We start from the raw sequence: 71657 nt of genomic DNA, 5'->3' as shown, positions 1-71657 counted from the left end.
GGGTCATCACCATCATCTCAGGTGGGACGACCCTTAAAGGGGGAAACTAGGAGCAGAAGACCTACTCCGAGGAGCTGGAGTGCCACGACTAATATGTACTGATGGCAAACGGCGTCGAGCACTAAAGACAACTAACATGTACAAATTCAATAAATAAAGAATTTTCTTCAAGCACAAATGACCAAACGCCCACACATAGTCGAGCTGAACTTTGTGCACCCTCCCGACTCGCAGTTGGAGTAGAACTAACTGAAGACCATGGCTAGCCAAGTCAAAGAGCGTGAAACTCTCTAAGACCATGTGCCATTGAGTTCTCTGACAATGTTGAGAGCTTGGAAGCACCTCAGCCAGCATAAGGCCGAGGCCACTAAGTCAAAGACCTCGATCAGTGAAAATCAGAGCCAAAGACCTCGATTAGCATAGGACCGAGGCCATAAAGCCAAAGACCTTAGCCAATATGAGACCGAGGCCACAAAGCCAAAGACCTCTGCCAGCAAAGGCTGAACACCTCAGCCAATATGAGACCAAGGCCAGGAAGTCAAAGACCCCAACCATCTAGCGTCAAGTCCAAGACCTCGGCCAAAGACCCCTACAACAGTGTCAAGTCTGAAACCCCAACTAGCCTAAGAGCAAGTACAGAAGCACGGCCTATGGTCCCTACGGAGCAACCTAATTCCGAAGTGCAACAACTTAGAAAAAGAAGGAAAAAACAACACAACGTGCTCAACAAAAGGACCAAACTTCCATTAATGAAAAAGTCGATACAATCATTATAAGCTTAGCATACCAAGTTGTGTACAATGAACAAAAAAGAAGGGAAGAGATAGCACATTAATTTTCCACTAAGGGGTCCTCAACACGCTCCTAGGCATCGGCAATGACAACATCTTTGCGCTTAGGCTCTTCGGTATTGAATAGGCCGAACTCCTGAATGCCACTGGCCACCTTCGAGACTAACGCATATCCCGCCGCTGATAGAGAGAAAATCCCTCCTGCCAAGAGTTGGTAGCATAGTCATTCAGCTCGTTTTGATGAGCCTCCGAAGCTTTATACTCAACGATGCCCTCCTCTTTCACCCCAACTATCTTCGCCTTGGCCTCCTCGAGCCCCTTCCTCAGCACCTCCCATGCTTCTTTGAGATCATGGACGTGGCCCTTCAGATTGAGGATGGTGTCATCCCTCTCCTCGATGCCGCACTTCAGCTCAGCCAACTCCGCCTTCAACTAGGTGTTCTCGATCTCTCACAACTAATAAAATCACCACAACCAACGACTGAACAAATCAACTACAGGGCACCGAATAGTTAGTACAAAAGAAAAGAGAAACAAGGAAAAATAAGTAAAGCCAAACTTACCGCCATGATCTGATGGAGAGTCACACTCTCCAGGAAGTTGCTAGTGTGGTTACTGGCTTCCTTCCTAATACTAGGGAGCATCACACTCCGGGCAAGCTGTTCGACCACCCCCTTTGTCTCAAGGGTATCCTCCGACTGAACTGATCATTGTAGCATGTACACACCGACTGAGCCCACAGCTAAAGCATATTGTGTAGCATCCCCCCTCTGTAACGAAGACCGCTTAAGCCAAATTGTGGCCTCCTCGGAGTCAACCACCATGACTTCCTCTGTTAACCTTAGCCTCTTCCCCTATCGAGGCTGCACTCTATCAAATGGTATTGAAGCTCCACGGCCCTGGGCTGCGTCCCCAAGGTCCTAGCCGCCTATGCCATCCTCATGGTCACGACCCGCATATGTCGAGCTCTCTCCTTAGCACCATCCATGTCCGAATCTTCACAAATCACCACAAAGTTAAAACCAAGTGAAGGCAAGCTCACAAAAAAAAAAGGAGACTGTGCAGCCCACAGACCAGGCTGGGATTGCTTGGCTAAAGGGCACATCAGCCCAGCCAAGGTCAGCAATCGGGACCACGTGAACTCCCTGAAGTGCACCCGCACTATCCTCCTCACAATAGTTGTCTTCTCATTTGACAACTCAACCTAGGAAGAACCCTTATTTTTGGTCCTTGGAACATACATGATGAGGGAGAACGGCCAACCTCCTCGGCACTTCACAAAGGAGAAACCTTCGTTCTAGTGCTAATGGAAGAAGAAGCCCCAATGAGCACCTTGGTGTTTGGCTTGTCTAATAGGTAGTAGTACCCCTGCTTGTGCTTCTTCAAGAGGAGAACGTATCTAAACATCGGCAAGGTAATCTCAATATCCTTAAGAGTACAGTAGTAGAGCAACCCAACCAAGTACCGAAACGAGTTCGACATCAACTAAAGAGGCAAGACCCAATACCACCTCGGGATGGCCACTACCCGGGATCTAAAGGGAACCTAAGACTGGCAATCAATCTATGGACATACATACAAATCTCCCTAGGATGGGCCGAAGTGGCCCTCTCCCCGATCCCAAGACACCTCAGTTCGTACTCCTCGGGAATGTGATACACTTCTCGAATTTAAACCAGGTTGCCCAGAGAAAGGCTACACAAAGCCAAGGCAAACCGATTCTCAAATCCCCTCTCGAGGGCTTGCTCTTTCGACTCCACATCTGCTTCATCCGCTTCGTTGGCACCAGTCTCCCAGGCACCAATTTCTTGGACCTTAGCGTCACCCTCCTCACCAACCTCAGTCACATTGGCATTGGTCTCCGGTGCCCTAACCTCGGTTGCCTCGTGCCAAGGACTACCCTCACTATCATCCCCCAAAGTATACCCAATGGAAAGGGAAGGCAGGGAAGACATAGTGGAAGACATCTTACCAAAGAAAAAAGAAGTTCAGGACACCTGAGATATCAAGCAAGGGACGTCAGCCAAACTCCAAGGCACAAACTCTTCCCAAATGACAAAGTGAAATGGCTCACCTACCCCCTTTCTATAAAGGCAACCAATGGTCCAAATGAAATCAAATCAATAGTACCGATTCGACGTTGCACTTCATACGCGCATGACCTCGGGAAGATGAAATGACGCGTCTTCCAACTCGTATCTTAAACAGCACGAGCATTGAACTGGCTGGTCCGCCCAACAAATCGATCTCACCCTGGGCCAATTAACTCAAAGACACTAGAGTTCTTCAATCGAGGATCGCAGAAGTCCTCCATGCCCAACCGCGATTGAGCACCACACTCCTCGACTTTAGAACTGGGGGAGTGGTGTCTGGGTGATGGAAGAGTTCGCCAAAGATGTCACGTGGCTACCTCCGAGGCCTCCCCCTTCTTAAGCCACTTTGACGCCACGCTTAACGGAAAAGCACGATTAAGAAGGAGTGTCCCACATGGACAAGGAAATGGACTCCGTCGGGAAAGAGGAAACCTCCTAAAGACCTTGGCAGACACCCTCATCTCGACAATCCCAGAAGCCCTATTCATTTAGGACACATGCACCCAACTATAAATAGGTACTCCCTGCTCGAGGTAAAGGACCTTTTAGAACTATACTCTTTGAATAGTTCTTTGCATTATCTCTTTGGCCCAGACCAATGCTATTTCAACCTGCTCAACCTGATCACATCCTTCTCGATCCCACTGACTTAAGAGTTAAAGTACCTACTCGGAGAATAGCTCCTCGAACCTCTCACCTTTCTCGTGATTGCATATCTCAATACATAGCTTCATCTTTTCACGTTAGTCTGGAACACCTAGACAACATAAAAAGCCACACCTATAATTGGATTTGGATTTGGATCATGGTTGATGATATGAGAAATCCCACAAACACAATCATACAATGTAGCTTTATCATAATTTTAATCAATTTTAAGGCGTACTTGTACTCATCGCATGGAGCCCGCCTAACACCAACCACTCTAAGCCTTGTATCGTCGATCTCGTGTGTTAAGCTAAAAAAAGTTAAAAAAAATTAAAAATTAAAAAAGACGCCGTCGGTCCAGAGTTGAAATATTGTTCACAAGTCACACTCACACATTGCTTTGCTTTTTAGATTTTATCAGAATCAGAGACCCAAACACTTTTATCCTCCTGACAAGAACTAGAAAACGACGCTCTCGGCTCCCCCTTTAATTTTATTCACACATGGCTTGACATTTCTTGAATGAATTGCTTCATTTTTTCTTGACTCATCCAGTTGATGCCACCTCTCTGCCTCTCGCTATGACTCAGCAAACTCGGTCAATTTCATCACTACCTTGATCCATTCCTTCCTTTTGTCGCCTTTCCACTTTAAATCCCAAAAAGCCAAACCTCCTTTTTTTTTTCTTAAATTTCTGGTAAAAAATGGCGAAACCATAGTCAGCCTTCAGCCAACCGAAAATTGTCTACCAGCGGTTTTGCCTTTGCCAAATGCCATTATGCCAATGCCAACTAGAGTTAACGGGTTGACCCGATCCAACAACAACTCCTTCAGTAATGAAATGATACCGTTAAGTAAAGTAGGGAAAGGGATGCTAGGTGGGCCGTTGGCAGTTATTATTACGTGAGGCCCAAGCGCCCACCAAGTCAAATTCAAAGCTTGATTCGTCCACTATAACTCTACAACCACAAGTTTGGATATAATTATAAATTTATAATCGAGGTTGTTAAGTGTGAACGAGGCTAGCATGCATGACGAACGGAAGGGTTCACATTCACATAAGTAAGTTGATATGATCTGGTCAATCGTCGGTCGTGGTTGTTGAATTGAAGAGTGAAGACCGGATGTTTCCAGTTTGCTGAATGAATATTGAAGAGGTACTAGCTAGCCTAAACGCAACGTCATGAAGATGAATGAGGATGACGAATTGACGATACAAGATAGTGAAGGGTCAAGGGTCAAGAGTCACCCTGACCCATATTTAAGAATTTAGAATTGTATCGTGACAATTGGTCACGTACTTTTGCTCTTACGATTACTGAAGAGGCACACATGCGCGTCTCTCAGTGGCCCAACCACTACTTTTATAATGTTATCACAAAAGATTCATTTTCAGTTAATTATCCACTTTTTTCTTAGCTAACTTTGCGCTAACGTTGCACGTGCCTGTAATTGCAAGACACCATGCATTCATTAGACCTGGCAATCGGACCGGACCGAGCCGGGTTTGGTTCGGGTCAGAACTTTGTGGGTCCTCTCGGATTGGGTCGGCAAAGGCACAACCCTAACCTTAATATATTAAGGTTAAAATTTAATGGTTCCAACATTCAAGTCAGCTTGTCTTTGATCAAGTCGAGTATAACCATTCAGTTTAATTTGAACAATTCAACTATTCGAACCCCCACCAATTTGAAAATATTTATTGGTGAGAAAAATAGGTAACCTAACAGCAATCCGTGACTCAACCTGACCCGACGTTCCAACCCAATTTATTTTTCGTAGCGTGCTGGTTGGATCATGTTGCCTGATCAATAAATTGGATGATTGGATCAACTTTTTGCCAAGTCTAATCTCAATTAACCTGACTAGCACTCTATTTTTTTGGCATGTCACTCTTTCATTGGATATCGACATCTAATTGAAAAATCAATGATGAAATATGTACTGTGTATTTGTTCGGTCTAGAGATGTTCCACAACAAACTACATTCTAATACACTTCCAACATGATATAACATCACACATTTCATGCATTTTCATGCATGGTAGGTCCCAACTTAGGAATGGCAACAGGGTGGAGACAGTATTCTTAGTCCTCAATCCCGACTTTGAAGCAAAACCATGACCTTGATCCTGATCCTTGTCAGGGATAAAATTGATCTTCCATCCCTAATCTCCGATGAAGATAGATTCCCTAATATGGACCCAAATCTCCAAATTTTTTAAATTAAAACTATTTAAAAAATAGATTTATTTATAATAATGATTTTTTAATATAAAAATATTTTAACATATTTTAATATAAATAAAATTATATATATAATCGGAGTCAGGGCAATCTCCACCCCATGTGAGTATTACTATCAATCCCATCCCTACCCCATCCCCACCAAGACAATTTCCACCCCTGACCCCAATATAGGTTGAGAAAGATAAAAATGGAAAAAAATTGCCATCCCTATCCCAACCTCATGGTGAGAAATTGGGTGTCTTGTTGAAAGTGGGTTGGAACATATTTTGTTGGCAACAGATCCCAACTCCATTGATACAGTTTTCTTTAATAATAATATTGTATTTTGTTTTCTTTTCCTGTAAAGTTATGCAGGTTTTGGTTTATCTTACACCAACTAACCAAACAGTTACAATACTATTTGGAATTAATGTTAATCGAATGCGGATGTGGGGGTTGAAATAGGGAAAAGAAAAGAAAGAAAAGAAAGGATCAATACATGCTGTGTTTGGTTTGAAAGAAAAAGTAGAGAAACATGTACGAGTGTACGTGTGAAATGTTGGAGAATATAAACCTATTTAGGGACCTAATTTAACAGCTTAAAATTTTTAGCTGAACAATTCTTTGAGAAGGAATTATAAAGCATTAAAGTCAGGTCTTTACTTGTCCATCAAATCAAATAGACTTTTGCCGGAGGAAACATCTCAAAATAAATAAACCTATTCCACCTAACAATTTAAGCTAAGTTTTCAGGTTTAAACAGTTAATTGATATGGGATTATCGATTAGGTTTTTCCCATGCCTTGTGAGTTAAGTCTTAAGACTAATCTCCAAACTCCAACATCGCCCACAACGTGTCATCAGACCAGATTTACACTATTACATAAACTTACTCTTTCCCCACTTGCGTGGGTTCCTTATCGAAAAAGAATGCACATATTTTATTCTAGTCAGGTTTTAATTTCAAAAATTTCGCTCAAAAATACTATTGGTTCTTCGAGTTGGGATGAAACTGAAATCTTTATCATTATTTGAAATTTTTACATTGACCAAGGCAATCAAAATTTGATAATTTCGATTGGAATCTTATTCCAACTCAGATAACGGATGAGATGAACCTCATGCTTAGTTCTTTATTTTCTATTGGTCATTTTAAAGCACTCGGGCCGGATGGAGTGCACGCTCTTTTCTATCAACAATGTTGGTCTGAGGTTGGTTCTGATTTGGTAGATTTCATGCAACAAGTTTTCCTTTCTCCAGAAACAATTGCTGAGGTAAATGATACTACTCTTGTCTTAATCCCGAAAAAAGAGGGCATTGACACTCTGAATGATCTTCGACTTATAGGTTTAACAAATGTGTCTTACATGGTAGTGGCCAAAATAATAGCGCTTTAGTTAAAAAGCATATTGAATTCCCTCATTACACCTTTTCAAAATGCTTTTTCACCAAAGCGTCAAATTCTTGATACTAGGATCATTGCTATTGAATCCACACAATGAGACGACTATACGGACGCCATGGAAGCTTTATGTTGAAATTGGACCTATCCAAGGCTTATGATCGAGTGGATTGGGCTTTTCTTCTAAGTAGCTTGTAGTATCTGGGATTTTCTTCTCATTTTTGCTCATTAGTATGGATGTGTCTTTCCACTGCGTCCTTTTATATACTTCTTAATGGTGATCTTGGAGATCCTTTTAAACTGATAAGGGGCCTCAGATGACCCACTCTCTATCCGCCATGAATTGCAGCCACACATCTCTATAGCTCCAATTCATGGCGGGTAGAGAGTGGATAGGAAAAGTGAGTAGAAAATTCTGAGTGGCCTTAGACAAGGTTGTCCACTATCCCTTCATTTGTTTGTCTTATATATGGATATCTTCTCCTGTATGCTTCAGTGTAAATTAGAAGAGGATCTCTATGTTGTTTCAAGATCTCTAGAAATTGCTCAAAAGTAAATCACCTACATTTTGTTGATGATATTTTACTATTTCAAGAAAGCTACTGAAAATGATGAAGTGTTGCAGATGCGGACTTTCCTAACCCAATTTTGAGAGTTCTCAGGCCAAGATATTAATTTCTCTAAATCGTCCATGTATTTCAGTTGCAACTTGCTTTATTAGGGGTGTCACTTATAACAGGTAATTAAGGAGCTCTACCTTGGCTCTCATCTACTATTGCTGAGTAACAGAACTACCAATTGAAAATTTCTTGTTAATAAATAGCAGAACAAACTAAAAAGCTGGAAGACTAATTTTCTTTTTTCATGCTGGACGGGAAATATTAGTTAAAAGCACCCTTACCATCCCCAATTGTTTCATGGCCACCCCCGGCATTTTCCAAAAACTATTTGTAACCAAATTAATTCAGTGGGAAGTGACTTTTGGTGGAGATATAAATGAAGACAACCTCATATTTATCTACCTTCAGAGTTTGAATAAATTCTGAATTACTCCCATAGTATCTGAGTTACTATGGGTACAAATCTTATCAGTCAAGTATCTGAATTACTCCCATAGTTTTTGGAATTATCAGAAAAAGAATTCTGACTCCCATATTTGGCTAAAGTATGTTGGAGTCTAGGACATATCTATTGAAAGGTGCACAATGCCGTCTTGATCCTCTAATTACTCATCAGATACTTGCACTTGAACGGCCACAAAACACGTCCAGCACAAATGACAAATTAGTATCGACGTTTTACATGTGCTTTTGCTATGAAGTTACTCCGATCCGAAACTGCTATATGACTTCCAATCAACATTTTGCCTTGATGGTTGTCTTGTGGAAGGATTTTTGGAACCTTAAAGAATTACCACCTCGGGTTTAGTGTTTCATATGGAGATGATGCTTGCACCAAGATTTACCGGTTCATGGTCAGCTTGCTGTTTTTTTTCAACTAAAGTGAATAATTTATGTCCAACACAGAGGATTTGAATCACCTAGCTATTTCTCTATTGTCCTGTGCAGTTCGGGCGGTTTGGTTTGGATCTTGTTTGGGATTTCATTTAGAGGGTTGTAACAATTGGACAGTTATTTCATGGTTGGCATACTGGTTTTTTCAAATCCCCAATACACCATCAAATGAGTTAAATCTCTTCAGTCAATGTTGGATAAGTCGGTGTAAATTGGTTATGGAACAGGTATCTTTTAATCCCCTTTCGCGGTACAAGCGGCTGCCCAAGCACAAATTTCTGAATTGACACACTTTAAAGAAGGGCATACCAGATTACCTATCCAACCCACTTCCCTTCATTGGCATGATCATATATTTGATTTGTTGTCACTTTTTGCTAATGTAAATTTATTGTAAGTAAATAGGCAGGTGGTTAAGCCAGCCGATAGACTTACTAAACAGGTGTAGCTTAAAGTTGATGGGACTCGAAATTCTGGCATTGGTATCGTCATGCGAGACCCACTGTGGCTCTCTTATTTTACACGCTCTATTTGCCTTACACTCGCAAAATTACGGAGGCCAAAGCATGCACTTTGAGCACACGGGTTTATAGATTGCAAAAGACTTGTCTTTCTCATAGGAGACGCACAAAAGATTGTACTTTCCTTGTCGGAACCTCTCGTTAAGGCTCCTTGGCTGTTAGAATACTACGGTTGGTTATAACCAGCAGACAACTGCAATCTGCCACGTGGCCACGTGGGCAAAATTGGTGACTCATCACCTCTCTCTCTCTCTCTCTCTCTCTCTCTCTCTATATATATATATATATATATCTGTATGTACATGTAAACTATACACGAATGAGAAATTCTTGTTCTGTTTTTCTGTCTCGATACCATTCTTACATGTTGTCAGAGCGGCGATCCGCGTCTCCTTGCTTCCTCTGCATTCCTCGTTTCTTTTCTGCAAATCTTGATTTGGTTTGAGTTCGGTGGATCTTGATCCAGTTGTGCTTCCTCTGCTCAGCAATTCTTGATCCAGTTGTGCTTGCTCTGCTCAACGATTCTTGATCCGGTCATCTCCCTGCAACTTTTGACTCAACCGCGATTGACGCTTTCTTGATTGAGCTATTTCTCTGCAACTGTTCTTGCTATTTACATGGAGATTGAACACAGCTCTCCTTATTTTCTTTCTTCTTCGGACAGTCCAGGAATGATGCTTGTGTCTTGTCCTCTCACCGGCGACAATTATCCCATGTGGCAAAGAGCAATGATCATGAAAGCAAAGAACAAATTAGTCTTTGTTGATGGATCTCTGCCAAAACCGGTAGCTGGTGCTGCGGAATTCAGTACTTGGACCAAATGCAATGCAATGGTCATTGTGTGGATCTTCAACTCCTTAGCAAAGGAAGCCTACAACAGTGTAGCATTCGTCAATACAGCAACAGAAATCTGGAAAGAATTCCAGGATCGTTTTTCACAAGGAAACATTCCTCGGATATACGAATTGAAGCGAAACTTGGCACTGTTGCGTCAAGACGATCTCACTGTTAGTGCATATTTTACAAAACTTAAGACACTTTGAGATGAACTAAATTCTCTCATGGTGTACCCTGAGTGCACTTGTGGAGCTGCCAAGATTTTCTCAATGGAGCGTGACAGAGGCAGACTCCATCAATTTTTTATGGGTCTCAACGAATCGTTTAATACGGTTTGATCAAACATTCTTGGATTTGAGCCTTTTCCTACCTTAAACAAGGCCTATGCCCTCATAATACAAGAGGAGCATCACCAACAAATGATGGTTCCCCGTTCTTTGCAACCTGAAGCTGTAGCACTCACGGCAAGGGATAAAGGTACTGGGGTGTCATGACCAAAACTCCGGTGTGACCATTGCAAAAAGAACAGCCACACCAAGGATCGATGTTATGCTCTCTTTGGATATCCTCCAAAATGGAATCGGCGTCGAAATGACAAAACGCCAACTGATGACTATGGTAAAACCACCCGATCTGCTGCTCTTATAGTTACAGATAATGCAAACCAAACAAATACATCAATGAATCAGAACTCACCGGTGGTTAGCCTAACTATGAACCAATACACTCAATTGATCTCTCTCCTGAATAGAGAATCAACTGACTTTGCAGCCTCAGTCTCAGCTGGTAAGAATACTGCTCCTGTCATTGAATGGATTATTGACAGTGGTGCTTCAGACCACGTGGTATCAAATTTTGATACCTCTATTACTGTCACACCCACAAGCATCCGTCTTCTAAATGGATCACTAACCCGCACAAATTTGCGTGGATCCATTCCCATTGGGTCACATATCCTTCAAGATGTTATGTATGTTCCCACATTTCCTTGCAATCTTCTGTCTGTAAGCAAGATTATACAACAGCTAAATTGCATTGCCATTTTCTTCCCACACTATTGCATCCTTCAGGACCCACTCTCCAAGACTGTGATTGGGATGAGTGAGCTCCGCAATGGGTTATACCATTTCAGATTCCACCACTCTACCACCATTGGTCATTCAATTAGTGTTCATCAGTTCACCACCCTTAGTTATTCATTTTGGCATATGCATTTGGGGCACGCCTCTCGATATCGTTTATCTCTCATTCATGGGATCTTCATTTCTGATTTGAAGTTATGTTGTGATGCATGCCATCAGGCCAAACAAGCTCGCTTGCCATTTTCGGTCAGTAGCACTCGCAGTAAAGAACCTTTTCTTTGGTACATTGTGATATATGGGGAGGCTACAAAGCCCCCTCTCGTTGTGGTGCTAGATATTTTCTCACCTTGGTAGATGATAACACAAGATGTACTTGGGTATACCTATTAAAGCACAAGTCAGAGGCTGGTCAGTACTTGATTTCTTTTTGTGCAATGGTCACTGGAGAGTTTAATACTTCTGTTAAAACAAATTCGTAATGATAATGGCTCTGAATTCTTGTCTGGCCCGGTTCAACATTATTTTACTTCACAAGCTTCATTAAACCTCATGTGTGGACACGCCCCTACAAAATGGGGTGGTAGAAAGAAAACATCGTCATCAATTGGAGGTGGCACAAGCATTGATGTTTCAAGCCTCCCTTCCCATTGCCTTTTGGGGAGAATGTCTACTCATTGCAGCCTATATCATAAACCTACTATCCACCCCATTACTATCTAATGTCTTTCACAAATCCCCATCCTACCACCACCTACGAGTTTTTGGATGCCTTTTTTTTACGCCCAATTACAACCACATCCACATGAAAAATTTGCCCCTCGAACCCATCCTTGTGTCTTTGTGGGCTACCCACAAGTCAACGTGGCTACAAAGTTTACAACCTAGAAACTCCTAAAATCTTCATCACAAGAGACGTCATTTTTTATGAGAATCATTTCTCATTCAAGAATGGATCATTATTTACCCAACCCAACACATCTGTCATTCCTTTACCACCCTTGGACGATTTTGATTACCCTAACCCACTCAAGCCATCAATCCTACACCACCAACACCACTTCCACATAACCACGTTGACACACTCGAACCCACTACCAATCATCCAGTGTACTCACCATCATCACCCATCACCTGCCCACGCCGCAATACCATTGTCCCTATTCATCTCTATGATGACATTTATCAACTTCCTCCTTTACAAAGCTAAAATGGGGTGCAATATCTGTAGATCCTTGACTTGATCTACACCTGAAATTTTCAATTTTGTATTTATGAATTACTTGTTGCAATGAATTAGCCTACGGGCTTTTCTTTCAAAAAAAATTGTGCGAAACATACCCAAAGAAAAAGAGCAAAGAAATCAGTGTTGATGCAGATTTAGGTCTCTACGAAATCTTTATATTAATGCTTAGGTTTTTTCTTGTTGCATAATTTAGTAATTAATCTAGATGGGGGCTAGTTCGTCACCCAATAGAAAAATGCCCTTTCTTGTGGGTGGTGACCGGTAAGCATAAAAAATAGCCGGGATTGAATCATGTTTGCAGGTTCATTCACACAGACACTGCTTTGGGGAGGAGAGAGAGAGAAATCAATCCATTATAATGAATCAAAGATAACCCTTAATTTGATTCGTAGGCATGAAAGCTGATGACAAAGGACCGAATGGACCAATGGGGTTTACGTGTACTACAGCATTTTAGACTCTGTTTGGAGAAAGGAACTGTTCACACCGTCGATCTAAAACATTTCCTCTGATATCGACAGTTGGGACAAGGCTACCGACATTATAATTACACTGCTTCAGAGACAAAGACTTCCCTAGCTATCCTGATCATAATATATTTTTCACCATCTTTCGTTGTTCAAGAGAGACATCACCACGACGCGAGTGGTGATGTCTGGATCAAATACAGATACTTCAATCAACCTTCCATGTGCTTCTATTATTATTTCTTTCGAACCAATATATATACTAATATAATTTAGGATTCTTCACACAATGTGTCATTTCATCTTACTAAGAGAGGGAACTGCATCTTCATGTGAGGGTGTCAATGGACTGGTCGATTTGGACGGATTGAATGGATCAATAAGATCTATTGGATTGAATCGACCCAGTCCAAAATATTTATGAAATTAGATTGGACCTGGTTTGTCTATAATAAATTTATATTAAATTGGATTGAATTAAGCTAATATCTTACTCATTGATATAACCAATCTAAAATGATCTAAAGTATTCATTGAATTGAATTTAACATGATTCATTTGTAATGGGCTCATATTAAACTGAATATAAACGAATTGAACCAAATCCAATCCAATTGACACCCGTATATACATGCAATGCATGCATAGATACAGGATACTTGTTTGAATTTCTTATTAATAAGTTGTTGGGTATCAGATCTCTATGCTCACTTAAAACTAACTACCTAATAATTAAACTTGTATACCTCTTTGGCTAAAGTCTGTACCTAAATCATTATTCATTTGAACCTATTAAGAAAATACAAAAAAGCTAGCCATCGTTTCCACAGACCACGGTTTTCCATGCAGCTAAATCATTAATGCTTTGTCTTTGCCTTTTTGTTTTATGAATTTTCCCATTGTTTTCGTGTTTGGTTTTTAGCGACAGTCGTAGAATTTTTAATGAACCATCAAGAAATCGCAGTCATGGTCTTGGGTTTGAAAATTTATGCGGGACTGCGGGTCACATAGGCCAAGTAAGTTCTCATTACATTTAACCCAATCAACGTGAGAAAAGAAATTGGAAACTTGGTTATTCTTTCAACTACTTCTTCCACCTTCCCCACGATGATTATCAATCGCCCGAGGTGGTATTTGCAACCCACGTTGATTATCAATCGTTCGGGTCAATCTCTAACCCACTATATTATCAATTAAGATTATGCTTGGGAGTATTTAAATTAAAAATAAGTTTTTATTGAATAAGTGTTTAAAAAATAGTGTTTATTCAAATAAATATTTATTTGTATTTGGCATCCAATTTTTGTAAGTATTTATTTTTTAAAATAAGCATTTATTTTATATTAGATGTTTGATAGTATTTTTCTTTAATAAGCATTTATGATTATTTTGTCTTTTATTTTTTTTTATTTTTCAAAATATATCCTTTTGAAAGTACTTTTATTAAATTACTTTTATAAAAACACTTTTATGAAAGTATTTTTATAAAAATATTTTTATGAAAGCACTTTTACAAAAATATTTTTATAAAAGTACTTTTATGAAAACGCTTTTATAAAAGTATTTTTATGAAAACACTTTTATGAAAATGCTTTTATAAAAGTACTTTTATGAAAACACTGTTATGAAAGCACTTTTATGAAAGCACTTTATGAAAACACTTTTATGAAAACACTTACGAAAGTACTTTTATGAAAGAACTTTATAAAAGTATTTTTGTAAAAGTCGTATTTGCAAAAGTGCTTTCATAAAAGTATTTATATAAAATTCAACTAGGGATAATTTTATAAGTGGTATTTAAAATTCAACTGGGGATACTTTTGGAAGAAAAAAATGAATATGTGCTTATTGTATAAGTACTTAAAAAAAGCTGAAATTTTGGGTTTAAAAAATAAGCCCTTATTTTTAAAATAAACACTTATTTCGGGCTTATTTCCTAAATACCAATAAGTGATTAATGGCCCAAATAAGCACTTATTTTTAAGCACTCCAAAACATGGCCTAAAAATTATTGAGTCGATCAATTATCTGTTACCGGATTATTGAACTGTTGACACATATAACCCGTTTAAAAGATTACTATTTTTTTTTTGTATTATTTTTATTTTTGATGATTGACATCAAAGGCCAACCTGTTTGACTTGAAGGGAAAAACAGTTTAACCTCTGAGCTGGGTTTAGCTGATTAAAAGTGCAAATTGGGCAGGCCCAACTCGAATACATCAAATTTCAGTATGGGCTAAACCCGAATTAAACAATTCAGACTTGAACTCTGACTTGAATCTTAGGCTCAGTTTGTAAATACAATGTTTACAATATAATATATAAGATTTGGTATTGTTTATATTTGTATTTACACTCAGTTTGATAAAAATATAAAACAAACATATATAATACAAAACCATACGTATTATATTTTTAAATCTTATATCTACACTGTACAATGTACATATGTAAGTGCCCGCTTTCCAAACAGATTATTAGACCTAATTCTTAAGGTTGGGCCCAGATTACAGAGTCCAACCGAAAAGTTAGATGATCGTCCGGTGTGCCGCTCAAAAAAAAACAACCCAGATCGCTTGTTGTGAAGCCATACTAATTCAGTATCCGCTCAAATCTTGTTCATTGCTTGTTGGCTGTTGGACTGGCATTCTCTTCTTACTTAATCATTCTTTCTTTGTTTATTTGGATGTCACGTAACGACTCATGTTATATTGTTATGGGTAGCGTGTATTTTGATATATTTTTTTAAAAAATCTTCTATTTTAGAAATTGTATTTAAATGACTATTTTTATTGATATTATTTATTGCCCAAATTTTTTTCTTATCAGTTATAATCCCAAATAAAAATAACATAATTGGCCCCATTTAGACGTTGGACGAAGACCTCTTGGGCTGAAAAAGGCCCTTTTGGGCCCTGAAGCCTGAACCGTGTATGTTCCACAGGAAAGGAAAGGTTCACGGGCTCTAAATTCTTTCCTGAGCTAACTCTACCAAGTACCAGCAAACCTACTATGACCCAATAGGGGAAATCCTTGGGATTCTATTGACACCTAGTTGTCTGAAATCTAAGAGTACATTACTAGATTTAATAGTGGGGCCCATCAGTCATCGCCTACCCAACTGTCAGATTGGCAGCTGGAATGATAAAAAAAAATGACTATCCAATTCGGGATGAATATTAGGGTGCATTTGATTTTCAGGAATAGGGATCTGGAATTAGGATTGGAATGGTATAGTCCAATTTCAACCATTTGATTGGAAGGGAATAACCCTCAATTGGGAATGAAAATCTATTTCAGCTTATTCTAATTCTGATTTTAATTTTGACTGTAAACCAAATAGACCCTTAAATTTATCAAGGAAAAATTAAAAAGTGAGCAGAAATTATTGGAGCTCAATATGGTGGCATCACTTTTCTGAAAATCGCAATAAGAAAACCTCTTCTGAAAACCAATAAAAAACATGGGCATAACATAATTCTGCACAAAGAGAATTCATATTTGTAATCAAGTTTTAGAATTAGTCATTCTCAGGCATTGATTTTTTTTTTTTTTTTTGTGCTACACAAACCGATTTGATAAATAAAATAAAAACAATCCATTATCCACAATCAAGAATGTAATTGAAACTATTTTGAAAATGGAACAAACCAGTTGTGATAAAAGTCAATTCTAAAAAGCTATTTATCCTTTATTTAAACAAGAATCATGCAAGCTTTGAAATTAAACATTTATGCAAATGTAAGTGACTCTAGCTTTTCATCTTACGTATGAAGCAGAAAATAATTAAGTTGGAACAATTTTTTTCTTCAAAACCATAGGCAGCTGATGGGAGCTTTTAACTACTCGTGACTCCCATTAGATTCAAACCAGCATTCTCATGCTTCTCAGCCCGAGATTTTATCACTGTATTTTTCAAAGACTGGTTGATCAACAAATTCGCTAGAATCAGTTGGCTCTGCTGAAGCAACTATTCGCTCAAGATCTGCAACTGAAAAAATATGAATATAGGAATAGGTAAAGATACTGTCAAAGGCAACCAATGGTTGCTTAGATACAATAATATGCCTATTTGATTTATTTCTATAAGCTACCTTGAGATAAAAGGAACTACTTAACTCTTTAATTATGAAAAGCCCATCATTTTATATGTGCTTCCATTGACATGAAAATTTTCTTTTCGGAGGGCCTCCACATCTCAATAACAATCCAAAGGACATGGAGAGCAAAAACTCTTATATGCGTCCCTACCAACACACACATTCTGTATGATGAGAATCTAAGCTGATCTGCTGATGTTAATTTGGACCAATTTTAATCTTCATGGTGGATTGATTGAATGGTCCATCCTCGTCATCTAATATTGCAATTTTGGTCGGATTTCAGTTGGAAAATTGTTAAATTTTCAATGGGCCTGAGCCCAAATCCAAACCCGACATGGTTGACATTCTTCAAAACAGGCAATCAGACTTGGACCTCCATCGTCATCCTAAGAATGGATGACAAAAAATGGGTAGAGCTGTCAATGGGCCAAGTCCTGTTCAGATCATGATATGCCTGTCCCGACCCATTGAGAAACCACCTAGACCCAAGTTTCTTTTATCATCTTTGGTTCTACTTTGTAAGACAGTGTTGATGTAAGGAGAATTTTGGTTTACCCAATTTTCTTTTTGGAGGATGGGCTGATACTGCTCTATACAGTATATAAGAGAAGAGAGGCCAAAGTATTCTTTGTTTTTTTCTTTTTCCAATCCGTCTTGAAGAGCTTTCTAAAAGCATAGCAAGTTTTGCACGTAGTGGAAATACAATAGATCGATCATAGTGGAGGCAGTTTCTTAGGTACTGCAATGGTAGGTTTTGAAGTTTGGGTATTAAAGTGAGATTACCCCTAAAGTATTGGATATTAATCTGGACTTTTTCCTCTTTTTTTTTTGAAGATTTTTATATGAATTATAACATGTATCGTATAATATAAATTATTTTTTTGGAAATAAATATAATATAAATTATTAAATATATTAACATATAGTTTATTAAGTGACATAGGCCCCAAACTCAGCCTGCCAGCATAGGCCTGCACCTAGGGCTGTCAATGGATTGGATGTACATGATGGATCCAAACTGATCGAACCGATTATAATGATTTTGGTTCTATAATCAATATATATTCTTAATATATAAGATAGTATTAGTTAAAAATGTTTAATGTTAGCATATAAATAATATTTTGCTATCGTTTTTATTCAGGTTATATTATAAAAATTTAAATTTTAAGTTATTATTTAAATAAATCAATATAGTTTTCAGTGTAATCAGGTCTAAGTCCCCAACTATTAACTGGGATAGGTCTGAATCCGTAATCTTGTCCCGATAAATAATCGGTTCATGACTGCTTCTACCTAAATCCAACTCGTTGACAACCCTTCCTGCACTGACTTGCGCCTGGGATTATATTTCACTCCTAGGGCTGAAATGGGCCAAGCCCGAGCCCAGGCTATAGTCTGCTAGTTCGACCTGGCCCATAATCACCTCTTTTGGCTAAATGAAGAATATTGAACGTAAACATTCTTTTACCCCATATCTATGGTAACGTGTCATGCACAAAAAGTTTCAAAACAGCCTAACTGTTTTTTTGAGGCAAAGTTTTTTTTTTCCTGAAAATTAGTGCTGGTGCGGGAGCTCGAAAGGGCACTCCATTTTCTTAGTCAACTAGAATTTAACCTTATGTTTGGCTTGTAGGAAAAGGCAAGGAAAGGAAGGAAAATATAGGAAAATCTTTACAAATCCTGTATAAGTTTTTTTTGCCTTTCTCTATTTTTTCCTTGAAACCAAACACAGCCTAAGAGAATGACATTTCCACATTCATGCCATATTAAGGCTGCATTTGGTATTCCTTATTTTAAGGACTTAACTCTTTTTACAATTAAAAACTCAATATTCATAAGGGCATTTTAACCAGAAAAAAAAAAGAGGTAATTCCTTAAAATAAGGACTGCCAAATACAACCTAAAAAGAGGATCTAAACAGCAGATGGGGGATGGACTACCCCATTTTGTAAACCGAGTCCAGACCAGGCCCAAGGTCAAACCGGAGCTTTGCAACCCAAATCCAACTGAACTGAAAAATGACATACTCAAGTTGGAACTGGGCTTGTATTGGTCAATTGGTCTCATGTGGACCTATTACGCCCAACCCGATGTACTAAAAAATTGCATAAAACTGTTTAGTATCATTAATCTAAATTTTTAAATAGAAAAATTATATGTTTTACATGCATACATGCATGCATGTAAGTTATATGGTACCTATGCAATTATGCATGTTATAGTCGGGCTGGGTTTGGATTACTCGGGGCTAGGCCCACCTGAAAATTAGGAAAGCCTGACGATTTGGGCTAAGGCTCAGCTCAAAGACCGAGAATCAAAGCCCAATTCGTGCAAAATTGCGAGCCAAAACGGTCCGGGCTCAGGTTGGGCTGCCCATGTTACACTTACACCCTAAGAACTTCCTCTGAATCTGTCCCTGTACGAGGTTAAAAGCGTAAAATCGAAGAATGCATACGCAGTTAGGACAGTGGTTCGAGACGCGGAATCAAATCCTATCGAATACCGAGAAAAAACAACTGCGTTGTGGTTGTGGACCTACGATTCCTACGAACTATTCTAATCCAACGGCATCTACCTGACGGTAGTGAACTTATCTTACCTGAGTGGGGCATCTACTAGTTCGGTTGATTATTAGAGTGTCCATTTTCCAAAGATCAAAGGCAAATGGAGTTCAAATCTGCCCTCCACAGAATGCGCCCCAAAAATGTCCCACACATCCCAATCGTCTCATTTCTCACTGCACGCTACGCTGAGATGTGCATGTGGGGCTTTTTTTAAGGCGCATTCTGTGGGGGGCCGGGGCAGATGTGAACTCATGCAAATGGCCCAAATTGAAATCGTCCATCGGGCATCAGGTAAGTGGTGGGCGTAGAAGCTAGGGTCGAACTTGCAAACAAACACCACCCATACGGCCATACCCAAGGCCAGAGACCAGGCCTTGGCTACTTGGCTTGGATTTGGAGGCCACGCTACAATCTACACAACACCACCGGTATGATTTTGATTTTTCAGTAATCAGTTCTGTGATTAAATTTCGGTCTTCTGCTCAGAACTCGAAGAACTTCCGCTCCGCAGAGTCCCAGACACAGACACCATGCCTCAACCCTAAACCTCCCCAAACCCAAACCCAAACCCCAAGATGTCCACCGCCACCACCACCTTCATCTTCATCTTCCTCCTAATCATCTTCCCAATTGCAACTGCATCCCTCCCTATTTTAGGCCTCGATTCATTTCTCTCCCAGCAATCACGTCTCGACCCACAAGCTTCCAACGACTCTTTCCTTTCTCTTTCCTCATCCCTCAAAAAATCGCTCTCCGTCCAATCCTTCACCACCGTCTCCTCTCTTATCTCCTCCCTCCTCTCCCTCAAAATCTCTGTCCCCGTCACCGTTAAGCTAGTCGGTTCTTTCTCTGCCGATTCTCAATCTCTCCTCTCCTCCTTCGTCAACGCCGCTGTCTTCTCCGATAAATTCCATGTCATCGGCTCCAATCCTCATCACCTTGCTGTCGAGCACTCCCTCCACCTTGATGTCTCTCATTCTCCTATCGCCACCCAAATCTCAGAGGCAATTCGCGCTGAGATCTCTGGATCTACCTCTAGCCTCCGGTCTTCTCTTCACTCCGTCCCATACTCCGTCGTCGATCGGATCATCAAACAAGATTTCGAGAAGGAGAAGCCCGTCCAAGGGATTTATATTTACCTGCTTAATTTGAGCCCGCAATCGAAGCCCTACGCATATAGCTATGGGTCCGGAGAGGCGTCACCGGCTTTTACCAAGTGCTTGGGGACTATCTGGACAGGAAGAGATCGGTACTTGTGGATTGATTTGGCAGCGGGTCCAGTCAATTATGGCCCGGCGTTGTCTGGTGAGGGGGTTTTGCCGAGGGGAGAGTTTCACCCTTTGGCTGCATTGCACGGTCGGCCCAAGTCCCATAAAACTTTGCTCGCGGATTTGGCTTCTCTAATTTGGAGTGCGTATCAGGTTCTTTTGGTTCCTTCTTTGAGAATTCCTGTTCCGTTTGAGAGCTCGCTTATAGTGCAGTTTATTCATGTTCATAGCTCTCAAAGTAAGGATTCAATCGGGTTGGATTGGAAATCGATTGAGAGGACATTTATGGATGAGGTTAACGATGCAGGATTGCTGTTGGGAGATCAGTCCTTGAGGTTTAAGACTTACGATATTAGTTTTTCAGAATGTCCGATTTGCTCATTTGCAATTTCACGCTCCACCAATTCGTATACCTCGAGATTCTTGTTTGAGAACTATACGTTGATCGTTAGTGAGTACTTGGACTCGAAGCGTTTGCATCAGATACTATCGGATTCAGCTGACGAATTCAGAAGGTTGGCAGAGATACCAGAGGAGGATTTTGGTATCATTCTTCCCGTTTACGTGTTTGATTTGGACTACAATAGGCTTTTGTTGCTCGATCGTTATCACCAATCTGTTGCTTTTAGAGACATGGTTATTGCAGTTAGAACGACAAGCACTCAGACCGTAAGTGATTACAGCTGTAACGGCCGTCATGTAATTACACAGACACGGACTCTTGAGAGACCACTTGTTGGTTCGATTCTGCAGAGTATGTGGGGAGTTTCTCCAACCCATTTACTGTGGAACCGCAGGGATAACAGGACTCTTGTGGACTATACCTGGAGCATCGGTCAGACTCCATTTGGGCCATTTTCAGAGTTATCATCTTTGTCATTCGTGCAGAAGGATGCAGCTCGGAGAAATATTCTTTTGACATCATTGAATTACACCATTACAAGTGCCCTTGATGTGCTTGACTCGATAGCTTCTCATGGGGGTGAGAGGAATCTTCTTAAACAGAATCGACATGTGGAATTCGTGCAGAGGTGGAATTTGCTAAAATACAAGCTGGACAAAGCTATTTCATCACTATCTCATTTGGATTTTGACATGGCTCTCTATTTCTTGAGGTCATCTGAACATGATTTATATGCCATCCACTCGCTTGTTTATCATGCATCGCAAGAACTTGAGGCTTCTCTTGTTTGTTTCAAGGATCCACCATTTCCATGGGCTTCGGTATCAATGGCCGGAGTGGCTTTCTTTGCTTTCTTGTATGTTTATGCCAAAAGGGACAAGATCTTTAGAAACAAAAGAAAACAGTTTTGATGCTATGGAGGAGAAATTTGTACCAGTTGAACATCTGACAACCATGTTTTCTTGTAAAAGAGGTAAGTTGCAAATTGAAAGATGGGCATTTAGTTTAATTACGCCATGGACTGCAGTCAAAACTAGATGTCTTTCAATTTTACTTCTTTTCTAGTTTGACTTAATTTTTAGCTTTGGGACCATAAGTTCTTTAACTACAAATATGGGCTTCAATCAGTATAAGTGCATCTGTCTCAGAATGTTGTTCTTGTCGTGGCCTTGAATGTTACACATAATTCTGATTATCCATGATTTGTTCCACAACTCACCCTCATTTAACACCATATTCTAAAAAGTTCTTTAAGTTTTTCTTGTTTCTATTTCTGGGCCATGGTACACTCATCATAGAAAATGTTCTGGCTTGCAGCCTACTCTATAAATAATATTATCTTCATAATTCCGGTTTTATATAATTTGAGATCAACCCCAGCTTTATGTATTGTACAAGTACAACTATATGCTTTGGCAGGTTTCAGTAATGAATTAGTATCTGAATGTTTATAGCCCAAGCCAACTTGGACAAACCGGTGCCAGTTTGGTGTCAGTCTTGTTGTACAAAATTCAGTTTCTTGGTTAGAAAGGAATGTAGGTTTAGCAAGAACATAACTATATAAGCTTATATTCTTTTTTTTATAAGTTATAAGCTTATATTCTTTCACTTGAAAGTTGAAACTAAAAATTTTCACTGTTAATTCTTGATGTTCTCCAATGCCAGAGCAATATATAAATGGCTGAAGATTCTTCCTATCAAGGGGATGATGTTTCTATGAATATCTGAGGGAAAACAAGGATTGGTTGACTTTTAAGATGGACTTAAGGCTGAAATTACAACAATAGGTTGTTGTAAGCAAATCAGTCGAAAGGAGCAAAAATAAAGATGAAATAAAAAGGGAAAGAGCGGCTTGACAAGGATCAGTATCAAACTATAGATAGGCCACAAAGCCCTCAGCTCGCTTTGTTGAGGCTTAGCTTAAGTGTACCCAGCAAAAGAAGCTGGTGAAAAAACTCAAGAATAATTATTAAGTCTGAGCTATGCTATTTAGGGATTGCAGAAACTTCATAAGAGAAATAACAAATAGATAAATACTCATAAAAAAAAAAAAAGAAATATCTAATAGATAAAAAATAAGAAAAGAAATAAAGGTGGGGGATGATTCAGCAATGAAGAAGGTAAAAAAGCAATAGATGTGTCGGTTGGGAATGCTGCACTTAAGAATCTCTTTCCTTCTTTATATTCTAATTCTTTTTTTAAAAAAGGAACCATTGCAAAGTCTGTATCTTCCATGTCTCTTTCCATTGGGATTAATCGGGACTTGGGCTTCAAAAGGGGTTTGAGAAAGTGTGAGTTTGATTCTCCGGCTAGTCTTTTATAACTTTTAGACAATGTGTGGTTGGACCTTTCCAGGTTTGATGGTCGTATCTGGTCCCCTCACCCATCTGGGTCTTTTATTTGTGCCTCTTTCTTCTCTATTTTGTGCTCTACTCCTTCCCCTCAGCCCTTTCATTTGGAGGAACTTTGGTACAAACCTATTCCCTTCCTCCCCTCCTAAAGTTAGTGCTCTGCATTGGGAAGTGTTTTATGGGAAGATTAATACTATGAACAATTTACAGAAGAGAAGTCATTTCCTTTGCTTGTCTCCAAACTGGTATTTTTGCTAACTATTGGAGAGAGCTGCTACCACCTACTAACCTCCTGTCCAGTTTCCGCAGGTATTTGGGAAAAAAAAAATTCCTTATTTGGGTATAGGTGGACTTTGCCTCTGGAGATACAGAAGCTGTTTAGTCCTTCCACTTTTAGATGTCCAAAGAGAAGGGGCAAAATTCTTTAGAAATATGCAAGGGAAACTCCGGTTTGGACCATTTGAGAAGAAAGAAATGCTAGAATCTTCCTTGAGAAAGAGAGAAGCAAGGAAGCGCTGATGGTTTGCATAGTAACAAGGTTGATACATTAGAGGTTAAAAGTTAAAACTTCACTTCCTCACAATTCTTTTTTTTTTTATGATATTTGGAGGAACTGGAATTTAGTTGCAAAAAACTCCTCAAAGAAGGAGAAGACCATCTCCTGTTGTTACCACCTGAAGATGACTTTATTAAGCTAAACTTTGATGGAACAACCAAGGCAACTTAGGTCCTTCAGATATATGGATGCTTTTAGGAGCAAAGGAGTTGTGGCGGGGGATTTAGTTAGAGCTGGGCTTCTTGTTGTCATTTGTCCTTCATGGGGTATAGCTAGCAAGACAGATGAATTTTGGCAAGTTGGTTATTGAAGGAAACTCCAAGCTGGTAATAGGAACTGGTGGCGGTAAGTTGATTATTGGACCCTTCAGTCCACACCATTTACATGGAAATCATTCTTTTTTTTTTGTCATGTCATGGTAGCTTATTTTATTTCAAAATGGGAGACTTAACAGTGGTAACTCCAGTCAACTCTTAAGTTCGAATTATACACTCTTCCATTCCCAACCCTTTGGAAAATTCTTCCAGCTTCTGCAGTTGGAGAACTTTCACCACTGAACATATCTACTGCTCACCACTCCCATCAGCTTCTGCAGTGGCATGAGGTGACTGTAGCGGAGACAGAGATAGGGCTGGTTTGAGTGGTGGGGTGATCGGAGCTGGAGGTATGGAGTGATTCATGATTATGGTTGATAGAGAGATGGGACTGGTTTGGGTTGATAGGGTGGACAAAGGCAGAGAGAGAGAGAGATTCTTACACCACCTCTTATGATTCAGCTTTTAAATTCAATCCACCGCCTGTAGGTCACATAGCATCATTTTATTCATACAGATTCTTACACGTGTTTGTTGCTTCTGTTCTTTTTACTCCACCGCATCTTGGTGTCAATGACCTAATGGGATAACAGAGGCTTGTTAGAGCAGATTCAAATCTTTTCCTCTAGCATTTGCAGTGATTCCAAATACCATTAATTTGACCCCTATTACAGGGGCTTCCGAAAGGTGAATAATGGGACTCAAACAGCAACAATAGAGTGGTCTCAGACCAAGAACAATAGCAAGCAGGGAAAGCATGAGTTTCAGAAGCCTTAGGGGGCACTAGTTTTCATGGTTCCATTTTTGGTTTCCGGTGGAAATTTACTGAACTTGTTCTTCTTCTAGTTGTTTTATCCCTTGGGCTAAATGCAAACCAAAATACTCAATAGATGATTCTCTCCCCACCTCGCTGTTCGATGCATCCTCCCCTTTCCTCCGCTACTGTAACTCCCCCTGGTTGCTAAACATAAACTAGTCCGGTGTGAAACTATGCCCAATCTATTTCTACGAAACTCAGGAAATCTTTTTTAAAAATTTGGGATTTCATCACTTACTTGATCCGAAATTTTGGATTTTGTATCAAAGTTAATAAGAATAAATAATATAGATATACATAGCTTTAGCATAGAAAATCAACATAACAAATAAATAAAGTTCTATAAAAATCTGCACTAAATTCTCAAATTCGGAAAAAGCATTTTGAAAATTGTCCGAGTACTCCAAAAATAAATTCCTGCATTTGCCCCACAAGTCAGAGCCCCACGTGGGGGATTGGCATCATAGTAAAAAATCCCGCATTTCCTGCATTTGGATGGCTTAAAATTTTACGTTCCTTAATCCTGTAAAAAGCTTTTGATTTGAATCTGGAATCTGGTCGGACTTTACTTTCTACAGTGCTAAGACGGGGCATTACAACTCTCAAGTCCCCCATTTTCTTCTGAAGTAACTTTTATTGTGACAAAATCCAAAGCACCTCAAAAGGGTCGTTTTAGTTCAAGAATTAGGTAATCTAAGATCGGTTGAATAACCAATTTTGAGCCCAGTTGTGTGGAAGGGCTTTGTTTAAGGGCCCGTTTGGGAAGGCTGAAGCTTTCCTTGAGTTGTTTTCGTTGAGTTGCTTTGGACAAGCCAATAAAACAAGCTTCATGGCAAAGCCTTTTTTTTTGGCTAAAATGCAGCCAATCTGGGCTTTCGGTGTTTTTCACCATACATTACTTGTAAGTTGTAATTACCCGGGTCATATTCGGCATGATATTGCCAACTACAGTATGAAGCAAAAACTTCGGCTGGCTGGTCACTATAAAAATTAATCCTCTTAAAACTTCAAACTTTTTAACATTGTATCACACGTTGACAGTTAAACCTTCATTCTAGAACAAACCATCACTAATCCATATATCCACACGGTCCAAAAGCCAACATTTTCTTGCGGTAACTCCTCGTTTCTGTTGCCAAAGCTTCTGCCAGGCTTTCTCCGGGATAGATTTGGTATAAATTGATTTAGATGGAATAGCGAAGGCTACTAAAATCCCGAGGTCTTTCAGTATTCCCTTTCTTTCTGTTGACAGAAAATCAGAAATACTATCTACCCCACTCCAAGTCAGCCTGATAGCTAGGACTGGCGTTGCTGACACGACCAGGATCATCTGGTTTGATGGAATCCACAAAAGCATGCCAACCAATAAGATATGGCAAGATAAACTGCACACATTCAACAAAAAAGTCCAAAACCATTAGACGGCACAGAAATTGTATGCGTGTATAAAGCCATTTGTAATAAATAAAGGGCATAGACGAATGAATGAAATCAGTGTCAAGTTCAAGTAAGGACATAGACTAACTTGACACCGCTACGGTATGATAAAGAACCTTGTTGCAAAAATGGCATGACAAATCAGCAGGGAATAAACCCAAGGACATTAAACTAGATTCCTTATGTAAACCAAGTAAAAATAAAGGCTTTCTATTGATGAACCATGAAATATAACCACTGTCGAGAATAACAGTATAGCCACAGTTAATTCATGCTATTACATGGGGAATGCTGGAAGAACAAACTAAAGAAATAACACAGGACTTTTAAGAATAAAGCCTTTTCCTTTGATGACCTAAGATGCCAAGGAATGACCTTGATCAACTTTTGAATGGCACCACCAAGGAGTTTGATGGAATCAGATTTGGGGACTTACAAAGGTATTGCTTTGAGCTCTTACATACTTCGCCTTTTGATTCCCATCCCTGTAGCCTGTAATCCTCCTCCAAGGCAGGCAAGTGATTACATCCTCCAGTTGATGGTAGCTTCCAAAAATGTCTGGGCACCCCTGTCGGCTGGCATTGGCAGCCAGATTATTGATACTAACGGTGACTTGACTTGGGTCTATAGTGGGCCCACTTCAACAGAGGATACTTCAGGTTCAGGTGCAGAAACCCATGCCCTCTTGGAAGGTCCCAGAATAGCCAAGGCTTGCCCAATCAGATCTCTAGCAGTGGAAGGAGATTCTAGAGTTGCTACAAAATGGGCTAAAGCCCCGGGCTCTAGCCCATGGAAACTGTCCCACTTTTTACATGAAAGTCGGGAAATTTCCTCCTCTATGATGTGCAGCTTCATATAGATCCCAAGAGATCTGAATCAAGTGGCTGATGGGTTAGATACGCTGGGAAGGGTTATTTTGTATAGTGCTAATACAATGCCTTACTAATTGATTTGGGCTCTTGCTTCTTTTTTGTTGTTTTATCAAGGCCCTCGTAGACCCTCTCATTCACACCCTTCCTTTTTTTATATAATACAAGTTATCTTTATATATACCCACAGTTGTCCATTGGCCTGAATTTATCAATATCTCAAACTTAAAACAAGCAATAATTTAGCCAACCATCTGATTGATTGACTTTGGAAGGATTTCACAAATACTCTATTAAAAATTCCCCATCAGAGGTTAAGGTCATCTGATTTTAGCAAGGAGCCATATTAAAAAAATGGAGTGGGTGATTCTTTAAGAGCTGAAGTTTTGGCACTGATGGAGGGAGTACAAAGAGCAAGAATCTTGGATCTAAGGAAGCTAATCATTGAGGAGATGCCCAACTAGAATTGTCTAGCTACAAAGTGAGGAGACAAATTGAAAAAGCATTGTTGGAATCATCTGTGTAAGTTACCTTCAAGGACCTTATTGTAGGTAATAAGAACCAAGGTAATGAAGAAAGGTAAGTTCGTACAAGCAGCACCTTGGAGAAGGGTTCTGAAGATCGAAGCAAAACAGTTCCTCTTCGAAAGTTTCAGAGTGAAGGGGGAAGTAGCCATTAAAATCAGAGAAATGAAAATGGCTATGGTTTTCTTGGTAGGGGATGAGGGGATCACGTGATTCAAGACCTTCTTGGAAGAAGCCACTCAACTGAGTTCAAAGCTGGAATGTAAAGACTCAATAGAAGCATGTGGTAGGAAGTATGTGGCAGTAAGAAGAATGAATGCAAAAGGAAGGTTTGTGGTGTTAGAGTTCTTCCAGAAAACAGGTAGGCAATGGTCTGTTTCCCGGAAGGAAAACAAACAATTGGCTGGAAAGAGATCTCAGAGGTTTTGAAGAATTTCTCTGTCAATGGGGAGGAACAGAAAATTATTAGAGGAGAAATTTTTGAGAAGCCAAAGGAGAAACAAGAACTCAGTGAAGCTTTTGTAAGAAGGAAGGAGCAAGTGATTTTCAAAAAGACATAAGGGATGAAGATGATTGCTGTGGGACGGGCTACAAAAGATTGTAGGTTAATCCTCAAAACTTCCACAGCTCCATCGATTGATTGGAAGAAGATTGATAATGAGTTACTGAAGAAGTTAAACTTAAAGTGCACTATCATCATAACTCCTTTTGAGAAATAAAATCAAACATATAAAACATTTTCAAGCAAGTAAAACCCACAATCTCTTTTTTCTCAATTGCATTACTTCAAGTAGCTAATGTGATGTAAAACACACTGATTCTATGAACCGCCTTTGTGCCACACCCTTGAGGCAAGCCCAAACAAGTCCATGTTAGGGTCTTAAATTCTTAACTCTCACACAAAAAATAATGATTTTATAATTTTAATTGCTTTTTAAGAAGATATTTTATTAGGATTAATGAATGAACAACATTACTAAATAGGCTCAAAAAAGGAAAAAGCATCAAATTTTCAAAAGGCGCACACTTGGGCTAAGGACTTGAGGCACAAGGCACATCAGGCACACCAAGCGTGCACCTTTTGAAAGAGCTGCGCCTAGGACCTGGGCAAGGTGCCTACCCTAAAATGTGCCTCACCGGTGCACCTAGGTGGACCATTTAAATCATTGCAGCGGATAAAACAGGAAGGAATGGGAGATGGGGTTAAAATCCTATGCACGAAGGCCCTAACAAGTGGTAGCGTGGGGCAGATGCTTGGGGTGCAGGTTTCATTACTAAAGAACCTTAACAATCAAAAGACAGATCTTGGTGTGGCTCAAGTCCTTAGCAAAAAGAAACATACCTAGGGGTGCTCACAGTTTGGTTAACCGAATCGTGGGGTAATTTTCTAGACCGAACCAATAGGTTCGATTTTTACATTCAACTGAACCAATACAATTGGTTGACCGGTTAACTGCGGTTCGGTTTTTCGGTTTTTTATGCCCTTAAAATTAAAAAGAAAAAAAAACACGGTAACTAGGATCGCCAGTGTCGCCAAGATGCATTAGCCTCTAACCCGTAGGTTGAGCCTCCAGTGCCGCAGATCGCCAATGTCGGAGGCCGTTAGTGAATCGGTCGGAGGTCGGAGCTCCAAAGGCCAGAACCAGAGAGAGAGAGAGTTCAAAGAGAGACTGAGAGGCGAGAGAGATTTCAGAGAGAGAGAGATCAAAGAGAGACTGAGAGGCGAGAGAAAGAGAGAGAGAGAGAGAGAGAGAGAGAGAGGGAGAGAGAGGGAAAGAAAAAGAAGGCCTGCGTAGCGGCCAGCGGGTGTCAGTCTGTCAGACGACTCAGACTGACAGCCAGCAGGTGCCAGACTAGCGAACCTATCTCATCTCTCAGTTTGGCAGTCTGAACACTCTCAGACTGAATTTTTGGTTCGGTTTCAGTTGGTTTTTTCGGTCGGTTCGGTTTTTCGGTTTTTTTTTTGCACACCCCTTAACAATACCTTGATGGAGAGCCAGGTGGGTGAGAGTAGAATGGGCCATGTGGGAACGAGTAAGAGGGGGAATTGTTGGGCCTTCAAAATAAATCAAATGGGTCGATGGTTGTCAACATGCCAAGGAGTTCAAGTGGGCCCAGTGTTAAAGAGAATGAAGCCTAGACGCTAGAAGTGGGTACAAGACATGGACTTAATGTTTCTGAATTCTGATCAAATTGGGCCAGTTGGGCCTAGACTTAATGTAGCTGAAGGGGCAGGTTCAGGTGACCTCTTAAGTAGTCATGTGGGGGTTATTGTGAGGTCAACAATGGACACTAACTCTGGTCCATCATCGTCCTCCCCACAACCTGGAGCACCACTGAACGTATCTCAGAAGCAAACAAGCCTAAGTTGGAAACCAATAACAGTGAAAACGGTGCAATCTCCAAAACGTCATAATCCAAGGAGCAAGAAATGTCATTCCAAAAAAGCTATTGACGTGGAAGGCCTTATTTCTTCAAGTGATGAAGACTCAGACTCTGAAGATGTAGAGATTTCAAGCATCGACAGTGTTTGCTTGGAAAGAAATGTTGGGTTCCAAGAGGCTGAAAGTTTTGACACAGAACAGCTGTTTCAGGAGATTGGTGGATAAGATTGCTCGAAGAAACATAACAAACTCGACTGTACCTATTTTTCTTGAGGCTTCGACGGAAGGAGGCATGGGAGAAGAAATTGCTATCGGCAAAGGTGTTGAACACCATTCGACAGATTTAAAAGTGATCGTGGGGACCGAGCATATGCAGGATACTTTGTTAGTGGCTACTAACTTACCTCCTTTGCAAAGTGGAGACACACTACAGGGGAATTTGGGTGAAAAACAAGATCAGCCACTAAGTCTGTTAGGTGCTGCCTAACTCAGGGTCCGTAGAGTGAACCAGCACTGACCCTTGGATAGAATACCCCAGTTTGTCCCCTGGTTGCTGCAACAACTGTGCCTTTATTGCTTGAAGTTCCTTATTACTGTCTGCCTCCTCCCGTAATTGGTCCCATAGCGCTGTAGTGGGTTGTTGAAACACATGTAATTGGAGTATATGCTCTCCACTAGATGTTTGGGTTGACGTGACAGTGCATCAGCAACTCTATTTGTTGCTCCCAGTTTGTATTCAATAGTGTAATCAAAGCCCATCAACTTTGATACCCAACGCTGCTGGTCTAGAGAAAGGACCCGTTGTTCCAATAGGAATTTCAGACTTTGCTGATCAGTCTTAACCACAAACTTACGGCCTAGCAGGTAGGAGCGCCAATGCTGAACTACCAATACAACTGCCATCAATTCCTGGTTTTAGACAGAAGAATGATTTTGTGTGGTAGATAATGCCTTACTGAAGAAAGCAAAGGGCTGACCATCTTGCACCAGCACTGCTCCCACGCCCATTCCCAGTGCATCGCACTCAATCACAAAAAGGTTTGTTGAAATCTGGTAAAGCTAGAGCTGGTGGGGATGACACCGCTGCTCTTAAGGCTTCAAATGCTACTTGGGCTTTGTTGTTCCAGATGAAAGAGTCTTTCTTTAGAAGGACTGTCAGTGGTGCTGCAATTATCCCATAGCTTTTAATGAAGCGTCAGTAGTACCCTGTGAGTCCTAGAAATGCCCTGAGTTTCTTGGTGTTACATGGCGTTGGCCACTGTTGGATGGTAGCTATCTTGTCCAGGTCTGCTGAGACCTTTCCATCTTCCACCTCATGGCCCAAATAGTGTACATGGCCTGCTGAAAGGCGCACTTCGATTCTTTGGCATACAACTGATTTTGTAAGAGAATGTCTAGAGTAATCTGCAAATCCACTAAATGCTGGGCCCATGTTGGGTTGTACACCAAAATGTCATCAAAAAAGACTAATATGAAACGACGTAAATGTGGCCTAAACAAGTCGTTCATTAAGGCTTGGAAGGTTGCCGAGGCATTGGTGAGGCCAAATGGCATAACGCAGAACTCATAATGGCCACCATGAGTCCGGAAGGCCGTTTTTTGGAATGTCACTTTCATGGACTCTAATCTGATGGTATCCAGCCTGTAAATCCAACTTTGAGAAAATTCTTGCAGTCTTGAGTTCATCTAGGAGCTCATCTATTACCGGAATTGGAAAGCGGTCCTTAACTGTAATATTATTAAGTGCCCGATAATCCACACAAAATCGCCACGTCTCGTCTTTCATTTTGACAAGAAGAACGAGTGAAGAAAATGGGTTGTGGATGGGTTGAATAAAATTTTTATCCAACAGTTCTTGAACCTACTTTTCAATTTCTTGTTTTTGAAAATAGGGATAACAGTAGGGCCATACAATGGTAGGAGATGCATCCGGCAATTGTGTGATATTGTGGTCATGATTCCTTGTTGGGGGTAGGTTCGTTGGCTCCTTGAAAACTGCAGCATATTGTTTGAGAATGTTGTGGAGCTGTTGTTTGTAATCAGCTTGAGTCGATGTATCCTGGGCCTAGGATAACGTTGGGCCTGTATGATTTGATCCCCAAATGGTGAGCTGATTTGGGTCTCGTGCTTCTTTCAACATGGATGCCAAGCTTACTGGGCTGGCACGGCTAGCTGAGTGGCCTTGCAAATGCACTTTTGTTCCTTCTTTTTTTTTTTTTTTTTTTTTTGATCAATAACACTTTCATTAATTCATCAAAGAAGATTTACAAAAGGAAGACAAACACGCTTATCTTCCAAGAGCAATAAAGAATCTCAAGAAAAGGAAAAAAGAAAGAGAAAAACACTTTTGTTCCTTCTATCATGAAATCCATAGACAAACAGGCCTAGTGCATAGAGCAAGCCCAAGTTGCTGTAACCATTGAATTCCCAATACATTGTTGGCCCCACTTAACTCCAATGGGTAAAGATCAATCAGAAATTGTTGCTCTTGGATGTGTAACCCAATGTCTGTGCAAATTCCATCGCATTGGAGCGAGGTCCCATTTGCCACATGGACCTTAAATGAGGTTGTGGGCTGAACTGGTAATCCCAATCTTTTGACTAGCACAATGGTTGCAAAGTTTAGAGTGCTACCACTGTCAATGAGGATAGACACTTGGCGGCCCCGAACTAGACCCATCACCCTCATGGTCTCAGCCCAGTGTTCGTCAGTCAATGATCTTTCTTCCCGTTGCTGATCCTCTTCTTCCTCCTCAGTTTGTAATAAGAAGGCTTGTTGAGATTAGCATCTATGGCTAGGGCTGAACTATTCTTCACAATTGTAGCAAAGACCTTTGTCTTGGCAATTTTGCACCTCTGCCTATGTTAATTTCTTGAATGGAATAACAGCGCTTGGGCCTAAGTTACCTGGTGATTTGCCTAAGATGCTGCCTTCTTTATTGGGTCTCATCCCTTCCAGTATGGGTGTCATAAATGATTTGTTCGTCTGCTGCCACGGGCGGTTTAGACGTCGGGCTCGAGCTATCTTTTCTTCTTGGGTGCAAGCTAGGGCTGCCGCGACCATCACAGTTGATGGATGCATTGCCTTGACCTCCAACTGAATTTCTTCCTTGAGTCCTCCCACAAAAGCTCCGACTAGAGCCTTCTCCAACCACCCTTGGACTCTTAACGATAGACGTTCAAACTCCAACTGGTAGTCACAAACACTTCCTACTTGCTTTATCTTCGCAAGACTCTCATCAAAATCTTCATAATCGAAAGCTACGAATCGGACACACAGGGCATCCGTGAAGTCGAGCCATGAAATACGGGGGTGCCCTCGACGGTACCACTGATACCAGAGAATTGCATCTCCATCCAAACCAACGCCACCCTATCTGGCCTGGACGTTTCGTTTAGTGTTCCAAGGGATGGGGTCTCCGCTTGAGAAGACTAGGAAGCTTAGTTTGGTGTTCCTTTCCAAGGTGGGGCTGCTTCTTCGGTTACTTCCTTGGCTAACCCAATCCTGGTCGATTTCCTTATCTTCAACCGGCGAGCTCTGTTCCAGTCTTTGCAAGATCTTTGTTAGTGTATCCTTGATACCTCGCATCTCGCCTGAGACTCAGTGGAGCTCGACTTCCACCTGATCAACCCGTGCCTCCATGGCTGTAGATCATGTATTGGTCATGCTCAGATGCCAATCTGTTAGGTGCTGCCTAACTCAGGGTTTGTAGAGTGAACCGAGCTCCTAAGGAGAGAGGAAAAACAAAAGGGGAACAGAGAGAGAGAGAGAATTGTTCGATGGAATGCTTGCCTTCACCCTTTCTTCCTCTGGTCTTTATAGCACAGGTAAGTTGTTTACAGTTTACAGTTTGTTACAAGATTGTTACAGTTTGTTGTAGGACTGTTACTTTGTTCTAACAGTCCGCCACTTGGATTAACCTCTTGTTGATGTGGCTTCTCCCTTTTCTTGTAGACTTGACATGTAGGCTGGCTGTTTCTGTGCATGGGTCTTGGTTTGCCGCAGCTCTTGGTCTTAACAAAGTCCCTCTGTCCAGACCAGCACCAGGCCTCTTGACACAGGAGTGGAAACAAATCTTTGTGGGCTGAATACTAGTCCAAGAAGTCGTGGTCTTCCTATAAAGCCCCCCACCCCGGAAGGTCTTTGGGAAAAGCTTTTTAGTCCCTTTGGGCACAAGTGGACAATGCCAATGCAGACTAGCAGTCTATTTGGACCTACAACTTTCAGATGGCCTAAGAAAAGAGGTACAGTCTTGTGGAGGTGTGCTAGGGCCGCACTGGTTTGGACTGTCTGGGAAGAAAGAAATGCCAGGATTTTTTATGAGGAGAGGAATGAGGTAAGTGTATGGGAATGCTTAATTAATAGAGCAATCAATTGGGTGAAGACCTTGGAATTATTTTCTCCTTTCTCCTTTGATGATTTATGGAGAAAATGGGAGACCTAAACCATTAGTAGAGTGGAAACCCCCTCAAGAGGGTAAGGGTATCCTTAAGCTCAACTTTGATGTAGCAGTTTAGGCAACCCAGGTCCTTCTGGTGTTAGGGGAGTGTTCAGAAATACAGACAGGCTAATCATTGTTAATAGGAGGTGATTCCAAGCTGGTGATCCAGTGGTTAAAAGAACCAGAAACAGAAGCCTGGTCCTATAAAGGGGCTTTACGAAGGTTCAAATGAACTACAAACATGTCAGTTCAATTCCAATGGGAAAGAAGATCAGCAAACGGGTTAGCAGACTCACTAGCTAAACAGGGGGTGCATAGGAATCAGATTTTTTGACTAAACTGTATTTCTTTGTTTTATTCTGAGGCTGCACCTCATGCCTCATCTTGGGAACTTTCTCTGTATGTCTTTTTGCTCCTAACCTATTAATAAAATCATTCATTATTCATCAAAAAAAAAAAAAGAGGTTAAGGTCATCTTGCAAATTTTATTTCACAAAGCCAACAACTTATGTAAGTGTTTGCTATCAATTTGGATATGCTGGATCAATCAGATTGCAGCAAGCTTATTCAGGCTTCTTTGTTTTACAAGACTCATACACGGTTTCATCACTATCTACGATGACAAAATCTTCAGACATAAGCAATCCAATCATTTCTTCTAATAACAGTTAAAGGGGGGGAGAGCCAAAAAGGGAGAAATAACATACATTAAAAGCTGATACGAGAACCGTAAACTCTACTTTGGTAATCGGAATATAGATACTTTCATCCACATTCAAGAGCTTGTTCTGGACACCTATAATAAATGGCACAAAACAAAAGGAGAGCAGATGTTACATCTGGGAGAAATTTCTTTGAAGATAACAAGTGTCATAAGCAATATATGATCCTTCTTGGATCGCAAATCACCAAATGAAAAATGGAGAAACATTCAGTAGTGCTTGGACTAATGCAAGTATTTTATATAGGCTTTTGAGACAATCTAGGAAGATATTTTAAAACTGAACTATAGACAGAAGACACCATATGGGAGATCAAATTAAGGAGTCCAGCTTGACTGGATGCATCTAATCATTAAATAATCATTTTCAAAATGATAAAATCAAATGGCTTGATAAAATAAGTTGGTCATAGCTTGGTGGTGGTATTGATAAAAAAAAAAAATCAAATGGCTTGATTTTTGGAGTTAAAAAACTTTGACACAGAGCTTACAAGCTGACCATTTTGTTAATAAAAGCATTTATAAGTTTTAAATCAATGACTGGTATCTAAAGCATGGTTTACCAAGGGTTACTTGACGCCAGACCTACAGCATTTTTGAACTCAGAAATTGGAGATTTTGTTGCCATCAACAACTGACCAGGTCCAGAATGATAATAAGTGGGACTAAGTTCTTCAGACAATCTAAGTTTGAAAAGAAAATGTGATGGAATATGGATATGTTACTCACCCATAATTAACAAGGGCTTCATCATAAATTAGCCAAAAGTATGGTAGCAGATAGAGTGGCAATTTCTGACCCAACCAACCCATCTGCTTATAATGCAACTATTTAAGAGGTAGGTTGAATATGGGTTGAGTCACCTATTGGATCAAAAAAAAAAGGGGGTTGGGTTTGGTTGGATTAAAGGTGTCTATTTGGGTCAACTACATGAAAAGTTACATATGCCACCCTCTCCCTTTTTTGATAAGTCATATGCCACTTCTCCCTCTTCTCTTTCCTACTGATTCTTTCCTTCTACTCTCCTCCTGAATCCCAATTGTGTCGCCCTCTTCTCTCTTCTCTCTCCTCTCTCCTACCTGTTCCCTCTTTCCTACTCAAGTCCAATTTGAACCAACCTCAGTAGTGGCATGTGGCATTACATGAGAAACCCAAAGTTTTTCTTTTCTCAATGAGGATTCATTTACATAGGTTTAAATGTTTAAATGGGTGGTTAGGTTGAGTCAACTGTCAACCCATGCACATGTTAGAGATATAAGTAATTAATGGGTGCAAGTAGTTGGTGAATAAGTTGGTTTTCAACCTACATCCAATCCAATTCATCCATTTGTCACCCCTACTCTCCTAGTAGCAGGTTATTTTAAATGGGTGGTTAGGTTGAGTCAACCCGTGCACATGTTAGAGATATAAGTAATTAATGGGTGTAAATGGTTGGTGAATGAGTTGGTCTTCAACCTACGTCCAATCCAACTCATCCATTTGTCACCCCCACTCTCCTAGTAGCAGGTTATTTTATTGGATCACCTATAATTTTATAACAATATTGTTTTATAATCAGCAGTTTCATGATATCATTAAGGAATGTGCCTTGAAGGGGACCAACCAAGACCATCATGTGAGAAGTTCAGACAGATGATATGCAAAGCCACATTCCACCAAATAGGGTAAAAGGGCAAATAAAATGCATCCACCCCAAGATGTTGGATACCACTGGTATATGCACACACACAAAAACAAATAATAAATAATGTATTAGTCTATTAGACAAAAGAGTCAGAAATGAGATTATTACTGAGATTAAAGAAATGCCCAGAGCCATCTGGAAGGGGTTCAGCTTTCAAGACCTTCCTAACTTTTCCTTCTTCACTGCAAAAGACAATAATTTTTTTGATGGGTAACAGTAAACCAGTTTCACTGATGATAATATGTTGCAAAAGACAACAAAATTTACCTGATAGTTGAATAATTCCAAAACAAAATCCCCTAAAATAGGAACTCCAAACTCCATATTCCAAAAGAGAAGTAAAACATGAAGAACACCAATTTTAATGATGGTAGTTGAGGCAAATAACAACGAAAAATTCCCCCATCACTAGTCAGGGCTTCATCCAAGATATCGTGCACACTAAGATGCAGAAGATCGGTGCCAGTGGTGATATGATGATATCAACATGCCAGCTAGTGTAAGGTCCTGTTTGAGTAGGCTGGGCTGGGCTTTTGAAAGCTAAAAAGCCCAGAGAAAATCTTTTTGGTTTGGCAAGGTATTCTTTGAAAGTAGCAGGCCAGCAGAAATTGAAGCCCAAAAATAGGCCAAAAACAGAAAGCCTCATGTGAAGCTCCCATTACTTTTTTTATTAAGATTTGAGCTTTGAGAAAATAATGCAAAGAACCCACATGTTTTGTTATTGGAAGTGATAACTTCATTAAAGCAAATGAAAGTAATATCAAATACAACTGTCAACCCCTGAAATAGGGTATTGATCCCAAGGTAATCCTTTATTACAACCAAGGTTTAAAATATCAATACAGACCGATAGGCCCGATACGTCGGTAGCGGCATATCAGCCTGTATCGAAGCTCACTCTCCCTTTTTTTTCTTTGAAACTGATTGAGAGGGGTTGGTCTAAGGCTGGTCTACCCCCTGAACCAGGTCAGACCCCGATACGACCCCTGTAGGGGTGTATCATTAAGCCACTGATACAATAAGATATGCCCAATACGGGGCATATCGCATCGAAATTTTGAACCTTGATTACAACATTGCCCAGAATAGATTCTCCCTCATAGTCCCTTGTTTAGCTAAGGTATCAGCTAGTCCATTAGCTGGCATTCTTGTCCACTTAAAAGAAGCACCAATCTCCCTTATTATGTTAAGGATTTCCCTTGTGGATTGTCTTTATACCCAAGCTCCCAAACTACCCAACTGCAACCAATCAATTAGCAATTTAGAGTCTCCTTCTATCTCAATTTGGTGTAACCCCAACTTTTTGGCACATCTTACACCTTGAAGCAAAGCCATCACCTCCACTCTCAACAAGTCTCCAAATCCTATAGGCCCCAAAAACATAGCAAAAATTTTATCATCTTCATCTCTGAATACTCCCCCTATACCCGAAGGCCCAAATTGCCTCTAGAGCTCCCATAAAAGTTCAACTTCATCCTTTCTTGTGTTTGGTGGGGACCACCGTTTTTGCACAATAGATCTTAGGGAAGTTGTATTTACTACCTCTCTCCAATTCTTGTAAATGTCCTCAGATGAGAAGTCTTTGAACAAATCAATTGATTTCAACTAGTGAATAACCATAATAGATATTCTTTCTATAGTTTCCTCCTTAGATTTCTCCACTCCATTAAAGATCCTATTGTTTCTTTCTTCCCCAAGCTGATCAGAGAATAGCTGTTCTTGTGGCTCTCCACATAATTCTTCCAAGCCTCTTCAGTTTCATAAAAAAACTTGAGTTAAATAGAGACTTACCACATCCAATGGAGGTGTCCACCTGCAGCCAAAGTGAGAGGAGAACCAAATCCAAGTAAAGAGTACAAAAGGACAAGAGGTTAATAAATGTATGATGGTCTCACCAGAACCCAAGCAAAGACTACAAACATGGGGTGAGAGGAAAAAAGTTGGCCTTTTTCTTTGCAACACATCCAGAGTATTGATTTTTTGGAGTACCATCTCCTAGCAAAAAGCCCAAATTTTTAGAGGTACAAGGCTAAACCAAACCTCCTTTGAAGGAAAGTTCCTACAAGGTTAGCTGACTGAAGGAGGACATTATAGAAAGGGCCATAAGTGAATACACCAGACAGGGAGGGTTTCCAAATTCTACTATCCAAACAAGATTGATCCAAGTAGGTCGACCCTAAAAGAGTAATAAGCTCATCCATCACCTCCATTGGTGACTCCCTTATCCCTCTCCTCAATCCCAAGTCCCATGAGTTATCAATAAAAACTGAAGAGATCACTTTTCTTTTATTCTTTGAGTGAATAAATAGAAGGGAACCTAACACTAAGGGGAATCTCTCCAACCCAAACATCTTCCCAAAACAATACTTTGTTTCCTAATTCCTACACATGCATCAAATTTGAAATAATTAAGGATAGAAGGCAAGATACTATGAATAGCTTTCCAAGGAGAACAATGAGAAGCCCTAGGATTGAGCCTCGCATCCCAACCACTGTCTGCTAACCTGTGTATGCTAACAATCACTCTATGCCACAGTTTATCCTCTTCCATCGACAACCTCAATAACCATTTCCCCAAGAATGCTGTATTTCTTAGTCTAACATTTCCTATTCCTAGGTTTCCATCATCTCTACTCCTAGAAACCACCTCCTACTTATCGATAAAAAAAAGACCTTCCGCTTCATTAGGTAATCCTTCTTAGTGTCCCTTGGTTCCCACAAGAAGTCCCTCATAATCTTCTCTAATTGGTTTGCCACTCTCACCGGTATTAGCTAGAAAATCTTAAAAAGATACACCAAAATATCTCATCTAGAAAAAAACTTTATGGTGTAAATAAGGATGATTACTGCTTTCTTCCGACAAATGAACTAAAAAGCAATGCTATCAGAGATCTCAAATCAAACCAAGCAGCATAAACCTAAAATAGTTGATGGCTTATGAAGTATAAATTGAAAAAATTCTCATCTAAATACAAAACAAGTCCATTTACAATTGGTAAAATGTAAAAATAGCATAATCAACATACCTTTTTCCTTTGAATGGGTCATGAAAAAATTCACATGACCCCTTTGCACCAAGGTTTATTAGCGTTCCAATTTCAGTCACTGATAGTGAGAATACCTAAATAAGACAAATACACAGTTCGTATTATGCATTCAGAAGTCTAAAGCATTCAAACATTTGCTTATTTTGGAACTTGCTTCATGCATCCATGCAATTTGGATTTGGCAAAAGGGGTTCTTGCATATCACATGAAAAGAAAATCTTGATTCATAGAGTGTCTTTATCTATATTACCCAGATACACCAAGAACATGGATGGACAAGGAGTCTGAATTTGCCATGACCTCCTCTCAAGGCGATAACTCCAATACACGTCTTACATTCTGCTTGTGCCATTGTTTTCAACGTCACTGTCTTGTGCCATTCTTCTTTCCCAACCCCACCAAAACCCTAGTCATTTTCCCTATTTCTCTCCTCTCTCAAGCTTCAGTCTCCACCAGATCTGACTTCATGCATTGGCTCCTATACATGGTCAACAGACTGCCAGTGGCCTACTCTCTCTCCCAAATTCCCAATGCCAACCACTTTCATGCTCACACCAAGCCAAAACACTTTCTTGATAAGGGTAGGGGTGTCCTGTACATGGCAAGCTCAACATAAGGCTTACGATTCCCAATTATTTCATGGTGATGATTAGATTCAATATCTAATAGTCAATGGCTTGACAGGACATGGTGTTGCAGGTAGAGGAGGTGGTGAAGCTGAGCATAATCAACTTGGCACATAGTAGCAGAGCAAGACTTTGGAGGCTGCCTTGTGCATGGGGAGAAGTTGTCTGCTAAAAAGTAGGATGATAGGGTTTATGCCAAGGTAATGGAGGCATCATTCTCAGAAATTTCTGAAATGCTGTGGTTAGCCAACATTGGAGCACAGCTTTGAAAAGTAAAAGTTTAAAAAAAAATGGATACTTTTGCATTTATCTAATTTATTGCCAGTGATGGTTTCCAGCAATGCAGTGGTGGTTATCAAAGATACCAATCCCTTGTACTTGATAAGGATTGGTGTATTTCGAACAATTTGTTGTATACTTACCAAATATCATGCTGAATTAAAGACAACCTCAAATTGTAACATTGGTGAACTACCAACAGTGCAAACCAAACCCTGTAACAGCAACTGCTACACATTTTCTGGAAATGGGTCTCTGTGGGTTTGGAACATGGAAAAAATGACATGAGATATGGGACAGATCACAGACACAGATGTAAGAACCATATTGGGGTTACCACAAGGTTTATAACCTTCAGGTCACTGCAAATCCAGACTCCTAGACAAGGTATCAGATTGGAAATTTACACTACTAAAAAGTAAAAACTGAGGCACCGGACGAGAGGAAGTTATGGTAAATATGATGTAAAGAAGGGAAATCTCGAAGAAAAATCTACTGTTCCCTTAAATTCATGTAAACATCTCCATGGATTACAATATTAAACTAAATTTCACCTCATACAAAGAAAGCAACAAGCCACCGATGTGTGTCAATCTAATAAAACACAGGAGTTGACTATGTAATCGAACTTGAGAAAATAAGTGTCTATATGTACTTCATCCTCAACCCAAACTCAAATAGAAAATGTATCTGTATATTACCAAAAAAAGTTCTGAAAATTTTAAAGACAAAAAACTCACCTGCTTTCTGCTCCAATCATATTGTCGAAGACCAACTGCAGGAGCAAACTGAAGAAGCACAAACCCCTCTTTCGATAACTTAAATGCTCCTGACTGGGCCAACCAAAAATCCACAAGAATAAATAAATTTACTTGGAGTACTGAAGTGTAATGACAATTTCGAGCATTCTTTTAACAGTAAAGCCCAGGGCTGAGTTCTTAAATGAGCAAAACAGAACATAAAACATACATCTAAAGGGACAAACTCTGGAACCTTTGGCTCTACTGTTAAAGCTGCCTTCCCCTTGTATATGGAATGACCAACGAAAACCCTTGGAGGAGGCAAGACTACAACCAAAAGATCAGCTAATTCAGATAAACTCTAGAGATCGAATCAGTTAGGACTTTTTGCAAGAAAAATGATCAAGTTTTCTGCATTGACAAATTCAGTGATGTTTGTAAAATAATATTCAATTAGGTAAGCGGGAAAAATTCCCAGTTATTTTGACTAATTTGCCCCCGTATTAGAACCTAACCTTTTTTTCTCTTTTCAAACTTTCAAACAGATGAATCTTCAGGCAACACTTCCTTTTGTAACTTCCGGCAACACGAATTTAAGGTGGTGTCACCCACAATAGATCACGATCACGACGTAAAGTTATCGTTAAAGTACACAGGAGAGGTTAGAGAGAAGGTGCTCTCAACAACACTTCACCATTGGAAATGGTACAATGTGCGCTTAAGAGCACCAAATCTCTGGCATTTATCGTGCAAGTATATTGACGGTTTGGACTCGAGTGGGCCAATATTCCATTGAGTCGGTTGTGGTTAACATTTCCATCCACATTGAAGGGGCTCCTTACGCCTGAAGGATTTTCTGGAAAGAAAGAGGAGATGGGGGTCGACTTTGTTGGGATTGGGAATAACCACTGGAAGGTTCGTTGGTAGTGCTTGCCAAGCTTCCTTCGCATGGTACAAATTCGATTTTAAAATCCCACACCTTGGACGAGTTATTGCATCTGGGTAACAAGGTAACAAAGGAAAAGCTATTTGAACCCATTGAAGAACAAAGAAAACGGCTTACCAGTAGATCGGTTTGAGGAAGAACTTTGAAGTACAAAATCAAGGGAGTTCAAAAACTAGTGTCAAAAACCCAAAAAAAAAAATCCAGAGAAAGAAAAAAAAAATGCTCTAGTTCAAAAGGAATAATGGTTGCCTGGTTGGTGGAAGAGCACGGAAGATCGGTTTCAGAGAGCAAGAAGAAACAAACTCTCATCACAGTTTTTCTCATTTTTATAAAAAAAAAAAAAAAAAAAGATTGATTTTTGTTCCAAACACCTGCTGTTTGGTCAATTTTTTACAAACAGAACCGAATTTGTCAATTCAAAAAATTTGGTTGCAAAAAGCCCTATCCATCCTAAACCCCAGACAAGAAAAATATTGATAAATAGTAAAGGTAAGAGAAGCCACTCACCTTCTGGAGACTGTGGAGCGAACGAGTCTTCTGAAGGTCTGGTGAACCTCTGCTGTTCGAAGTTCTCTGAGTGGCGGCATTTCACAGAGAGCTTCTTTGGAGTCTTTGTGGAAACGCGGCCAAGCTCAGGAATGCAGTAGCTATTCCGAAGCGACACTTGCGAGAAGACTGGACTGCATTTAGGGTTTTGTGGAGGGAGAAGATGAGAAACGAGGTGCATTTCTTGTGACTATCCATTTGATTACTACGGTGATTCGGTGAACTGGTTTCTCCATTTTTTTGGCTTCCGAGGCATTTTTTCGCGTGTGATGACTGACAAGTAACGGCGGGAGACGGGAGTTATTTCATAATAGCTGAAGGGGTTGAACTGAATTATTTTTTGTTGGATTAATTACTGAAATGGGTTCAACTATGATGCCGGAAAGATATGATACCGGAAAAACTTATAAATTTTGTGGGAAGGTCCAATTTGGTAATTCCAAGAAGTTGATGGATTCATTTGCGTAATTGAAATACCGTTTCTAAAACAAATCCCACGTTCCCACTTCACTCTACTGTCGCGGGAGGAATCCGGGAATGTATTGTATTAGACCCCCCGTTCTCCCTACACGCTCCACCCAACTGCATCGCTTCTGCAACATTCCTTCAACCCTTTCCTTCATTCGTCGAAGGTAATTTTGTTCAAGTGTTTGTAGCGAGTTCTTATGCTCTTGTTTTATGGTTAGAAATGCTAGTCGCGACTAGTTTATATGTCCTTTTTTTCTTTTTCTATGCTTCCATTTAAATCATTATTTGAATTTTTGAATTCATGGTATCGATTTCCAGAGTGAGGATTTCTTCTCGAATTTGTTCCAGTAAAGTATTCTAATTGATTGCATGTGCTCGAGTGCGGCGTTTCGAGTATATGCTTGTGCTTAATCTGTTCACTGTTCTCTATGTTTCGGTTGTTTAGTACATTACTAAGATATTCAGGAATTTGGTTGGTTTTATACTAGTTAGGTATTATCTCTGATTTGCTGCTATGAAGTACTTCTTCATTTATGTCTTACTTGTTTCATTGGTTACTTATTTGTTTGTTCTTCATTAAGATGCCGGTATCCATCGCATCTTATCACATAACTCCACCGAGTTTAAGAATTTCACATTCCTTCATGCCATGACATGTGGGACTTTTTTGTATTTTATTTTTTTTCTATCTAGCTATAATCTTTTACGATCAACAAGTATGATCTCAATTCTAAGGTTTTCCCCTTCACACTGCCTCATCATCCGTATATATTGCTTCTCATGGCTTGGTTTCCATCGTTCCGCTCTCTTTGGTTCACGGGAAATTCTTATTTTGAAAATTCCACAGATTGTTACCTTTTAATTTATTCCTAGCTCTGCACAGTTTTTTATGAATTAGTTCTAGATGCTTGATTGTTAACAGTCTCAAATTTTCTTTCTGATGCCTGCTAGGCTCAGCTGCATAAGAGCTATGTCCTCACACATTGTTGGATATCCTCGCATAGGGCCAAAGAGAGAGCTTAAGTTTGCGCTAGAATCTTTCTGGGATGGAAAAATTAATGCTGATGAGCTACAAAAGGTAGCAAAGGATCTTCGGGTTTCTATGTGGAAGAAAATGGCAAGTGCTGGCACCAGGTTCATTCCCAGCAATACCTTTTCATACTATGATCAGGTATTAGATACTACTGCCATGCTTGGGGCAGTTCCAGAAAGATATGGATGGACAGGAGGAGATGTTGGTTTTGATATTTACTTCTCCATGGCTAGAGGGAATGCAACACTTCCTGCAATGGAAATGACCAAATGGTTTGATACTAACTAGTAAGTACATTCAGTTAAGTTATGCCAAAAGTTTTATTGCCATTAGCAAGCTGTAGTTGATTAATGCAATATCTAATATGCTTTTCCGATGATAGAGACTTCATACTAGATATTTTATTTTTTTGATACAGCCACTACATAGTGCCTGAATTGAGTCCTGATCTAAAGTTTACTTATTCTTCTCACAAGGCAGTTGCTGAATACAATGAGGCAAAGGAAGTAAGAAACATGATCACCATGTTGTTTTCTCTTATGCTGTGGTATCTGCCAATACACACCAGGCAAAGCATTTTTATACTAATCTTGTGTTACTGTTCCACAGACTGGAATTGAGACAGTTCCAGTTATTCTTGGTCCAATTTCATATTTGTTGCTGTCTAAACCTGCAAAGGGTGTAGGGAAATCATTTTCCCTTCTTTCGTTGCTTGGAAAGATCATTCCTATCTACAAGTAAGTTGTCAATTTTGAAAATAATACTTGTTTTTAAAAGCTTCTAGACATTATTTTTCTTTTCTTGCTTGTCAAAATAGGGAGGTTTTGGCTGAGTTGAAGGCAGTTGGTGCTACTTGGGTGCAGTTTGATGAGCCAATGCTTGTGCTTGATTTGGATGCTGAACAATTAAAAGCATTTACCGATGCTTATGAACAACTGGGAGAATCATCATCTGGGCTGAATGTTCTTGTTGAGACCTACTTTGCTGACATCCCTACTGATGCATACAAGTATGCAGGAATTTCTTGGCATTTTTTTTCTATTCTAGGCTTCTAGCTTTAGCTTGAATAATCCAATTTTGCACATATTGTTTTCTTACCATTTTTACTTTGATAATCTAACAACAGGACCATCACTTCACTGAAGGGGGTTTCAGCCATTGGGCTAGATTTAGTGCGAGGTGGAAAGAGTTTAGATTTGATCAAAAGCACAGGTTTTCCTTCTGACAAGTATCTCTTTGCTGGCATTGTTGATGGCCGAAATATTTGGGCCAACGATCTAGAAGCATCTCTTGAGACCCTAATAACTCTTGAAGGCATTGTTGGTAAAGGTATACAATTCTGGTCCCTCCCATGATTGACTTCATTTCCCTTAACATACATATTACATATCTAGTCTTTTATAGAACCTTAGAACAAGGTCAATAAATTTAGTTTCCCTACAGAGGGGCCAGGCTGCTTGATAGCTCTGAATTGGATGGATTAAAATTAAATTACTTAACAGTTTGTCTTTTAGTGGATAATACAGTCATATAAGGCCTTGTTCGTTTACAACTTTGTAACTTACCCAGGTAAATGTTTCCTGGGTAAATTCACTTACCCATGTTATTTTGATTCCCAAGTAACAGAATGACATTTTTACCCATACAAAGCTAATATTAAAATAGGCAAAGTTGTCCCATTATGTTTTATAAAATTTCCCCCCAAGTGTGGGAGATGGATAAATTTTACTCGGGGAAGTGGAGCTGATTTTACCATGGGGCCCATTAATAAATTCCAAAAGAACATTGTAAAGTTGGTCAATGGGAAAGATACCCATTGACCAACTTCCCCCTCTTATTTACCGGTAAGCAGACCGGGCCTAAGGGGTAAAAGTAGTAACCCGAACATGTATTTATAAGTTGTTTTAGACTTCAATTTTCATGGATATTATTGGCTTCATCTTCATCCACCAGCCCTTTTCCTCCTTGATGATATACATTTGAGCAACTGACTTTCTGTTAATCATCAAATGCAGAGAAACTTGTGGTTTCTACCTCTTGTTCCCTGCTACATACAGCTGTTGATCTGATGAATGAAACAAAACTGGACAAGGAGATCATGTCTTGGCTAGCATTTGCTGCACAGAAAGTACTTGAGGTGAATGCCTTGGCTAAAGCATTGGCTGGTGAAAAAGATGAGGTATTGCATAGTTTCTGAAATAAATTTTGCAGTACTTGAAATTGCATACATCCAGAGTTCCTTATGTTTATTCATCTTTATTTCTTTTTAGGCATATTTTTCTGCAAATGTTGCTGCACAAGCTTCTAGAAGTTCATCTCCTAGGGTAAATGATGAAGCCATTAAGAAAGCAGTGAGTTCTGGAGCAGCCATCTACGTTCTGCAATTCTATTTCTTCATTTTGTCCTGGATACTTCTGTTCCAGTGTTTTGATTATAGCTTCATACACCACAGGCAGCAGCTGCACTAAGGGGTTCTGACCACCGCCGTGCCACACCAGTGTCTGCCAGACTTGATGCGCAGAAAAAGAAGCTGAACCAACCATTTCTTCCTACCACAACTATCGGATCTTTCCCACAAACCATGGATCTGAGGAGAGTTAGGCAGGAATACAAAGCTAACAAGTGAGTGATATTTTTTTTATTCATACTACAGAGTAAATAAAAGAAATCATTCCTTGTGAAATCTTTATATTAACTAATGGTTATGAGCACCCATGTTACCTTTGTTGATTTTATGGGATTGGAGGGTACAGTTTGAGGTTATGTTCTGCTGACCTAACAGTAGGCCATTCCCTCACTTTATCTTCCATCTTAATATTGTGATTATCATTGTGAGAACCATTTAATTTTTAAGATGTGCATATTATGTTACATAAGCTTGCTTACATGTTTTTAAACCATTATATTACTGTAGGATTTCTGAAGAGGAGTATGTAAAAGCAATCAAAGAAGAGATTGGTAAAGTTATCAAGTTACAAGAAGAATTGGGCATTGATGTTCTGGTACATGGAGAGCCTGAGGTAAACTGATTTTCCCTTGTTCAAATTGTTCTTGAGGAAAACCAGAGATTTTAGTTTCTTTCACTGCTAAAAGGCTTTGCTTTCTGCAGAGGAATGACATGGTGGAATACTTTGGTGAACAGTTGAAAGGCTTTGCCTTCACTGTTAATGGCTGGGTTCAGTCATATGGTTCGCGATGTGTCAAACCACCAATCATTTATGGTGATGTCAGCCGGCCTAAACCAATGACAGTTTTCTGGTCCACAACTGCACAAAGCATGACATCTTGTCCCATGAAGGGAATGCTAACCGGACCAGTTACAATCCTCAACTGGTCATTTGTAAGGAATGATCAGCCTAGGTAATCTCGGTACTAGGCATCAATCTTATTGTGGTGTATTGCATGTAGGGATGGAAATTTCCCTGGTGGGGCAGTTCTTTTTGTTTGAAAAACAGATTTAGGGGCAAGGGAAGGGTTTTGGGATTTTATAATTTCTACAGGTATAGGTAGGGTATGGAATTAGGCTAAACCCAACCCTCCCCAACCCATATATTGAATTTACTCAAATACCCCTAGTGCTTATAATTAAATTGTTGTTAAAACTTAAAATGCATATGAACTATTATATGTTGAACTTAGGGCCCGTTTGGTTCATGGGAATAGAGGTCTGAAATTGGAGTTGTAATAGGCTAATTCCGATTCCAACTTTTTGGTTGGACGGAATTGGAATCCCATTCCCATTCCTGGTGGAATGGCATTTACCCATTTGAGGGAATGCCCATTCCCTCCCCCTCATTTGCGAATGAAATCCCATTCCAGCTGATTGCAATTCCCATTCTGATTCCTATCTGAACCAAACAGACTAGGAATAAACCATTCCAATTGTGAACCAAACGGACTCTTAATAATGTTTTGAATCTTATGTGAAAGGTAATTGATAATTTATGTGCTTTTTACACGTTTCAATTAGATAATTGGAAATTTTGATTTTTGTCCATGTTATTTTGTTTGTTTATTGCTTATATATAACAAGAAATTATATGCATGTTTTGGACCCGACTCACCTTGCCTCAAATATGGGGAGGGTACAGGTTGGGAGGTTTGGAGTGGTAGGGAGGGCCTAGATTTCACAAAACCCTCCCCAAACCAGCCCCATTGCCATCCCTAATTGCATGGTTTTTCATATTAAGTGATACATTCCAATTTTCATAATCAGGTTTGAAACTTGCTATCAAATTGCCTTGGCCATAAAAGATGAGGTTGAAGATTTGGAAGCAGCCGGGATCCAGGTAAGAAATTGTGTTTGCTAGAAATAGGAATCTGCTGAATTAGAAAAATATGAAAGAAAATAGTTTCTTGAAGAGAGAAGGAAGAGAGAAGGAGAAGAAGAAGAGAAGAAGAGAAGTTGAAAAGAAAAGAGAGCAAGAGAGCAATAATCTGGTCGCCCCCTTCACTTATTATTTATACTAAAATAATATAACAGTACAACTATGCCCTTATAAGGCGGCAAAACATAAAAAGCATATATAACACTCAAAAAACATAATAAAATTTGGACTCACATAACTACTGTGGTCCCCACCTCCTATCTAACAACTAACATAAAACATCTACTCAAAAAAAACATCATGAAACTAATTAATTTTCAATACTCCCCCTCAAGTTGGGAGTAAATGTCACACATTCCTAACTTGCGTAGATCATGTTCAAGCTTGTTCCTTGCCACCCCTTTAGTAAGAACATCAACCAGTTGCAACTCTGAAGAGACATAAGGCAAACAAACTTCTCCTGTTGTTACCCTTTCTCTTATAAAGTGTTTATCAACTTCAATGTGTTTTGTCCTATCATGCTAAATTGGATTGTGGGCAATATTGATTGTAGCCTGATTGTCACAGTATATCATAGGTTCCTCTGCTTTCACCCCAATCTCACTTAAAAGAGATCTAACCCAAAGAAGTTCTGAGACACCATGAGCCATGGATCTATACTCGGCCTCTGCACTTGACCTTGCCACAACCGCTTGCTTCTTACTCTTCCAAGAGATCAAGTTTTCACCTACAAAGGTACACACTCCTGATGTAGACCTCCTGTCATCTAAGCATCATGCCCAGTCTACATCTGTATAGGATTCTAGCTTCAGATTCTTATGACTTGAGAAAAGAATGTCTCTACCAAGGTGCTTTTTCAGATATGCAAGTATTCTCTCAATAGCTTCCCAGTGTTGAACCCGATGTGCATGCATGTACTGACTCACAACACTGACAGTATAAGAAATATATGGTCGTGTCATACACAAATACAGCAGTTGGCCCACCATTCTTTGATATCTCCCCACATTATTTACCAATTCACCATCCACACCATTAATTTTGTGGTTTGTATCAATAGGAGTGTCTGCTGGTTTGGTCCCCAACTTCCCAGTCTCTTGCAGTAGGTCAAGTACATATTTTCTCTATGAAATGAAGATCTCATGCTTGGATCTTGCAACTTCGATCCCTAAGAAGTATTTGAGCTCACCAAGATCTTTGATCTCAAATTCTTGCTGCAATGATTTTTTGAGATCATCAATCTCCTCCAGATCATTTCCTCTCACCACTATATCATCCACATACACAATCAGAATTGACACCAAAGCATCTCTCCTCTTCACAAAGAGGATGTGATCAGACTGTGTCTGTGTGTATTCAAAACAGATGAGTGCCCCTCTAGACCTGTCAAACCAAGCCCTAGGTGACTGTTTCAGTCCATACAGAGATTTTCTGAGTCTGCACACCTTTCCTTTACCAACATTTTCATAAAAGTCTGCTGGAATGTCCATATATACCTCCTCCTGTAAATCACCATTAAGGAAAGCATTTTTTACATCAAGCTAGAACAAGGGCCATGAATAGGTGGTTGCTAGAGATAAAAATGATACGAACTGAACTCATCTTAGCTACTGGTGCAAAAGTTTCCAGATAATCAACACCATAAGTCTGAATATACCATTTTGCTACCAACCTTGCCTTGTACCTCTCTATCTTGCCATCGGCCTTATATTTCACTGTGAATACCCATCGACATCCGACTGTCTCCTTGTTTGGGGGGAGATCAACTATTTCCCAAGTTTGGTTTTTGACCAAAGCATCCATCTCATCTTGCATGACTGTTTTCTACTCAGGTTTGGAGAGAGTCTCAATAACATTCCTGAGTATAGACACAGAATCCAGGGAAAAAAGAAAAGCATGGTAGGAGGGTGACAAGGCACTATAAGAAATATGGTGTGAAATGCCGTGGGTTGTACACTTTCTCTTCCCCGTGCAATGGGAAGATCAAGGCCAGTGGGATCAGATGCAACAATGGTGTTAGGGACAGAAACATTATCATCAGAAAACATAACAAGCTCAGGCTCAAGAGGAATACCTGGAACTGTATCTGTCGAATCCAGAGTTTCAGAAGGACTGACAGAGAGTGGTGTGGGTTGAGGATGTGTGGAGTCAACCATCATCTTTCGGCGCTAATATTGCTGTGAGGTGCCCGTAGTGGCTCAGGTAATGAAACTAGAGGTGCAGGTGCTGGCTGAACTGATGGTGCAGGTGGTGGCTAAACTGATGTAGATGCTGGCTGAACTGATGGAGGCACCACAGAAACAGGAAGAGGAATAGATTGTGAGTTCTTCTCCCCAAAACTCTCCCCTTAAGAAGAACCACTCGATATGAAGAATGTGGATTCAAAAAAGGTAACATCCATAGTGACAAATCTGCTCCTCAACATTGGGTCATAACAGCAATACCCCTTTTGGTTCTGAGCATACCCAAGAAAAACACATTTCTTGGCCTTAGGATCCAATTTCTTGCGATGAAGGCCAAGAATGTGAACAAAAGAAACACAACCAAAAACCCTCAGAGGTATATGAAATATCTCTCCATCTGGAAAAAGAAGGCTAAACGGCACCTTAAACCCCAAAGTCCGTAAAGGAACACGGTTAATCACATGTACAGCTGTAAGAACTGCATCTCCGCAGAACTACACAGGAACTAAAGCACACACCATAAGACTCCTTGCCACCTCCACAATGTCTGTTTTTCCTCTCAGCAACTCCATTCTGTTGTGGTGCATATGCACAACTGCTCTAATGAACTACACCATGTTCTAGGAGATACGTGGTTAGGTCCTCAAAGTACTCTTTAGCATTATCTGATCTAAAAGCCTTAGTTCTCACTCCAAATTGTGTGAGAACCATCTGGCGGAATTGTTGTACTAAGTTAGGAACCTCGTCACGTGATCTCATCAAATATATCCAAGAATACCGTGTATAATCATCCACAAACAAGAGAAAGTAACGGAATCCTCCCATGGAAGGGATTTGATATGGCCCCCATACATCAGTGTGAACAATATTAAAAGCAGAAGTACTTCTTTTATTACTTGGTTTAAAAGATTGTCTACAATGCTTTCCTAACTGACAACTCTCACACTCCAAAGTAGATAATTGAACAGACTCAAACAACTTTGGGAAAAGACATTTCAAAGAACTAAAAGAAAGATGACTCAAGTGATTGTGCCAAAGCATAATCTGGTTCACTGACTCTAACCCACTACTACTGCTGTTGTTAACATGATGGCCCCGATGTCTCGGAATCTCATCCAGAAGGTAGACTCCATTCACCTCACGACCACTCCCAATCATCTTCTTTGACTCTAGATCCTGCAAAACACAATTACCAGGAAGAAAGGTCACAGAACAATTCAATTTTTTTGTCAAAGAACTAATAGACAGTAGGTTGGTATGAAGTCTAAGGGCATGTAAAACAAAAGACAGAGTTATATCATTGGTCACTCTAAATGTCCCCTTCCCAGCAATGGGCATATGTGAACCATCTACTGTAGAGACTCTTTCTCTACTAGAGCACAACTGATAGGAACTGAAAATGGTAGGGGCATTAGTCATATGCTCAAATGCTCCTGAGTCTATAATCCAGGGAGGTCCCTCCTTACCTGAAGTGGATGCAAGATTTGCAGTTGCATATGAACTACCTGTATGTGCAAAGGAAGTGGTGTAGTTGGCTCCTGCATTCTGTTGTCCATCTTGAAGGCTAGAGCTGAGTGAATCTTTCTTATTTATAAGTTGTCCAAACCTCTCCAATTTTGTTCTCACTACTACTACTGCAATGGATTTCCAATCAGTTTTGGAGAGGGGTTGAAGAGTCTCCTGTAGTAGCTACATTTGCATTTCCCTTCTTGTTTCTTATCCGAGTAGGCATAAGATTTGGATGAAGCTTCTAACATGTGTCCCTGGTATGCTTAGGCTTCTTGCAATAATCACACACCAAGTCCTTATTTCCCCTTCTAGTCTCATTACTCCCCCTGTCTCCATTCGGCTTAGGTTTTGTTGTACCAACCATAGCTGACTGGTCAATCCCTGGCTGTCTCAGCATTACATTCCTCCTACTCTGCTCTCCAGAGACAAAAACATAGGCCTGAGAGAGTGTCACACCCTCCCTAGAAAGAATATGTTGCCTAGCAATGTCAAATTCAGGGTTCAGCCCTGCCAAGAACTCAAAAACACTATTCCTCTCTACCAGTTTGTGATAAGTTGTTGCATCATTTACACTTTCCCATAGCACAATTTCTAAGTGATTTATTTCCTGCCATAGGGTTTTCAGCATGGAGAAATGCACAGCAAGAGGCTTTTCTCCCTGTTTCATACTTATCACCTGATTTCTTAACTGATAGGCGTTGGCTTCATTTTGCTTCTAAGAGTAAGTTTCAGTCACTCCATCCCAAATCTCCTTAGCAATATTAGCCCATAGGAAATTTTTTGCAATATGAGGTAACATAGAATTACACAGATAGGACATTACCATGTAATTCTCTTGCACCCATCGGGAAGAGTCCGTATCAGGTTTCTTCTCCTCTCCAGTGAAATACCCTAATTTTCCACAGGCACCAATAGCCATCTTAGCTGATTGTGCCCACTCCAAATAATTTGTACCATCAAGTTTTACTGTAGTAATGATCCCAGACCCAAAAATATCACTATTACCTCCAACACCCAGTCCCACAGTACTTCGGGAGGCTTAGAAAATTTCAGAAACCAAACCGCCATCTTCAGAAAATCAAAATAAAACTAACAATACCTGGGTGCCCAAGATCAGATCAAAAACAAAGAATCCAACTTTTCTAGGACTCTTCCTCGTACTCCAGTTCTTCCTGATTTTGATGCCGAACAGTAGTTCACCTTCCTGATGTCTAGATCCCACCAAAAACTCCAAGAACTGGGCAATCTATAGCAGATCGATCAGCCATTTACTACTTCATGCAGTCGGCTAATCTAGGGTTGCATGAGAATGCTTCAAGAAACCCTAGCCGATGCTCTGATACCAAGTAGAAATCTGCTGAATTAAAAAAAATATGAAAGAAAGTAGTTTCTTGAAGAGAGAAGGAAGAGAGAAGGAGAAGAAGAGAAGAAGAGAAGTTGAAAAGAAAAGAGAGCAATAATCTGGCCGCCCCCTTCACTTATTATTTATACTAAAATAATAGAATAGTACAAAGACAACTATGCCCTTATAGGGCGGCAAACCATAAAACAGCATATATAACACTCAAAAAACATAATAAAATTTGAACTCACATAACCATTGTGGTTCCCACCTCCTATCTAACAACTAACATAAAACATCTACTCAGAAAAACATCATAAAACTAATTAATCTTCAACACTGGACTTTTGTATGGTTAAATCATATGTATCGTCAATTGTTGTTTTCATTACTTTTAGTTAGATTAGGTTTAATATCCAAGGACCAGAATATCGATACGCCCAATACCAAAATGCGGGTATCTCTGTATCACTGTGCATCTTTAAGATATCTATCTATATAAGACTTTACAAGCATCCCTTAGAGAGGCACGAGATGCTACCCCTCTATAAAAAGAAAAGAAAACTTACAACTGAGTCCAAAATAAATTATCCATATTCACCCCTTGCTTAGCCAATGCATCCACTATCCCATTTGCAGATCTCCTCACCCATTGTATCCTAAGATTCAGGTTTCTAATGAGCCACTTAAACTTCTTCATTTCATTCCTGTAGCATCGTTGTGTATCTATATGACTGATTATATTCTTTTTTTTTTATAAGCATTAGAGGGATGCCTTCTTTCATCCGGAAGTTTCTAAAGTTTTAAAACATGTGTGTATCAATGTATTCATGCATATCAAGGTGCACCAATACATATACAATACGCCCAATACAGGGGTGAATCATATATTTGTATCTATATTTTGATCCTTGTTCATATCCAGAATGAATGAAAGTTATTCTACTCGGTGATTCTGACACTCCATGCGTTCAGGTGATCCAAATTGATGAAGCTGCACTACGAGAAGGTCTGCCTTTGCGCAAATCAGAGCAGGCTTTCTACCTAGACTGGGCTGTCCATTCGTTCAGGATCACTAATTGTGGTGTGAAGGACACCACACAGGTACTCTTTTGTACTGTAGGCTAATTTTATTGTCATCTAACAACTCTGAATTGCTTTTGTTGTGTCATTGTGGTGAGCAGATCCACACTCATATGTGCTATTCCAACTTCAATGACATCATCCATTCTATAATCGACATGGATGCTGATGTGATCACAATCGAGAACTCGAGATCTGATGAGAAACTCCTCTCCGTCTTCCGTGAGGGTGTGAAATATGGTGCAGGGATTGGTCCTGGGGTGTATGACATCCACTCCCCTCGGATCCCTACCAAAGAAGAGATTGCTGAACGCATCAAAAAAATGTTAGCGGTCCTAGAGATGAATGTTCTTTGGGTTAATCCAGATTGTGGTTTGAAGACGAGAAAATACACTGAAGTCAAACCAGCATTGACCAACATGGTGGCTGCAGCAAAGCTTATAAGATCTCAGCTGGCTGGTGGGAAATGATTTCCCAACGTTGTTCTTTTTTCCTCCTTTGGGGATCTAGGTTGTTTTTATAAACTGATTAGTGGTCTCACTCGTAGCGGCTAACATTCCAGCTAATTTAGTGCCATGAACTATGAAATTAAAGGTGGAATAGAACAAATGAAATCTTTTATACAATATATAGAATGCTATTGAATATGTGGTTAACTTTTATCCAGGAAATCAAGTGAAGTATCGAAATTTATACAAGTATTATTGCAAGGGTAAAGATATAACTTAATATTATATAATTAAATTTAATTTGCATAACCTACAGCATTTGAGATTAGATAAAATAATATCATTTTATTTGAAAGTCACTATTTAGCTGATAATTATATATAATTTGAATTTTTCATTTAATGTAAATAATTAAATCATGTTCAATTTATAAATTAAAAATCTTTATAGTAATTCTGTTATTTGAAATATGAAACTAAGTTACAAAAATTAATATGGGTTCCACATCCTTAGGAAGGATACCTTTTTCTATAGATAGTCATGTCCCATGTGTCCCAAATTTGTTTAAAGTGAATACTTTTTTTATGAATAGTCATATATCTAAAAACTTGATTTTATTTGGGAGTGTAAATAACCATCCAATCAGGAATCCCAGGATTTCTTGCTCCAGACATATTTAGCCATCTATCCAACCATGACTTGAGTGATCTTTTTTTTTTTTTATCAATAACACTTTCATTAATTCATCAATAGAAAATTTACAAGTGGAAGGCAAACACACCATGACTCGGGTGATCTGAATGATTCAAAATTGAACCACATTAACACAGCTCCTATCCAATGAACAGTACCATTCTCCGGTATGATAATCCACCTTCTCACTTGATTTTGGCTTTTAGATTGTTTTTTCATTTATCTATGGTTTTTTATATTCTGAAAGTTTCCTTCATTTATCTATGCACATAGTCCAGTTGGAAAATCTAGGAGTATGGGAGCTGCGGACTTTCTTATATCTTGCCGTGGTTTATGTAGACTTGAATTCGATACGATGCCTGCTAAACAGAACGGTGAGTTAAAGCGGTTGAACAAGATTTTACCACTGTAACTCTGTAAATGGGTTCCATCTAGATGTCAGTCTTTCACCCTCTCAAGGGAACGGCTTTCTTAATTCACTTTGAATATGCAGCTTGATTTATTGGTGCACTAGAACATACGATGATCTCCTTCTAGATATCAACTTGGGGTTTATTTCCAATGTCAGTTTCTCTTCCTACTGGGGCATGTCCTAATATTATGCCCTTTTCCTAGGCAAAAGCGGCAGGTATAAGTCCTTGCAGAAGGCAAAAGAACTTTTTTTGAATCACCATCTGGTTTTACTCCAGTCTTTTGAGGACATGTCCTACGGTTGTGGCCGCTTTGACTACAAATCTTACAACAGTGACGCCTTTGGTCCCTTCTCTTGGATTCATCTGACCTTGACTTCTGACAGGTTCTTCGGTTGTGGCCTCTTTCCCCACATAACCGGCATCTGAACTTCCTACCTGCCAAGATATCCGTAAGTCCAGGACAGTAGTGTCTCCGATGGCCTTCCTGTCCACAGTTACTGCAGTAGAATTTTACACCTGCAAAAAGTACAAGGAATTCGGCTGAAGCCAATTGGATAAAAAACGACAACAGGAGCAGCAATAATAATTAAAATTACCAATCCCACTGTGACATGAGAAATACCCTCCCCCCCCGGTTTCATGTTGCACTGACACCATTAAACATTTAAAAATCTTACATTCCTGAAGATAGGGGTGTCAATGGAGCGGTTTAGATTGGACCCATCCAAATCAAAATCAAATTAGACAGGTTTGAAGGGCCATTAAGGCATTGAATTGGACCAGTCCAGGCTTAATGGTCCAAAGTATTTATTGGACTGGGTTGGACCTGGTACGTCCTTAATGGATTTATATTGAATTGGGTTGGATTGACCCAACATCTGGTCCATTGACAGAAGATAAGTGTATGGGTGTCAATGGACCAGGTTTGGGTTGGACCCAACCTAAATTAAAACCAATTTGAACAGATTAGACAGTCCAGACATTGAATTGGACCGATCCAAAATGATCCAAGGTTTAATCAGATTGGATTAGACCTGGTCCATCTGTAATGGTTTCATAATGGACCAGATCGGGTTGGACCAATATTCGGTCCATTGACAGCCCTACCTGAAGAGAATACATAAAGAACAACATTTTAAATGGATGTTGCATTTCAATAGCATATTTCCAGGTGGACAGAGAAAGGAAAGCACATAATTTCAGGTGAAATCAGGTATATGTGGATATTTTTAGATGCCTAACCATCCAAAATAGCACTTACATTGTAGTGAATGACTATTGCTTGCTGCACCAATTAATAGCTGCTTTGATTTTTTTTTTTTTTTTTGATAAAACGAAAGGGGCTACACAGCACGGGGGGTAGCACGTCTTCAGGCATCAAAATAACAAATGGAAATATTTTAAATTATTAAACTACATGACCGGAGCTTTACATATAACTGATCAATTAAAACATGCTCAATCACCAAACTTTTGGTGCTTTATCTAATCAATTCTAGCTCTAATAACAACCCAATCATGTACATGCCTTTTTTTTTCTCTTGATGAATCAATCTTATGTGAGAGAAGAAGTCTTATATATCATTCTTATAAAAGAAATCACGATTTCTAATAAAGTGCAATTCCAAGCATGAGAATTCAAAGTTAGTGGAATGAGGAATTACATGGAAATAATCCAATACTAACTCTGCTATCACATATGAGTTAGAATACTCAGAGTTTCAGAACTTAAAGATATTTATATTCAAAGTGCATGCACATGTTCATAAAATATTAAAATTTAAGGGTTCCTTAGTTTAACATTTAATGTCCATATCCGTGTCCCTAACACAGAAAGTATAAATGTTAAGCCAAAGATGCCTTATTTTATTAACCTACAAAAATGTAAAATACAAAGAGGTGTCTTGGGCTCTACATAGAATCCGTACAAGATGTAAACAGCAAATACACTGAGATCTGAGGAGATGAAATGACTAGTGTTTGCTTCATAAAGGAAACAACTAATTACCAACAGAAAGTATACCACAAGTCCACAACAAGAAGTTAACTAAAAACTACACAGTAGTTTGACAGTGGTTAAAATTTTATTTCTTCATTTCACCAAGAAATTTTAAAATAATATTTTTATTGACCTTTCATGGCAATGCTTCTCTTGCGACGGTTCTCTGGATCGTGGAAAAAAGCCTTGAGAGATTCAGAGGCCCGCTTCCTTGCTGCTGCAGTCCCTTTTGCTCTCTGCAAGTGAAATAAATATGTACATTCTGGGTTGAGATCACATATTTGCTTCATGTTATTGCTACATACACCTATAGGCAATACTGAGCATGCTAACCATGAAATCTATAATCAGCATGTTACATTTCTTTCTTCCCATATCCAAGGCATTGTGTCTACCTGTCAGCCAACTATTCAGAAGACCCTCAAAACCTCTATTTGACTTGCTCCTCAGGATTGATATTGAAGTTCAAAGATTTACCATTGTGGGGTTGGGACCAGATGGATTGACCAATTTAGCATCAATTCACTTGAACTCTCATGCTTACTTTTTGAGGTTGTGACATACTGACAGTTACATTTGTTCTTCATTATATTTGGTTTACATGCTAGACCATCATTATTGTATCAATCCTACCCCTGTACCCCAACCATTATGTTGGTGGGAGTTGTGGGACTCTGCTAGAAGTAAAGCTGTCATGACAGTCCATCCAGACTTTGGATCTGAGTAGAAAGAATCACTAGAGGAATTATCAAAAAAAAGAAAGAAAGAAAGAATCACTAGAGGTGTGTCCACTGCCAGCAAAAAAATATATCAATGATGACATCCAGAATAAAATTCATATTTGAAATCTTAATTTTTGTGTATTTCATATATTAGACCAAAGGTGGATATATATCTATAGATATGGAAAATGCTACAGTGCAGAAAATGCATCACGAAGCAAAAACATGAACCAATGAAAAGTATATACATATATAAGTATAAGCAGAAATAAAGACTTGAGCTACAAGATATTCTTCCCCTTACAAGTTACAACTTTTGGAATGCTTTAACTAGATAAACTATTATTGTGTTCGAATATTGACAAAATAAACATTGACAATATGATAAAACTAGTCAATGAAAAGTATGCATGTCAACCTCAATTTTGTGGAACATGTGTTTGGTATTGACCACAGAAGAAAGAATTACAAAAATGAAGATCAAATATCAAAATTTTGGAAATTACCAATTATTCAAATACCATATACCTTAATAGCAGCCACTCTTTGTGCATGAAGCTTTGGATCACGATGGAGAATCTTCATTCTTTTACTAAATAATCCTGTTTTGGCATTGAGACTCTGCAAGCATCCAACTAAAAAAAGAAGGTTAAATTGATGATACAGTAAATATGATAGTTTTCAATGTAATTAATTTAACTAACTAATCTACGCCAGTATATGAAGAATGTCTTCCCATGTTAAGCATGTTAAAAATATATATTTTGTAAAGCCAATGGAATATCAAAAACATTCCAAAACTCTAGAAGAATTTTCTTTTTGTTAAGAGAAATCCAGAAAAAAAAGGGAAAAAAAAAACTATTGGCAGCAAGAATAAGAAATTGTAATTGAGTAACCAGACCAAAATTACTGCATTTGTGGAGATACAAAACACAGAGAAAGACACAAATAATTCCTTATTGCTAACAAAGATCATGTTTGAATGAAAACTGAGCAGTCTACAGAAAAACAAAGCACAGAAATAAGAAGGAACAAGATATTATAAGGGAATTTTCAATTAAAAAAAAAAAAAGATATTATAACGGATTGGTTCCATGTTCAGATGTTAGATGGGCCCAGTAGGGAACTAACTCGTAGTGATCTGCTGATCTTTAAGCCAACTTCAGGAGGTGGTGATTGATATACTCGCTTTGATTTTCTTCTCACATCCAACTTTATGTCTAGATTGTCTACTTCATCGTCTTCTTTGACTTTGAATGGAGATCTGCAAAGAAAAAAAACAAGAATTTCTAGTTAGTATGCCCTAGAAGGATATGCAATTAGTTTCATTTTATGCACAATAAATGAGGGAAAAGTAGCCTATGAAGTGTACAGTTTTAAATCTCGATATTGAATGCCAACTGAAATTCACATACATAACTTGTTATCATATTAAATGTTTAAGAATCACAAATGAAATTCTTAGTGTGTGGCCATTTCAAGGGTTTCGTAATAGTAATAGGGGACCCAGGTAAAAGTCCATAATTGTCCTGTTGGGTTTTACTTGTGGAGAAAGATAGCAGTATGGTTAACCTTAAGTTTCTTGGAAGTGCATGTGCACCACTTTCTTCTTTTGTTCTCTATTGTCTATTGTTCTCCTCTTATTAATAAAGTTTTTTGATTAGTTATTGATTAGAAAACTGTTTCCCTAATAGTAATCAAGAAAATCCCAAAAAGGTGCTTCATGCATATACACCCAGATTATGTGGCAGACATTTACATGATGATTGATGAAAGAAAGACTGGTGGGTTGACTAAATGAATTTTCTTCCTCAATTAGAACATTTTAATCTACACTTCTGGGTCCTTGCTTCTCTGTCGTTTTCCTTCCTAAAAATTTCTTTATTTCTAGTCTATAGAAAGCTATGAACAGCCTAGATTCAACACAGTCTCAGCTTCTCCCAAACATTTTCTTGAACCAAACAAGCCGCTAATTGCAATCACATATCAAATTCAGTTTATCTAAGCCGTGGATTTCATCCCCTTATAAGGCTTATGCCTTACCTTGATCACATCCACACCCCCAAAATACCCTAAAACATATGACCCTAGTTTCTCCATCTTACTAACAGGTGATGCTCAACCCCTATAATGCTAATATCTATAATGAAATCCAAATCCTCTAACATAAATTCAATTCCAAAATCTGCCTACCCACTTTCTTTCATAACTAATAACCCTTAATCTAAGTTTTGCATAATTCCCTTTTTTTAAGCCTGAAATAATTCAAACAAATTCCAGTTTCAGAAATATCACCATCTCTTAATTTTTAATGTTTTTATAGAACTTTAATCCTAGATATACCTAAGTGCTGAATCTACTCTATTAATTATTTTGTGCTTTGACTTGGAGTTGCTAGAGATCTACTGATAAACTTTAGTAATAAGGTTTCTTCAGTCAAGCAACATCATGGAAAATACTTGTGTCTGAGACTTGAAGAAGTTATCTGGTAGGTATAGGGTAGGTGTGTAGCTGATAGAGTCATATGAAGAAAAAGACAATGATTATTCCATGAGTTTTAATCATCATATTGATTTTATTTCTCATAAAATCTCTCGTACAGAAAAGGTCAATGATACCAGTTTTTTGAAACTATACGGTTCAGCAAATTCATATCTTCTTTTCTTTTCTGCTAGGCTGGACCACATAAATATAGGTTGCCTTGGAGGAACACAAGTGAAAATGATAAACCTGAATTTTGCAAATTGATGTATATACAGAAATTCCAAAAAGGAAGGGTATTAAAGATTTACATGGAGCGAGCTTTTTCCCATGGCTGCTCATCTATTGACTCCTCCCATATCACACAATCTCCCAGACACTGCCCACAAGTCTTTATTCCCTGTTGTCATGAGGGAGAAGTACAAAATCCAATGCTTAAATAAAACATTAGAGACATCTAGAAGTGAAACTTGTTCCCTGTTCAAATGCAAATAACTTCATATGTTAAAAAATGAAAAAGATTCCTAAAGAGAAGTTATAGATTACAGTGAAGTAACCGAATTAATCAATAAATCAAGCAAATATTCAAAATACATGGCAGCTTGGCAGGTTGACAGATGTGATGAAAAAAACCAAATAACCACTTCAACTATTCTCATAAGGAAGAGAATCAAATTTTGCATACTAGCATGTCAATTTGCACATTCTCTGCAGTACTTGGTCTATGTTTGGTGAATTGAATAAGATTGAGGATATAAAAATATTATCATATTACGTAAACAATCATGAACCAAACATGACTACAGAAGTGTCAATCCTTAATTTCTACCATAAATGGCCAAAGGGAACTTATTATGTAAATAGGCAGGGCATACCTTTCCATTACATTGAACAATCTAATGTATATTTTCCATTCCACACTCTGTAGATGGTGTATAACCCCTACCGCTACAATTTGGTCTATATAGCACAAAATTTAAATACTAATATGTCAGTTTGTATGTACTCTGCAGTGGGTAGTCTATGTGTGGACAAAAGATAGTGAATAATGGTATCATCAAACTAACTCAAAAGAATGAACCCAACATGACTAAACAAGTGAATCCCTCATTTCTACCATAAATGGAAATATTGATCTTACTATTGAGCAGCAAGTACCTTTCCATTACACTGTGGACAATCTAATCTAGATCTTTCTATTCCACACTCCGTACATGGTGTATAACCCCTGCCCCTACAACTTGGGCAAGGTAACTCTCTGATATACTGGCCATTTGGACCAAACCAGGATCTTGGTTTGGTTGCACCAGATATTAAATTCCTGCCACAACAAATTAGAGGTCACCCACTGAAGAAGGGAAGGAAAGAAAGAAGAAAAGAAAAACCAGAATCTGACATATACCATTAGGAAAAGAAGAACCTTAAATCAATTGTCATGTCTCATTCTTAAGATGACATAGAATTGCCTTTCTAGAGTCATTTCCATGAGCAAAAGGGAACAACTAGATAATTTAGCAATCATGATTTACTAGCATATCAGTAACAAAAACCTCGTTGATAGATTTTGAATCGTTAAAATAGCTAATGAATAGACAGTGTGCATCCCATATTTGAAACATAGAAATTTGAAATAGCACCACCACCTGACTAGTAATAAAAATGTTGTGTGGAACATCCCTTTTTCTTTTTATAGAACATCCCTTAACTCGGTGAGTGGTCAGTTATGATCACATTACCAGCACAGGTTAAGCAGGGAGGGAAACACCATGCTTCCGGATTGTGACATTGCCTCTGATGCAAGCCTACTACGCGTAGGACAGTATGAACTTACCGCATGTTCTCATCATGGATAAATCTATGTCCTCTATAACATAGCAATTAACAGTATTCTGTGTTTAAAAAGCATGTTAAATAGGAAGGGCAAGACCTTGGTTGTAGGTCGACTTCGAGTCCGAAAATCTCTTCTGAATGATCGAACTGTATCTGCCCATGCAAAACAAAATTAGAGAATGTTAATCCAAAGATTTGCATTAGAAAGCATACATCGTAGTTTATATGGATAAAAATACCCGTTGGAACAATTTGAAGGGGGGGAGAAGCAGTAGCAGCAGAAAATAAGTAAAATAAGAGGAAATTTTCCAAAAAAAAAAAAAAATGCAATCCATACTTCAAAACAGACAAACCAACACAAAATCGTATTGATTAATGAAAGGAACGAAATATATGAAAGAGCTAGCCTGGGTTTGCTTCGGCAGTGATGCTGACTCATCATTCGTCGAAGAAGAAGAAGTTGAACAATATATGAAGAATCCAAACTTCGGATTAGAATGAATTAAAGTCCATAAATTTCCGTTTCTCCGCTTCCATTGAGGAACCAAAAGTCGAAGAGATGAATGAGTCGAGAACATTTTCAGAGAAGCCATAGACGAAAAGCCGAAAATAAAACAGAAGCAAGTTAAAGGGATCGAACCAAAGGTGTATAACACAAAACCATAAGCGTAATGATAAAGAGCTGCTCGATTAGTCGGGAACAGGGAAGTTCAGAAACTAGTGGATAAGTGTGTGGTGAGCAAAGGACAGAAGGTCCTCCGTTTTAACTTTTTGGTTTCCGTTAATTGCCTTCTAACTGTCTGGGCCTTACGAGTTACGACGTGAGATCGGCTTCAGTCGGGGCAAATCCATGCCCTGACTCCGAATCGATCCGCCCCCCACAACTTTGCCCCCTAAAAACGTCCCACGGGCTGTGAGCGCGCCGCGTGTCCTCCCACACGCGGATTAGAGGGAGTCGTGCGCCTTCTCGCCCAAAAAGGTCATCCTAATCTTCTCTCTCGATTTTCAGCTCACTTCAACGTTCGACCTTCTGCTCTTAGAACTGAAATACGCCGAAGATCCCCCCTTTGAGTTCCGCCGGTGGATGCCGACGACCGTTCCGAAGGTGCAGGAAACGACGAAGAAAATGTCCTCTAAAACGCCTCCTCCCGAAGGCGACGCTGACGCGCCAATAACACGAACCAAGTGGTTTGTGAGCCTACACGGCTTTTCCTTTCTTCTCTTTTTTATATATTTTTTTCCTTTCAATCATGCCTATTTATAGGGTGGGTTCTTTGCATCTTATCCTCGGCAGTTGATTACGGTTCAGCTCCCTGGTTTCGCACTTTAGCTCCGATATCTGGAGGTGTCTTTCTTCAAGAGTAGAAAGAACGAGACATAACCCGGATCAGATAAGCGAGAGACAGAGGGTTACGTTTTGTTTTCTCGTACTGGAAGAGAACTGCAGCGTTATGATGAAGTCGGCTGTCGCCAAGTCGTTTGGTGAGTCTCTGTTGCGAGGTTTTCTTGATGGGTCTTACTCTGCAGCAAGGGACGAATCTCGTGCTCCGTTGCGAGGTTTTCGACTTTTACGCCTGAATTTGTCAAAATTGGACCATTTTTTTCTTGAACTGATTTGGCCCCCTTCCACATGTCTGGATGATTCAAGCTCTGGAGGAATTGGTGCTTCGTCTGCAAGAGGAAAGGAATTAAGTTCTTGCTTGTTCTCTAATCTAGGAGATGGCAGATATTTAGACCGGTGACAAAGGGAGAGAGCACTGAGCATAGAGGCAGAGGAAACAAGAATCCTTGATGACAATCTGAGAACAAGAGAAGCAAAATTGTACATTTTGAGTGATTTGGAAAAACCCACGAAGATTACTCGTGAAAAGAAAACATAAATTTGTACAATTCGACGCAATTTTTTTCATTAAATGAAATTGGGTGATTCCATCAAAATCTTAAATTGTCATTAAAAGCATAATAATTTTTCTCTTGTGAAGTGACTTCTTGGTCAATGGAAGAGAAATAGAGTTGCAGATGTTGCAGCGGTGACTTGTTGGCGTCTCACTCCGGCGAAAACGAGAAAAATAAACAAAAAACATAGAAAATGAGAAAAAACTTATTTGAGAACTGAGGGATACTTACCTCTAGTAAATAAATCTGTCGGAGTGATCGTCGGCGTCGACCGGTGAAACTGGGCAGTCTCCGACGGGTTTCAATTCTGAGAGCAGAAGGTCGAGGATTGAAGTGAGATGAAATTCGAGAGAGAGGAGTGAGAATGATGACTTTTGGGGTGAGAGCCTGGGAGGACACGCGGTTAGCTCCGCACGAGTCCTCTAACCCGCGTGTGGGAGGACACGCGGCGCACTCACAGGCCGTGGGACGTTTTTGGGGGGCGGATGCGAACCCAAACAATTTTTGTACAACAGGCTACGTAATCCAATCAAAGGGGAACACGACAGTGGCACACCTCACGTCGACCCCTATCCCACCGTTTATTGCGAACATCTCCCCGATGTGCAGTTGGGAGCGCTCTGTAGCGAGCAGATCCAGACTTGTCAATCCCTTATAAGTCTCATATTAAAAAAAAAAGAAAAAATTTTTATTAGTACCCTATAATTTGTATGTATTGCTACTTTGGTCCCCAATTTTTTAAAATCGAGTCAATACACTGTCGGTAACCACCTATTAAGTGGAAATTGAAAACACACAAATATACTTTTGAGTGTCATCTAATTTTTTTTTATTAATCATCCAAATGTTGACAAAAAATAAAGAGTTTCAAATCGTTTTTTTTCTATTCAAGAAAGTTGGAGTCACTAGAGACAATGATTTAGGATTGTTTATTCTTTGCCAATGTTTGAATGGTTGATAAAGAAAATTAGATGACACCCAAAGGGCATTTATGTATTTTTTAAATGCCACTTAATGACTAGTTAATGCATGATTAACAGTATATACTAATTTGACACGTTTTAAAAGTTCTAGTACTAAATTATAGCATTTTAAAATTTGGGGACCAAAGTAGCACAAGGCCCAAAGTATAGGGTACTAATAGGAAATTTTCCCAAAAAACATGCTAATTGGTTCACATGGAAGATAGTGGAAATGCAACAAAGCCTTAAATATATTATTTTTTAACCTTATACTAGAGAATGACCCCGTACTAAGTACAGAGTAACTAAATGCGTGTATACTTTAGCTTGAAGCTTACTATTTAGTTATCAAAAATTAAAATTAAAAAAGAAAAACTAATATGGGTCTTGCATCTTTGTAATTAATAATATATTCTAACCTATTTTATTTGAAATTTGTTATTATTATTTTTTATTCTGCTTTAAGATATTAAATGAGATCTTATTCATAAACATAACCCACTTTATTTGGTATTTACCATTTATCTAATAAATATATTTTGAGTTATTTATTTCTAAAAGTTAAATTATGTTACTTCCTAAACGTTAAATAAAGTTTGTAATTAATAAAGTATTTTTTCTTTAAAAAAATATTTAAAAACAAATGTGGGTTTATGGTAATTTTTTAATGGGTCCCACCATGTGTATTTAATATACTATGGATAAACATGTGTTAAGCTAATAAATAACTATCCATTGAGAATGTTTATGAGTAAAATTTTCCACTTTTTGAATCATATTTCTTTAATTAATAGGATGCCACGTGTTTGAATGGTGGTGGTAGTGGGATGTAAGCTTTAACATCAACTTCTCATAAAATGTCACATGTCTAAATTTATGGAAAAATGAAAAAGCCACATGTCAAATGGTGGGGGGTTGTAACCTTATAGTGGGTTGTGGGTCTTAGCAGGAGTTTCTCATAAATTACCATGTGTTTAGCCTTCCAGAAAATGAGAATACCACTTGTCTGAATTGTGGTAGTGTGTTGTGAGCTTTAACAATAAATGATAAAAAAATGTCATATGTCTAGACTTTTAGAAAAACGAGAATGCCACGTGTTTGAATGGTATGGTTCTATAGCTTGAAGACCTTCTTCTGATATATATGTTGATGCCCATTTACCTTGTTCCACACACCATATAACATTATTCAAAAACTCTACCCACATAGCATTAACTAAAATATCGAGCTCGGGTCTCCCATTAGTGTTGCTAGTATGAAATTGTTTGATCTTTTTCCATCTTAGCTTGTTTAACCATTGTCATGAATGCTCGAAACTTGGCAATGACTTTTGGTGGGTTATTATTTTAGTGTGTTCATTGTAGTTGTATGAATTCACCATTTCGAATGAAAATTATGTTTTGATGCTTTATTTGCAAGCTTATTGCCATGTCTTTAAAAGTTTTTTTTACATGAAAATGTGCTTTAAAGTTTAAACAATAAGGCTCTGTTTGGAAAGAGTACAAATGCAAATACATACAAAATAGAAGGTTTTGCACTCTACATATTTGCATTTTTACTCCTTCCAAACTCAGCCTAAATACCATAAGGTATGATGGAAGTCAATTCCCATTTAGAGATAAGATTCAATTCTCACAAGACAATGCTCACATAGTTCACATCAGATTGAGTCCCTTGTGAGGACCAAATCCGATTTCTCCCATTTATGAAAGTCCAATTACCCAGTCTAGTCAAAGTCTAGCAAAATTATATATAAGGTGGGGCGTGATCTAACACCACTCATCTCACCAGCCATAACACTGAGTGTATCAAATCATGTTGGAAGCACATTAGAATGTATTTTGTTGGGAGCATATCAAAACTCCAAGCATGATTCCAATTTGGGCGTGCAAGTTGGGATTTGCTCATAACAAAACCCTTTCCAACATGATCTAACACCACTCGTCTCACCAGCCATAACACCGAGTGTATCAAATCATGTTGGAAATGCATTGGAATGTATTTTGTTGGGAGCATATCAAAACTCCAAACATGATTCCAATTTGATCATCGCCATTTGACCAAGCCTTCTCCCAATTGAGGTGAGCCTAGATTTCCTACAAAGTTTTCCTACACACTTTTCTACCTGTCGTGAATTGCAGCCACACATCTCTCAATTCATAATAGAGATGTGTGGCTTCAATTCACAACAAGTAGAGGGTGGGTAGGAGAAGCGAGTAGGAAACCATGAGTGAATTGAGGTTGGATCTTTTTGTTAATCCAAAAATATTCTTATGAACAAAGAATAAAAGACATTCCATGGGTTTATAACTCGAATCATCAAATTAGTACAATCCTCTTTTTTTTTTGTTCATAATGGTTATTTGATCCTTTTCTTTTTTGTGTGTGAAAGGGGGGGGGGGGTAAACTCCAACACTTGTGTCACTTTGGCTCCATTTGGGAAGAGTGCAAACTCTAGTTCAACAAAATGTTTGCATCCAATAAATAGATGTAATTATTGCACTCAAAGTTGGTGAATGTAAAAAATAAAAAAAGGGGAAATTCCCAAACAATATCATGTACATTGGCTTGAGTGACAATTTGGTCCTCAAACTTTAAAATGTTATAATCCAGTACTCAGACTTTTAAAACATGACAATCTAGTATCCGAGCTTTCAAAATGTGGCAGTCCAATACCTATCATTAACCAATTTGTTAATCAACCATTAAGTGACATTTTGAAAAGTCAAAAGTGTCATTTCGAATGCCATATAATTCTCTTTGTTAACCATCCAAATGTTGACAACAAATTGAATAGTCCCAAATCTTAGCCTCTTTTATTCAAGAAAGTTGGTGATTGTTTAGAATAATCTAGAATTTTGGACTATTTATTTTATTGTCAATGTTTGGATGGTTGACAAAGAGAAATATATGGCATTCTTAGGACATTTTTTTACTTTTCAAATGTCACTTAACGGCTGATTAACAGACTTGTTAACAATAGGTATTGGATTGTCACATTTTGAAAATCTGGGTATTGAATTGTCGCATTTTAAAGTTTGGGGACTAAATTGTCACTCGACCCCCCCCCCCCCCCAAAAAAAAAAGGAGATGAATTCCAACCTCATGATTTATGATTTATGTTTGCACCTATCATAACTAGAAGTCATTTAGTAAGAATACAATATTATCATTACAAAACTAAACCAATTTTCCCATTTTATAAACTAGACGTGTTTGCATTTATACCGAACGTATTTGTATTTTCACTTTTCCCAAAACTAGCCTTCCATACTTTAACTACCTAAACTTTTAAAGTTAAAGACCCCCCTAAATTTGTGCAAAAAAATCCCCCTCTTTTATTAAAGGTTGATGAAAAAAATGTCATATATGCATCATAATTATTGATTAGTCAAAATATCAAAGTTATTCATATAGGCGTATATATCTTTGTATATGTTTGGCATCTATGCTGCTGATAGAAAATGGTGCTGTTGATGTGTGGGTTGGAAGCACCGTTTTTTCTAAGAAAATGATGTTTTTTTTTTTGTTTGAAAATGTTGTTGCCAGGTAGGACGTTTCCTAGAGCAACAACAATGTTTTTTGTTTTGGAACCAATGCTCTAGGAAATGTTTTCAGCACCGGTACCTATTATCTAGTGCCATGTCATGTTTCTGTCATTGCCACCTCATGTCCTTATTGACTGCAATGAGTTGCAGCTCCAGGAAACGCCAAATTTGGCGTTGCTCCAAACCATGCCATCTTGATTTTCAAGGCGAGGCTTTGAACACCGTTTTTATGGGAAAAACAGTTCCAAACAAACATGCATTTCTTGGAGCACCGTTTTTTCCGATATGGTGCTGATGTGTCACCATTTTCTGGAGCAATGACAACGATGCCGAGTAGACACTTGATCTTCTTCATGTGACATTTCAAAAGAACAAAATGATTAAGGTCAAATAAATTTTAGGATTACTATATATATATATATATATACAAAAATGATATAGTTATCATAGTCTAACAAAATATTGATTTTGAACTTAGAATTAACATACTCACATACATATGTATATACATTTATGAATGCAGAATTGTATGACTTTTAAGGAGTATGGACCTGCTCCTCACACAGGGCTTCTCACACCAACTTCACAATGTGTCCCAGCCACGCATTAGGATAATTTCCCTACTTTGTATTGTTATTCATGGGGAGATGTTCTCAATATACAATGGGATGGTGCTGTGAGGTTGGTGTGAGGTGCACTCTGAAATGAATAAATCTCAATTCCCTTTTAAGGCTTTAAAAAGAAAGGAACTCATAGTTTCATAAGCTTTAACCTCTTGGAACCCTGTGCGCTTTAACCTCCTATTCATAGTTTTGTAAACATATACATGTATAGATACATATATACATAAATACTTACTTAAATACATATTTGTATATAACATTTATACATGGAAACCTGAAATTAGATTCAAGTTGGGTTAGATGGGCCAAGGTTTCAACCCTAACCCAACTCAAATTTAAATCAGATCTATACTTAAAAAAATCCCAAACCAGATCTGGATACATTGATCGTAACAAATTAGATAAAGTCGAAAAAATAATGATATGCTTAATTATAATTAATATACACATTTTGAATATACCAGACTTGACATACCACGACCTAACCTGATCTGATCCGATGCGTTAGTTACGAAATATTATATTATATATTATTTATTAAGTATTATAATATAATACTACATTATATAAGTAATATGATATATTATTATCACCAAGTGTATTTTACTACCATCCAAATCGGATTGTTTTCGAATTGGATAT

General features: G+C 38.9%; 5 protein-coding genes and 1 long non-coding RNA gene across 8 annotated transcripts; 4 read left to right on the top strand and 2 right to left on the bottom strand.

Annotated features, from left to right (window-relative positions):
* Positions 1-9815: 9815 nt before the first annotated feature.
* LOC148854165 (uncharacterized) lies at positions 9816-10241 on the top strand. Its single transcript, XM_088984827.1, has one exon. The coding sequence runs from the start codon at positions 9816-9818 to the stop codon at positions 10239-10241; it is 426 nt and encodes a 141-aa protein (XP_088840953.1).
* Positions 10242-19733: 9492 nt separating this feature from the next.
* On the top strand, positions 19734-22384 carry LOC148854164 (uncharacterized). The gene has a single exon (XM_088983032.1). It carries the CDS (start codon positions 20075-20077, stop codon positions 22079-22081), a length of 2007 nt encoding a protein of 668 aa, XP_088839158.1. The 5' UTR covers positions 19734-20074; the 3' UTR covers positions 22082-22384.
* A 3795-nt stretch (positions 22385-26179) lies between these two features.
* On the bottom strand, positions 26180-43783 carry LOC148854163 (single-stranded DNA-binding protein WHY1, chloroplastic-like). Its single transcript, XM_088983031.1, has 7 exons — positions 43415-43783; positions 42191-42288; positions 41962-42054; positions 40296-40390; positions 37378-37451; positions 35572-35660; positions 26180-26593 (listed from the first exon to the last, which is right to left on the bottom strand). The coding sequence occupies exons 1-7, from the start codon at positions 43632-43634 to the stop codon at positions 26474-26476; spliced, it is 789 nt and encodes a 262-aa protein (XP_088839157.1). The 5' UTR covers positions 43635-43783; the 3' UTR covers positions 26180-26473.
* Positions 43784-43934: 151 nt separating this feature from the next.
* On the top strand, positions 43935-56097 carry LOC148854162 (5-methyltetrahydropteroyltriglutamate--homocysteine methyltransferase 2-like). Of its 2 annotated transcripts, none has more exons than XM_088983027.1 (14): positions 43935-44085; positions 44873-45241; positions 45373-45460; positions 45564-45691; positions 45772-45963; positions 46081-46283; positions 46970-47133; positions 47225-47305; positions 47407-47576; positions 47869-47974; positions 48064-48314; positions 49171-49243; positions 55292-55420; positions 55501-56097. In XM_088983027.1, exons 1-14 carry the CDS (start codon positions 43991-43993, stop codon positions 55867-55869), a joined length of 2418 nt encoding a protein of 805 aa, XP_088839153.1. In that variant the 5' UTR covers positions 43935-43990; the 3' UTR covers positions 55870-56097. The 2 variants fall into 2 exon arrangements, with proteins under 2 accessions (XP_088839153.1, XP_088839154.1); XM_088983028.1 differs by having other exon boundaries at positions 43947-44085; positions 44879-45241.
* Positions 56098-56985: 888 nt separating this feature from the next.
* Positions 56986-65005, bottom strand: LOC148854161 (zinc knuckle (CCHC-type) family protein). Of its 2 annotated transcripts, none has more exons than XM_088983029.1 (8): positions 64394-65005; positions 64084-64139; positions 63315-63477; positions 62468-62556; positions 60807-60939; positions 60204-60296; positions 59087-59189; positions 56986-57470 (listed from the first exon to the last, which is right to left on the bottom strand). In XM_088983029.1, the coding sequence occupies exons 1-8, from the start codon at positions 64577-64579 to the stop codon at positions 57106-57108; spliced, it is 1188 nt and encodes a 395-aa protein (XP_088839155.1). In that variant the 5' UTR covers positions 64580-65005; the 3' UTR covers positions 56986-57105. The 2 variants fall into 2 exon arrangements, with proteins under 2 accessions (XP_088839155.1, XP_088839156.1); XM_088983030.1 differs by having other exon boundaries at positions 64084-64133.
* Positions 65006-65033: 28 nt separating this feature from the next.
* On the top strand, positions 65034-65924 carry LOC148854160 (uncharacterized). The gene is made up of 3 exons (XR_016112575.1): positions 65034-65174; positions 65281-65468; positions 65635-65924. It is a non-coding gene; the product is annotated as an uncharacterized LOC148854160 (long non-coding RNA).
* The last annotated feature ends 5733 nt before the right edge of the window (positions 65925-71657 follow it).

This window comes from Nelumbo lutea, chromosome 4 (assembly GCF_056320005.1).
Source record: "Nelumbo lutea isolate HS-2025 chromosome 4, American lotus-T2T, whole genome shotgun sequence".
NCBI classification, from domain to species: Eukaryota; Viridiplantae; Streptophyta; class Magnoliopsida; order Proteales; family Nelumbonaceae; genus Nelumbo; species Nelumbo lutea.
This window is presented reverse-complemented; position numbering and strand designations above follow the sequence as displayed.

Coding starts and splice junctions, on each gene's coding strand:
- LOC148854165 (XM_088984827.1), top strand. CDS start 9,816: ATGGAGATTGAACACAGCTCTCCTTATTTTCTTTCTTCTTCGGACAGT.
- LOC148854164 (XM_088983032.1), top strand. CDS start 20,075: ATGTCCACCGCCACCACCACCTTCATCTTCATCTTCCTCCTAATCATC.
- LOC148854163 (XM_088983031.1), bottom strand. CDS start 43,634: ATGCACCTCGTTTCTCATCTTCTCCCTCCACAAAACCCTAAATGCAGT. Junction 40,391..41,961: donor ATGATTGGAGCAGAAAGCAG/GTGAGTTTTTTG, acceptor TGTCTTATTTAG/GTATTCTCACTATCAGTGAC. Junction 35,661..37,377: donor TGGGCATTTCTTTAATCTCA/GTAATAATCTCA, acceptor CATTTATTATAG/GTGTCCAGAACAAGCTCTTG.
- LOC148854162 (XM_088983027.1), top strand. CDS start 43,991: ATGTATTGTATTAGACCCCCCGTTCTCCCTACACGCTCCACCCAACTG. Junction 45,964..46,080: donor ATCCCTACTGATGCATACAA/GTATGCAGGAAT, acceptor ATCTAACAACAG/GACCATCACTTCACTGAAGG. Junction 49,244..55,291: donor TGGAAGCAGCCGGGATCCAG/GTAAGAAATTGT, acceptor CCATGCGTTCAG/GTGATCCAAATTGATGAAGC.
- LOC148854161 (XM_088983029.1), bottom strand. CDS start 64,579: ATGGCTTCTCTGAAAATGTTCTCGACTCATTCATCTCTTCGACTTTTG. Junction 60,940..62,467: donor TGGGAAAAAGCTCGCTCCAT/GTAAATCTTTAA, acceptor TTTTCTTTGCAG/ATCTCCATTCAAAGTCAAAG. Junction 59,190..60,203: donor AAAGAGTGGCTGCTATTAAG/GTATATGGTATT, acceptor TTTCACTTGCAG/AGAGCAAAAGGGACTGCAGC.